The sequence below is a fragment of the Canis lupus genome, chromosome 15 (assembly GCF_011100685.1).
Source record: "Canis lupus familiaris isolate Mischka breed German Shepherd chromosome 15, alternate assembly UU_Cfam_GSD_1.0, whole genome shotgun sequence".
NCBI classification, from domain to species: domain Eukaryota; kingdom Metazoa; phylum Chordata; class Mammalia; order Carnivora; family Canidae; genus Canis; species Canis lupus.
Window position 1 is genome coordinate 53197480 of NC_049236.1, and position 72089 is coordinate 53269568.

The 72089-nt window shown below is 37.1% G+C and overlaps 1 protein-coding gene and 1 long non-coding RNA gene across 2 annotated transcripts; one reads left to right on the forward strand and one right to left on the reverse strand.

Annotated features, from left to right (window-relative positions):
- The first annotated feature begins 6600 nt into the window (after positions 1–6600).
- Positions 6601–12131, forward strand: LOC111090108. The gene is made up of 3 exons (XR_005370915.1): positions 6601–6703; positions 7831–8087; positions 10184–12131. It is a non-coding gene; the product is annotated as an uncharacterized LOC111090108 (long non-coding RNA).
- Positions 12132–26960: 14829 nt separating this feature from the next.
- Positions 26961–32697, reverse strand: LOC475558 (dnaJ homolog subfamily C member 21-like). Its single transcript, XM_038559181.1, has 2 exons — positions 32523–32697; positions 26961–27854 (listed from the first exon to the last, which is right to left on the reverse strand). The coding sequence occupies exons 1-2, from the start codon at positions 32695–32697 to the stop codon at positions 27277–27279; spliced, it is 753 nt and encodes a 250-aa protein (XP_038415109.1). The 3' UTR covers positions 26961–27276.
- Positions 32698–72089: the final 39392 nt, after the last annotated feature.

Genomic DNA, 72089 nt, shown 5'->3' on the forward strand with positions numbered 1-72089 from the left:
CTCCTGTAGGGGCACTATTCCATCATTAGAGCCTCACCCTCATGACCTCATCTAACCCTAATTATCTCCCAAAGTCTCCATTTCCAAATACCACCACATCAGGGGCTAGGGTTTCAAATATGAATTTTGTATGGATACAAATATTCAGTCTATAACGCTTAGTCTTCATGAGACCCTTCAAAGTTAAAATGTTACTGAAGAAAATGGGCACGAAGTTGGGATTTTATATATTTGTATCATTTGTTTGCTTAGCCATAACCTAGATTTTATCAGGATCTGATGTGAACAGGCCCTAGAATGCAAATTTACTCCGAGCATACTCTCAAGCTTGATAAATTTGTTAAACTAGAGTGTTAATTTAATATTTTAACATGAAAACATCACTGACAAGCAGATAACGGTTGACTTGACAGATTAGTAAAAATTGTCCTGGTATGAGAAGTGAAATAGGTCGAAAGTACCAATGAATGAATTCCCTATATTTTTCACATAGTGAAGCATCATTAATTATCTGTCAGGTTTTCTGCTAGAATTATGGAAGAAATGAGAAAATTATGCTTGAAGGGTGGACTTGTATACATGGATGAGCAATAACCTACAGAAAATTCACTAACTGAAGCTTGATGAAGTTCCTGGAGTTTTCCCAGTTCACAACTGGAGTTCATCTGATGGGACACTGTCAATGTTGTGATCAGTTTCCGTGTGATCACATTGCATGTTCATGGAAAATGCATTTTCAATCAGGATACCTGGATTGATTGATTGATTGATTGATTGATGGGATCACATCCTGAGTCAAGACAAACCCTCAAATGCTGAGCCACCCAGGTGTTCCAGGATACCTGGATTTAAATCCTGGTGCGACCATACCCAACCCTGAAGCAAGTTATTTGGTTACATGGAGCCATCATTTTCTTGTAATAGAATATTTCTCAGGGTTGTCATGATAATTCAACAAAATCAAAATTAAAAAAAAAAAAAGAGCTAAAATGTGTTTAATGCTTCCTGTTCTAGACCAAGTGCTTACCATCTAACACACACAAGGTCCTCAGTTGTTTCCTTGGTGCACAAATACTCCCTTCACTGCACTTGCTGTGCCTTCCTGTAGGTGGAGTATATTTCCCTCTTCTGCCAATTTTGCTTGGCTAACAGGATGTGAGAGGGTGTGATTTATATAACGTCCAAGCAAACCCTTGAAATGAACTTTTGCACTTTAGTTCTGTCTCCTCCAATTTCTGCCCTTTGCCATGAGAAAAGTGGGTCTCAGCAGCCACCCTTTAGCCTGAGACTTGAAATAAGAAGACACGTGAGGTCTAGCATTGCCTGGATGAGCCATAGCCAGCTCAAGCTCTCATATAATATGTTCAAATAATAAACATTTACTGCTATAAGACCATGATGGTTTGAGGTTGTTTTCTGCTACAGTGATACCTAGAAACCAATTGTTGCCATGGCAATTCCTAAAATATGTGCTCTTGGCTTTAAGGCCAGGTAGTGGACGGCAAGGAAATACTTCCAAATATCAGTTTGTTTATTGTTATTCCATGGGATGCCACACTATTTACACAGCATTCTTTTTAATTATACTTTAATTTCTGAAAGGTGAGTTGTTGCTATTCAAATGGTAAATTATTTTTAATTTTATTTTATAACTGGTTATTGGTAGTATAATGAAATACTATTTTTATAAATGTATAGTACTTGTATCATTTTGTATTATTTGCTAATTATCTTTCATTAATGTAAATGTTTTTATATTACAAGTAGACAATACTTTACCTCTTCACCTCTAATCCTTATGAGTCATTTAATTTTCTGGCCAGCTCTGTTAAACAGTAGTGGTGAGAAATGGGCATCATTATCTTACTTCAGACCTTAAAGTAAATGTATTTAAATGTATACATTTGTTAAAACGTATTTATAGATTTCTTTTAGATAACTTTTATGAGCAGAAGAACATCCTTATGTAGTTTTCTAATTTTTAAGCATTTTTATCAGTCTTGTTTTGGTCAATAAAATGAAATTATTATTGTAATAAAAGTATTTTTAAAGGAAATTAGACTGATATGAATATAAATAATGCTGGGTGAGAGAAGAACTGCAGTGGGAGTCAATGAGTCACTGACGATTTCAATCTGAAGCGCTGAAACAAAGGAGTCTCCCAGTCTCTCAAGCTCACCAGAAAATTCTAGCGATTGCTAAGTCTAGAGGTTTGGGTCTTGGTCTGTAGTAGCCAAGTAGGAACTCGTGAAGAAATCTGTGAAGTTATGGTATTTGGTTGTCACAACCTCTCTGGAATGAAAACCTCTTCTCCAGTTCACTTTCCAAGTGTTGTGCAAGATCTTCTTGGCAAAATCTGGCCTCGAACTACATGCGGAGGGGGATTCTGGAAAATGAAGTGCCTGGTATCTGCAACACAGAATCGACCTTAGAAGACAGTATAGTTAAGGCAAAGTTGACAGCAGAAAAACTAACAGAATGGCAAACAGATATAGATAGAGGTGGATAGATAGATGATTGATAGATAAATAGTACATATTGAGATGACCGTGTAGAGTGTTTTCACTCATTCTGTGTGGCGAACCACCTTGGTATATCTTTCTGATGTGGAACTTCTCTAGAATGATCTCTGTTTGGTCATGATGCATTATTTTAAAATACCCTCATGATCCAATTGGCTGACAAAATTCTAACCCAAACTATTAAGTATGTGTGCCACACATACAGACTCTGTAAGACATCTCAGAGGATCTATTCCACTAAGAAGGGGATGAATTTAGGAGAAAGTTATGGGATATGGGAAGTGAGGACAAGTAGAAGACCTAATAATTATCACTGTGGGAGTGAACAATGATGAAATAATTAGCAAGGACACTAAACTGTTTAGCCATGGAAATTTTCATTCAAAATTCAAGACAACTTTCAATATTAATATTTGCTTATTTAATAAAATGCTATTTATTACTTATCAAGCACTAGCTGACTTAGAAATGTTAATTTGTTTTATTTTTATGACAATGTTTTGAGGTAGGTAATACTTTTATCCCTATTTTACAGATGAGAAAAATGGAACATAGAGAATGAATTGATATTCCTGAAGTGACAAATCTATTAACTGCAGAGCTGAGGGTTATACCCAGGCAGTTAGTTCCATACAGTGCTTTTATTAACTACTGCTCTACTATTTCAGTGTCAAAGTTCGGTGGAGGAAGAATGGAGAAATACTATTTTTATAAATGTATAGTACTTGATGGAATATGGAGTAGAGGCATCATATTTTTGCTCTTTTGATCAGATGCTTATATTCACGACATGATTGAACTTGACCACCTCACGGCTGCTGAACTGACAAATATATTTCTGACCACCCACGTGCATTACTTTCCAATCATTATGATTCCAAATTTGCAGCTGGTTCCAATCAGTGGGCCCATCACGGGCTATGTGATCACCCTTGGTTTAGTGAACCCTAGTAAATGAGAGAGGCTCATGAATATGACCACATCTGATGGAAACCAACCTTTTTTGAACTGGAGGGCAGATCTCAAAGGATGGGACATTGTGATTTTGGTGCCAATCTCAGAACGTTTTACAGAAATGGCCAAACCCTGGTTGTTTTTGTAACCCCACCTGGATTCTAAAATCTTTGAAACTAGAACTGGTCCTGTTCGTCTCCCCTTCTTGCCGCAGGTCTTAGCGTAGCACCTGCCAAGGGGTAAAGGAACAAGAATGGTGACCAGTAGTATTGGATTTCAAAAGTTCAAAAAATCTTCAAAAGAAGGATGATAAGAACTTTTTATTTTCCAGTTAAGTTATATAAAAGGGAATAACTCACCCTGGGAAGAGAGGTTTGTATTAAGTATCGCTCTGCAGCAGAATTTTCTGGTTCATGAAATATGCAGTTACCAGAGCTCAGGCCCACAAGTTTTGGTTCAGGATGTGTGGGTGAGACTCCATTTCCAAGGGATTCTGACATATGTGCTTCACAAACTTCACTTGGGAACTTCTGTCATCTAATAAATGTCACTGTGCTTTTAGTTATTACTGGATGGGGGGGGGGGGGTGTTCTCTTTTCCCCAGATCCCCTAGAGGCCTGCAAATCATTTCCTTCTGCCCCAGGATAAAGAGTCACTTACTTGTCAGAACGTCTTCCATAGAATATCTAGTGATGTACTGATATTTATTTAAATTCACCCACATATTTATTCTTTTGGTTGCTCTTTATTCTTTCTTGCAGTTATTTCTCCCCGGTATCTTGTGAATTTGTTTCTCCTCACTCTCTTTTTCCCTTGGTTATTGTCCAATTTTTGCCTTTTTCAATACCTTCTTTCTTTTCTTTTTATGAATGTTAGACATTGTGTTTGAAAAATTATAGACTTACTTTGAGACTCTATATGATATTATTGTTCCTCCAGAGAAGATTTGCTTTTTTGTCAGCCAGTGAAAGTGGAGACAGACGAATTTAATGTAATACGGGGTTGATCTGTTTTAAATATAAGCTTCAGTCTTTTTAAGTGTTTGTCAGTTCCATTCCACTCTTACTCTTGCAAATTAATTTTTTTTTTTTTTTGTGATGTCTCTGAAAGCCTGGAGTGGTTACTAGTGCTCTGCTTCCTCGACCCCAGTTAGGCAAGATTGCCAAAAGCTTTATTCAGCTTCTAATATCTTTTATATAATAAAAAAATTCTGTGGGTTTCCCTTCTCTCTGGAACCTTGGCCCCTGATGTCTTAACTGCCTTCGTAGTTTCTGGCGTGGAAATGTGTGCTTTGTTTTATATTGCAAAGCTGATGGTGGGGGAATTTTTCTGTGCAATCCTTTGAGGTTTAAGATGAAAATAGCTTCCTATAAAGAAATTTATTTATTTTTTCTCCCAGTTGTCTGGAAGTGCCACTATCCTAGATTCATTTATTTAGAATTCTTGATTGAGGGGTTTTTTTTTTTTTCTGTCACACATGAGGCCTGAAAGCTCAACATGAGGAATGGCTTCAAATTTTCGTGTAATATTTTTTTTCCCCTTGCCTAGCATGGTAATTGTTACTAGCTAGTTTTTCTTACTGTCTCTTTCTGCAAAGTGAGTTTATTTCTCATTAGTTGTGAATATTGAAATTCCCTTTTTAAGGATGGAATACCCATTAGTCTCTCTACCATATGCAGAGCCTACTCTCTATCTCTGATTGCTGTCAAAATGAAAATTTGTCATCTTGAGCTTCAGAAAATACCTTCGGGATGACACTTGGCTTATGCACTTGCTTCCTCATAGAAGTCTGCTTTCCCTCTGTAGTTTTGATTGGTTTTGGTGCCATGTTTGTGTGCTTGTTTGCTTCCGTATGTATCTTACTTTCTTGCTAGATACCAATACTTTTAAAATCATAATTCTGAAAATATTTGTTTGTAGAATTTCAAATTGCTTTTCCGTGGAAGGCAAGAAATAGAAGTATACTATTGTTCTTCAAGCAAAAGCTTGCTTTAGTATAAGGAGAAAATTCAAGGAAATGTTATCTTTCTAGAAATGGTATGATTGTGGAGCATCTTTTCGTGGAAGGATATATGCTTTCCACACAACATCCTGGGAGTGCTCTTTATCTCCTTCCCTGAGGCAATTTTAAGTCAACATTTTTCTTTTACTAATAATGTTTTTCTTATTTTTAATAGGACTTCTCTTAATTGACCTGTCATTCCATAACACACACATCCCAAACACGGCATAATTTATTAAAGGATTAGCGAGACAGGCACATTAATGACATTAGATGATTCTAGAGGCAGAGGCAAATTCTCAAGACAAGGGGGAATGAAGTGAGGAAGGAGGGACAAGTAGGTAGGGAGTCCTAATTCTCAAGTCACCATTGGGAGAATTATGCAGTTAATGTGCCAGTCTTATAAATAAATTTTCTGAAAGCAAACTGTAGGGTTCAGGGAGTGTAGGGTGATCCTGGGACCATGTAGATGGAAACATTGTGAGGCCCTAAGAGGATAAATAGCTGAGATTTATTGATAACCCTCATACTTAATAAGTCAATCAAAAAAAAATAAAGTCAATCAATGTGAGAAGAACATCTCAGAACTAGGTCTAGTCAGAAGCTGTTGCTGTGCTCAACTTTTCCACTTTGCTTCATGACATAAAAATAGAAAAACAAAAAGACCGAATGAACAGTGTGGAAAATGATTCTAGGTATTCATCAGAGAGAGAGAGAGAGAGGGAGAGAGAGAGAGAGAGAGAGAGAGAGAGAGAAAGAGGTTGTTTGTTGCCCTAGTGCTGAACAAGATTTAGGGGTAATAACAATGGGTGGAATCTTAACTCAGGTACTGTGAGGTCTTCACTAAGTCAGGTCTGTACTTTAGGATCTGTTGCTTGTTTCACCACACACTTGGTATCCAATTTCAGATCACTTAGAAATCGGTTCAGCAGGGGCGCCAGGCAGCTCAGTTGGTTAAGTGTCTGATTTTGGCTCCGATCATGATCTCAGGGTCTTGGGATCTGGCTCCAGACTGCTTTTCCCTCTTGCTCTGCCCTTCACCCTCTTGCACTCTTCCTCTCTCTCTATTTCTCTGTCTCCCAAATAAATAACTAAAATCTTTTTTTTTTTTTTTTTTTTTTTAGGTAAAAGGTTCAGCAGGATATATGGAATAAAATGCTAACAGTGGCTGAACAAAATACAGTTTTTTGTTTTTTATCTCAGACAACTGGACTTTTGAAAGTTGGTAATTGGGGCGAGAATGCTAGCTAGCATCACATCCCCACTAGTGTCCCAGACTTACTCTTGTTCTCATGGTTGCAAGGTATCTCTTTTTCCAATTCCTCTGACATCACGACTGTTTTTCAGAAGGAAGGAAGAAAGGCAAGAGTTGGCTAAGCCTGTGCCCATTTTACAAAGTATTTCTAGAAGCCCACGCAATGGTTTCCACATATTGTTAGCCAGGACTGTGCCAATAGCTACTTCTATCTACAAAGGAAAATGAGAAATGTGGGGTTTTAAGTGTTCAGATTACCTTCTGAAGGAAAACGCTATTTGTTGATAGGGAATAAAGGGAGATCAGATACTAAGTAATCAATCAAACACGGTGGTCTGTGTGGTATACACTTCACTACCTAGTAGGGGCAATATAGTATCCTATATGAGAATTACTTGACCAAATATTTATCATTCTCCTACAAGGCATATTGTCAGAATAACGTTTCTCTACCTCCTTGAAAATTTGCATGGCCGTGTTTTTTGTTTTAGCCAACAGCACTGACAAAAGTGATATATGTCATTTCTTGGGTAAACTAAGAACAGATGTGCATTTGCTACCCTGGTAAAAAACTAGGAATGTTCCAGACAATAGCTGCTACACCAGCCTGGGGCTGTGATAGGCATGGAGCACGTAGCTTGTGTATGGCATCCAGGCACAGAGATTCAGGGGTACTCTTTACTACCCCATTACCTAGACTACCATGACTGTTGTCTTCTAGCACTAGATTCTAGAGGGCATCTGGTCATTTTTATTTCTTTATCATTTATCATTTTCTTTATCATTTATCATTTTTTATGTCTCTTTTACTTTTCCCTTCCCCCTGCCTCCTGCACCTCCACCACCTTCCCCTACCACCCCCACCACCCCAAGCATCTCTTTCCAAGTGAGTAGCACTTCAAAATACTATCTAGTTCCATTGCTGACACTGAAGCTAAAAGAGCTACTTCCTCTGAGCTATGAACTAAGATAGCATAATTTACAGTAGTTCTGTGTTCCTTTCCTTGGGCCATGTTAAAGCAGTAAGCCTTGCCCAGCCAAGTGCTCTGTCCAGCATCTCATTGTCTTTTCCTTTTTTTTTTTTTTTTTTTTTTCAGTTTCCTTTTCAATTTGTGGACAAGAATGAAGATTGATACAAAAAGAAGTCTCTACTAGGCAATTTTGTTACACGATTAAAACTGACAGAGACTCAGCACGTAAATGATGGTTTTAATTTAAATTTCTGTGCTACCAGCCAAGAATGCAAAGGATAAATAGGAAAGTGGATGCCAGATCAAGAGATAAAAGTCCTGAAATGCTGTTGAAATGACATAAAAGTGCATATTTCTCGAAGCTTCACACGTTCTACTTAGAAGTAGGCTTAATTGGCTATATATCGCTATATTTAGATGTCAGGATTATGGTATGTTTTTAAAGTAGAGACATGTAATAGCTTTCATTGGTAAGAAAGTTTTTATGATGATTACATCTTACAGAGATGATAGAAATCATCTAAATGTGTCTTGCTTTAGAAGAAAGATATTGTGTAGTAATTAAGTCACAATGACCAGATTTGTAAGGAGTATATTAAGTGCACATTAATGGTGGAGGATCAACAAGACTTAGAAATTAGAACTGACTTTTGAAAGTTTAATTATGTTAACTCAAGGAGTGTTGTGGAATGAAGATTAGGAGTTAAAGACCCTATTCATACGGCTCTCTAAAGGTTTAGGAGTCTTTTTAGTGAGTCATAATCTTCTCTCTGTCTTAGACATTTCTCCATGGCTATGCAGGGAGGTACATTCATTTACTCAAGAGAAAATAATACCTCTAAAATCAGGGTTAATTACCCCTAGCAAAAATATGTGTAATGTATTAGAAAATCAGAAATTATACCATTTGTAGTAGGCACTTGTTATTTTTATTTATTCTCTTATGCAAATGTCCATCTTTACTCCGTGGAGCTGCTCTCCGCCCTCCCATGTAGTTCTGGTGTGGTAGTTAGTCCCTGTGCTCAAGAGGGCAATTCACTACAAATTAAGTCCTGTTGGGTTGGATCTGCCATTTTAAAAGTACTTTTTCATCTATTTACATGAGGCATATTGGTCTTTAATATTTTTTTCAGTTTTTAAATAAGATCTATCAGATTTTGGTATTTACTTATATTGGCCTCACAAAAGGAGCTGAACATTTATTCCTCTAAGTCATCTGTGCAAGATTAGTGCTATTTCCTTTTTGGATGTTTTTTTATATAATTCACCACTGAAACCATCTGGGCCTTGAGTTTTCTTTTTTGAGGCTTTTGATAAGAAATTTAATTTCTATAATAGATACAAATCTGTTTCTTCCTGTGTTGGTTTGGTGAGTCGTATTTTTCAAAAATTGGTCCATTTTTTTCAAAGTTGTCAAATTTGCGTAAAATTGTTCATAGAATTATTTTATTAGCCTTTTATTGTCTTTGCTGGTAAACGTACCATGGCAAGACTTTTTCCAAACACTCTTTATTTTTTAGATTTTTGACCTTTTAAATATTGACATCCTCCAGTCTATATTTATTCCTTTTCTTATTTTATGAGTTTTCTGAAAGAGTCTTGTCTATGTCCATAACTTCAATAGCCCTTTATATTAATGTTATCTAGGCCTGACTGCACACTTGGCTGCTTTAAAAAGAGAAACAAAACAAACAAACAAAAAGACCAAAAAACAAAAACAAAAAACTACATTCTATGCTTCTCTCCAAACCAATTAAATCAGAATTTCTGGAGGTAAGACCCAGGTGTTGGTGTACCCAGCATCTCTCTAAGGCTCTAACAATGCAGCTGTGGTTGAGAATCACTACTTTAAATGCATAAAATCCTTCAGTCAAATTTCTGCTCAATATGTTTCTAGGCACCTAAAGTAATTTTTTTTCAACTGCCTATTGTGATGTTTGAAAACCATGAGCTCCTTGCCTTCATCTCTGAAGCTTGCTCTTCCTTCTGTGTTTTCTTTTTCTCTATAAACCAACTCAATTGAGGCAAATTTATATTAAAAACACATCATTTTTAGTTTAGAGACCAAAGAGTTTTGAAAAATACATTTGGCTATATAGCCACTACCCAAATCAAGTTATGAATTTCTGTCATCCCCCCAAAAATCCAAGTTTCTTTGCATTTATCTGTCCCATCCCCAAGTGTAGCAACCACTGATTTGATTTCTGCCCATCTATAAATGAGTTTTGTCGATTTTACAATTTCATATAACTGACATCATACAGTATGTATAGTTTTGTTTCTGGCTTCTTTCCTTTCAGTATCATATTTTTAAGATACTATCCATTGTATTATGTGTACCAACAGTCTGATCCTTTTGATACATAGGATCCATTGTATAAGGATAATCTATTTTGTTTCTCTATTTACTGGACAAAAAAAAAGCATTTTAGTTGTTTAGAGTTGTAGGCTACTATAACTTGAACTATTTATCTTGCAGCAATAATGAAATTCTTTTGAACTGTGATCTTGGATTTCTGGAAATCAGACTGTCATAGGTCTAAACAAATTACAAATCCTCGTTTCTTTTTATAAGAATAATGAAAACAAAGGCAAAGGATTGGAAAACAAGTCAACTGGTGATTGGTTGGGCCTTGGAAAGAGTCACAGAACTAGGATGGTCAAGTCAACCTTCTTTCAAGTTCCTGTTGTGTCTGCTATCCTACTGTAATAACTAGAATGCTCCCAGGCACAGAGAGCATTTTGATCCGCCTTATGAGCCAAGTCTGAGGTTGTGAGGGAGACTTGATGGTTCATCTAGCTCTTAAGCCACCAGCTGAGTGTCCAACCTGTCAAGAGTAGAGACCGTTGTTGAACCTTCTCCTTATTTCCATTCCTCAGATAATCAACCAACCATTTTGCAGCAGATTGATGACAAACAGACACCAGTGACAGTTTGTTCTCAAATAGACTCTTATTCTGGATACAAATTTGGATTCCCTATTCCATTGCTTCTATCGGTATCACTGTCTGTGGAGTTACTTAATATCTTATTTGCCATTGTGGTATCCTACACAACTTTCTCAGCAAAGAACATATCTTTTACAGTAAAAGATGTAAGGAAAAGGCTAACACTCATGAGCTTCACAGGTGTCATCACATGTCCCATCCGTTAGCTTGATGAAATGGTGGAATAGCCTGGTAATGGCTCAGTTGTGTTCCTACCTGGATGACAGGTGATGCAAGGATGCTGAGCTGCCTTATAAAATTTTGATGTATATTTTGAGACAATGGCAGTGCATACGAGTTTACGAAACAAGGAGTGGAAAGAGAGTGTTTTTTATTATCCTACACAGTATTTTTAATTGAGAGTGATTTTGCTTCTTCCCCACTGCCCCCAAAGATGTTGGGTAATGTCTGCAGACATATTTTATTTTCATGACTCCAAGGGTGCTACTGGCATATAGAGGTAGAGGCCAGGGGTGCTGCTAACTATTCTACAATGCGCAGTGCAGCTCTTATAACAGAGAAGAATCCAATCCAAAATGTCAACAGTGTTCATACTGACAAACCCTGCCCTCCACCTAATGACATAGTCACAGAATGTGTGATTCCCATTAATGGAACTCTGGGCTCCTCCAAGTGCTCTTAGTTCCAACGGACGGAATTAATATCATCTATGGCCTCATAGCCAATTATAGATATGAGGACTATTATAGCTACACACATTTTTTTCCCTTTCTTTGTCATATATAGTCCTTAAGTTTGCATTTTCCCTCTTAATTGAGTATCTTACATAAGGAGTGTTGATGGTAGTTAATTTAATAATTTTGTCTCTAGGCTATAAAATATTCAAGATTGTAACCAGCTAAAAGAGTAAATACATAATGCAGATATGAGCACTATGTCTTTTGGGACTTCATGTTTTCATTTTGAGGGAAAAAGTGAAGTTCATCACGGTTTATGGAAGAACTGTATCATTTTATTTTATTTATTTTTTGAACTGTATCATTTTAAATGGAAGCATTATATTATTCTTTTTGTTGTTTATAAGTATAATATGGGCATAAAAATGGGAATGGATATTAAATGAAAGTCAAATGGGGTAGACTATGAAATTTTCCTGTTGGCAACATAATACAATTCCCCCTCCCTTCCATGTTTTCATCTTATATAACCAAAGTCACACTTATCTTTACAGAATTATTTTAGTTAACTTTCCCACCTCCATCCTTTTTACTCAAAACTCCTACTTCTTTCATGTCTTCATATGTTTTTGCGTGGCATTCTCTAGGATCCTCCACCTCCATATTTCAAAGTTATCAATGTATATTTTAAAACAGCCCCAAAGCCAACACACCAGTGATGTATTCTCTGAATTCTCTAATCATAAGTAATAATTTATTCTTCTATGCTCCTATGCAAATATATGCAAATATTTAATAAATATCTCTAGAAACTGAATATGTTGTAGTGTTTTGGGCTTATATTTATCTTTTATCTCTTTACATTCAGACTATGAGATTATTCCCAATGTTTAAGCAGTATCTTAAGCATGGTAAGGATACACTAAGTGAATTTAAGTATAATATGGAACCATAAATATGTGATGGATTTATATTTGAAGAATTTAAAAGTGTTTTTATTAAAACATCTCTTATGAGATATGGACGAAATAAAATATTTATTTAATATACAACTATGGAGCCTTGACACCATGGAGCAGACACCACAGAAAGTGCTTGAAATAAAAGAAAAATAAGATAAAGTCCCTGGCTTTAAACAGTTCACAGTCTAGTTAGGGGACTGACAAGTAATTACACTATAGTTCAATTATGTATGTCTTATTAAGATTTATTTAAAAAAAAAACCATAAGAATGCTCCTTTTAATGCCTGGGAAAGGTAGATAAGATACCTCTTGCCAGCAAGGCAGTTGGACATTTCATCTGGTCTTGCCAGATGCATAAGTATTCAACATCAAAAAAACAAGAAGAAGGGGACTGGCTTCATGAACAACTTATGTAAAAGGGTTTTTTTTTTTTTTAAGAGAATCATACAAAAATACAATGTGTTTAGAGATGAGTTCTGTGTGGCTAGACAGAAAGCAACAAGGCAATACTAAAAGGCAAGTTGGGATCAGATAAGGAAGAGTCTATACATCATGCTAAGTTCTTCAGGCTTTCCCTTGTAGGTAATGAGAAGCCACTGAAGGTCTTTAATGAGAAAATTACAGTCATGATTTTTCAAAGCATGGACTACAATGTGAAAGGACTGGATAAAAAGTGGTGGACTATGATAATGGCCCAGATGTGATAACTAAGATGGGGAGGAGGAAATAAATCAGAGCAGTATTTAGGTGATATAATTCCACATCCCCACTCAGATATGCAAAGAGAGAATAATTAATGGAAAAGAACTTAACCTGAATGAAATATTTGCATCATCTTTTACATTAGAGTTTTATTTTCTGAACCTATTCATCTGGGACTTGAGCACTGTAGGGGACGTTGATCAGAGTGTGTTGGTGTATATCATTTGCCAGCTATTAATTTTGAAATACATTATCCATTGTCTTAAAAACATTAATGTGTAGATTCACGCTTTTGTGCTAGTACAGATCCCAGTGGGTAGGAAAAAAATTTAAAATCTAATACCTGTACATGAAAAATGACATATATTTCTGTAGAGGAGGTAAATTATTTGAATTTCAGTGCATATTTTCTGTTTGGCTTTATCACCTCTGGGAATTTTTTATTTATTATGAAAAATGAATAGAATTATGAGCACAGCTAAGAAGAATTCTTTTAAGATCCACTGGCATTTAAATTTTCAGTAGACATGGTATAACTTCCTCATAGTCAAAATATTTCAGATATGGGCACTTGATCTGTTAGGCTCTTGACTCAAATAGGTTTGATGAAAGGATTGTGTTCATATTCCCACCAATAGTGCATGAGGTTTCTGTTTACTGAATTCCTTGCCAACACTTGTTATTTCTTATCTTTTTGATAATAGTGCTCCTAATAGGTATGAAGTGATACTTCAGTGTGGTTTTGATTTGCATTTCCCTAATAATCGATTATATTGACTATTTTTCACTTACTTTTTGACCATCTGTATGTCTTTTTTTGAAAAAAAAATTATATATATCTATTGAGAGCTCCTGCCCATTTTTAAAATCAGGTTGTTGGGCTTTTTTGTTGTTGGATTGCATGAGTTCTTTATGCATTTTGAATATTAACCCCAAATTAGATAAAGGATTTACAAGTATTTTCTTTCATTCAGTAGGTCACCTTTTTATATTTTGTTGGTGGTTTCCTTTTTAGTATGGTGTAGTTCCACTTATCTATTTTTGATTTTTTTGCTTTTGGCATCAGATTCAAAAAATCCTCACCAACACCTATTTCATAGAGCTTACCACCTATGTTTTCTTCTAGGAGTTTTATGGTTTCAGGTCTTACTATCTTACACCTTACACACAAATTAACTCCAAATGAATTGAAGACTTGAATGTAGTACCTGAAACCATAAAACTTCTATGTAATTTGTTTTAGTGTTTCCAATCTCTTCTGTGGTAGACAGAGTATAAGTTGACTTTCCATGATCCCCACCTCCTAATATTTGTGATTCTATAATCCCCTCCCCTTCGGGGGTGAGTAGAACCTGAGACTTGCTTCTAACCAAGAGAATATTGTGATAGTGATGAACTAGCACTCCTGTGATATGTATTACAGAACATAAGGCTTTTTACTTGCTAGCAGACTCATGCGAAGGATTCTTCTCATTGGCTTGAGAAGAAGTGGCTATGTTGGAAACAAAACATGGCAAAGAACTATAGGCAGCCTCTAAAAACCACACCTAGCCTCTAGAGCTGAAGGCAGCCTCATTTCAGAGCATTACCATTTCATATGAGCAGTTGAGGCCTTCAGTCCTTTATTAAAATGGGGGAAAAATTCTGCCAACAACCTGAGTGAACTTGAAAAGAGATTCTTCCCCATAGAGTCTCCAGATAAGAATGCTTCCTGGTCCACAGCTTGATGATGGGACTCTAAGTAGAGGGCTCAGTTAAATTGTTTCCAGGCTCCTGATCCACAGAAACTATAAGAGGACTAATGTGTGTTACTTTAAGTCACTACATTTGTGGTAATTCATTGTATAGCAATAACAAATTCATATGTCCCCTAAACTCAATGATTAAGAATGTTTTACAGGTAACTGATGGCTGATATGCTTGCTTCTTTATATGGTGTGGTTGACATGAGTGAACATACTAAATAATTATCTGGCTGAAGGAAAAAAAGAGGGAGGAAAGACAAAGTAGAAACAGCAGAGAAAGGAGGAAAGAAGGGACATGCAGTGAAAAGTCAGATAAGGGAAAATAAGTTGATAAATCTTGGGCAACTATTCACATTTCCAAATTATAGTCTTATACTGACCTGAATCTATCTTCTGTGCTGAGCTCTAAAGCTTATGTGCCAAGTGTAGGCCTCACTCATCTGAGGGATTCTTCACCCTCCTGCACAATGTACCAGACCTAGCTTGGATTCTGAGGACATATGCACAACAAAAGCCACTTACCTACTGAGAAGTTCTGGAAGGCAAAGAGAAGAGGATAACTGTGGTTAAAGAAGGAGGACCTCACCTGTGGCTGATAGAGCTGCCTTCTTCAAGTTTATTCATTTTTCCATCAGATACTTTGTGACAAGTGGAATATTTCACACATGATTTCCTTTTAATACATACATTTCTCTGTCAAAACATCTTGATATTGTGATATTATAAAAAGTTTATAAAGTTTATAATTGGTCTTTATCCCTGGTTCCTGGCATAGCACTCCTAAATCCCTTGTTCAGGATGGAAGAAGCATTTTGTTTTGTTTTGTTTTGTTTTAATATGTGGTTTTAGTCTCTAGTTCCAACACAAGAACTTCTAAGACCTTTGGAATATCAGAAATGATGAGTGTCTTTTTATATCCTAGTGAGATGACTGGTGGCAGGGGCACCTAGATAGCTTCAGAAAGAGAGTTGGTTGTCAGAAAGACCAAGGCATGATTAGATGCTTGAATCTTTTAGTTAATCACCAATGACCAATAATTTAATCAATCATGCCTACATGAAGAAACCTCTACAGAGTCCCCTAAACTGTGAGATTTAGGGGGCTTCCAGAATGGTAAACCCACCATGTGTCAGGAGGGTGGCTTACTCAACTCCTCAAAGACAGAAGCTCCTTCTGGACCCCATTCTATTTACCTTTTCATTTGACTGTTTATCTGTATTCTTATAACATCCTTAATAATAAACTTATAAGTAAAGTGTTTTCCAGAGTTTGGTGTACAGTTATAACACATTATCAAACCCAATGAGGTTGTTATTAGGACCTCTTATTTATAGTTGATTTGTCAGAAGTATGAGTGACAACTTGGCAGTTGGGGCTGGCATCTAAAGTGGGAGCAGTCTTTGTGGGACTGAGTTCTTAACCTCTGGTATCTGCTTTAACTCTGGGTAGCATAAGAGCTGAACTAAATTATAAGGTATGCAGTTGATGCCTGCAGAGAATTAGAGAATTCTTGAGGTGGAAAACTCACACATTTTATGTCAGAAGTGTCAGTATAAAAAGGCTTATTAACATGAAAGAGTTAGTACTTCTTAAATCTATTCCTAGATTTTTCTCACCCTCCTATATACATCTCCCTAAGTAGTACTATTACATCTACTAAGTAGCTACTCTCTAAAGAAATTGTAGTTAAAACACCAACTTCTTCCCTATTCTTTTTAACTCAAAATTGTTTCTTGGTCTTGAAAAGAATAAATTTTTTTGTGTGTGTTGGACAAAGAAGAGGAAAAATAGGAGAAAGAAATTGTACACAGAAAATTCTTTTCTCTACATGTGGGCAGCACTTGGGACACAAATGTTCCATAATTGTTATAATTTTATTTTTACAACAAAAAAGATTGTTAATAATCTTTCCTAATGCAAATTTTTAGAGACTTACTGGAGATACCAAAGAGCAAAAGGTCTAGTTTTGAGCAAATATTCATAATTTTCCTCAATTTTCTTGATATTGCTATATTTTGGCGGAGGAAGATGCAGATATTTGGATGTGGATTTTCAATTTAGATAACTTCTGTGTTATTGAGTCATCTTTTGTGAATTGAAGAGAATTGGAGAGTTAGGGATGAGCAGGACATATGTGCACAAAAGTTTCAGCTGAACACTTAGGTTTCCACCCATGGCTTCAGAGAGAAAGTATAGACTTTAGTAATCAATGAATACACATATGGAATTCCAGGGTATGCGAACATCAAGATAATAAACAAATTTTCTATGTTGTCTGTAAGTGATGAATCAAAAAATTCTACTACTGAAATAAATATTGCACTATATGTTAACTAACTAGAATTTAAATAAAAACTTGAAATAAAAAAATAAGATAATAAGAAAAAATTAAAAAATGAAGATTTCTTCCTGGATATAAGAAAGTGAGTGTGATTTTGAGAATTCAAGAGATCATCACTCCTGGGGTCAGAAGCTTCACATAAAGTGGATGGTCTCTGGATACCTAGAAGCTCATGCTGGGTAAGCTGCCCTAAATTTATATCGCAAGAGGCAGATGTCTCAACCTCGTGAGGAAACAGGACAAAAGTGTCTGTGTGAGTTTCTAAAGGCATAGAAGAAACTAAATCTTGACAGAACTTACCCCCAGACTTCGGAAGAGAGGGAGGAAATTTCCATTGCCTTCACTCAATCTTCCCTTCTCTGACTCAAGAAAACATGGGTTCATTGGTAACAGCACTTCACCTGCGGACACCCTACAGATGCAATTGTCACAAAGCCCCATGGTACTTAGACCCTGGAGCCTTATGAGGGTGATGGTGAAACATCCAAACACCTCTCTCTGGAATGCTGAACTGACTGAAAAACAAACAAACAAACAAAAAAAAAACCCCAGGAGACTCCTGATATGAAATAATGATTAGTGACAGCAAAGTTGCATGCACATCAAAGTTACATAATTAGAAATGTAAATAGCAATAAAATGGCTTGTCAGTCCATTATGAATGCTGAAGAAGGTGAAGATCTAGGACCTATAGGACTTACAAACATACATTTCACTAATTCAATTGAAACTAACTCTTGAGTGCTTACCGAATGCAGGCCCTGTTATGGATTCTGTGCTGGATGAATGAATGAATGAAATCGTCAAGGTGCCTGAACTTAAAACACACAATTACTTCCTAAAGTATGTTGACAGAAAATAAACAGGACAATTCACATAGTTTCCTAAGGAAAAGATAACCTTAACATATAAGTACATATGTTATATTATATAGTGAGTGGAGGTGAAGGAGGGTGAATGCTTTTACATTGGTTAGAAGAGGACAGTCATCTGTGTCTAGAGTTAGAGAATATCTGGGAGAGAAACTAGTGAATATAGACAGGAACAGGTGGCCATGTTTAAGGGAAAGAAAGAAAGCCACTATGACTGAAGTTAGGGGGCAAAGAAAAAAGTGATAAGAAACAAGATTTTTAAAAAAATGAAAAAGAATAAGAAAAAAGAAACAAGATCAGCAAAGTAGGCAGAGACCAGACATATAGAGCTTTGTAGATCAGTATAGGAAATTTGGATTTTATTGACAAATGTAACAAGAAGCTATTGGGGGCAATTAAGCAATGGAGTTATAAACTAACTTATGATTCATTGGTCTTGTTGTGGGTTTTTTTTTTTAATTTTTATTTATTTATGATAGTCACAGAGAGAGAGAGAGAGGCAGAGACACAGGCAGAGGGAGAAGCAGGCTCCATGCACCGGGAGCCCGACGTGGGACTCGATCCCGAGTCTCCAGGATCGTGCCCTGGGCCAAAGGCAGGCGCCAAACCGCTGCGCCACACAGGGATCCCTTGTTGTGGGTTTTTTTGTTTTTTTGTTTTTTTTAATTTTTATTTATTTATAATAGTCACAGAGACAGAGAGAGAGAGAGAGAGAGGCAGAGACACAGGCAGAGGGAGAAGCAGGCTCCATGCACCGGGAGCCCGACGTGGGATTCGATCTGGGGTCTCCAGGATCGCGCCCTGGGCCAAAGGCAGGCGCCAAACCGCTGCGCCACCCAGGGATCCCTTGTTGTGGGTTTTAAAATATTTCTTGCTATAAAGAAAATAAATGAGGCACCTTGGTGGCTCAGTCAGTTAAGCGTTCAACTCTTGATTTCAGCTCAGGCTTAAGCCCCACATTGGGCTTCTTGCAAAATTAAATAAATAAATAAAATCTTAAAAAAATAAAAAAGAATAAACATTATTAGAAAAAGAATAGAAACTGAGAGATCATGTAAGAGGTCATCTGCAGTAGTCACACAAAGAAATAATGGTGGGATTGCTCGATAGTATACTTGAAACTACCATAATATTATATGTCAACTATACTTCAGTTAAAAAATTAAAAAGAGAGATAATGGTGGCTTGCATTAGGGTGCATTAGGTGCATTAGGGTGCATTAGGGTGACCACAGAGTAAATAAAATGAAGAAAAGAAGAACATATTTTGAAAGTAGAGCTACAGGAACTTGTTTATACTTTGGATGTCAGCTTTGAAGGAAAGAAAAGAAAAATAAAATATCTACAGACTGTATTTAAAGCCTAGTGAGAAAATTTAGGCCAAAAAATGATGCAAGGTCTAGGACTGAGCCTTTTAACTCACCAACATTGTGCATTTAAGCTGAGGAGAAACCAGCAAAGACATTAGTAAATATGATGTCTACAATGATGATGTCTACAATGATGGTTTTCACAATTTGAACAGTGACAGCATTTCCTTGATGAGATGAGAAGGACAGGTCTGACATAAAAACAATCAAAACAAAACAAAAAAAAAGTCGAACTCAGAAACAGAGTAGAATGGTGGTTGCCAGAGTCCAGGGTGGGAGGTGCGGTAGCAGAAATGGTGAGATATTGGTCAAATGATACAAACTTACAGTCATAATACAGGTAAGTTCTATAGATCTAATGTACTGCATGGTAACTGTAGTTAATAATCCTGTATTGTATACTTGAATTTGCTAAAAAGACAAATCCCTTAACTATTCTTACCACACAAAAAAGTTAACTATGTTGAGGTGATGGATGTTAATTAACTAAGTTAATGAACTTGGTTGTGATAAATATTTCACAATGTTTAAGTGTATTAAATCATGTTGTCCACTTTAAATATATACAATTTTGTCAAATATACCTTAAAAAATACAAAATAAAAACAAAAGTGAATTTGTTTTTTTAAAAATAGTGGGAAAAAGGCCTACACTGTCAAAGCAGATATTTTCTTGCCATGACTTTGCTTCCTCTCTGTTAAACACTAAAGTCACTACTAAGGGTCAAAGGTTAGTTCTGGATAATTAAGAAAAAAGAAAGAAAGAAGAAAGAAGAAAGAAAGAAAGAAAGAAAGAAAGAAAGAAAGAAAGAAAGAAAAAAGAAAGAAAGAAAGAAAGAAAGAAAGAAAGAAAGAAAGAAGAAAGAAAGAAAGAAAGAAAGAAAGAAAGAAAGAAAGAAAGAAAGAAGAAGGAAAGGGTAAAAAGGACTATACAAAAAGCTAAGAGAAATAAAAATTTTAATAGAAACAGACAAAATATGCTATTTCAGAAGAACGGTTAGCAAATAATGCATACATGCATAGTACACAACCTGGAATTGGTCGTTTGCCTACTTAAAATATAGAAGTTTAACTCTACTGCCAATTGCCTGTTCCTCCCATCTGTGGACACTGATATTTTCCAAATGTCAGGGAGACTTTTCTGTCTGCTTTAGTACAGCTATTTTCCACTAGAGGAAAACTGAGGTATTTATCTACCTCTTAGAAGACACCATCTGTATTTGTCAAACTTTCTGAACAATGCAGGAATCTGGGCTACGCCTTGCTTAGATTTCTCCTGATGACTTGCTATCAATGACTGTGTGTGAAGGACAAAGCCTCTTAAGTTCTACGAGGTTGAGGGATATGGGTATGACACAGCTTAACACAGTGACATTCTCAGTTTATCAAAGACAGATGACCCAATTTATTGACCTCCCTAGTCCTTTTCTTTTGATTTGCTTTGTCCTACTACCTTTTTAGTGTTTTTTTTCTTGAAACCATACCAGATAAGAGGAGTAATTTAAAGAGAAAGAAAGAAAGAAAGAAAGAAAGAAAGAAAGAAAGAAAGAAAGAAAGAAAGAAAGAAAGAAAGAAAGAAAGAAAGAAAGAAAGAAAGAAAGAAAGAAAGAAAGAAAAAGAAAAAGGAATATAGAAATAGAAATGCTTAAAGTTTTCAGCTATGGTGCTTCTCAGAAAACCTGATTTTAACTTCTGTGTGTAAATGAAACAAATACATATGTGTCAATTAAGTATGATAGCCATTTAAATTTAAATAGAATATTTTTCTTAAATTCACAGTAACCAAAGGTTGGCTTTAACTCAGGTATGGATATGTGATAGTTGTAGGGAAGCAGGAAGGATGGCAAAGCAGAGGAAGTAAGAAGAAGGATCCATTTCATTTTTTCAACTAAGTTCCTATTTGGGTAATGATAAAAATTTCCACTAGGTAAACAGTAGGTGCTCTGCACTGTAGTACAGTGCAACGACTTAGGATGTAGGCCTGTGACCATCCTTCTTACCAGCATTTCATGAATCACACAATGATTTCAAAGAAGATGGCCCAGATTCCAAGAAAAAACATGAAATCTATTCCAACAGAACAGCATCGATGATCTCAGCTGATGTAACATAATTTTAGGAATGAAAGAAAATTTAGTCTTCAGATGACTAAATAAGAGCATAGAGAAGGAAAACGCGTGGGTCAGTTACCCAGCTACTTCTCTTAGAACTGAGATCAGAGCCCATTCCTCGGAGCTGCTTCTCCAAAGCAGTTGGATTCCTTCACATTTAAATTTCAGATAGCAGAATCATATTAGTGCCCTCGATATGCTGTGATGAGAATCTCATTTTACTTCTGGCCTTCTTCATTCAAATCCATAACCCCAGTCTAATTGGGAAAAAAATCAGACAAAACAGCTATAGAAAATTCTGCCAAATACCTGCTAGTATCCTCACAACTGGTCAAGACAAGGTCAGTAAAACCAAGAAAAACCTGAAAAGCTATCACAGCCAAGAGGCACCTAACCAGACATGACAATTAAATGCAATTTGGTATCCTAGAGGAGATGCTGGAATAGAAAGTGGGCACTAGGTAAAAACTAAGGAAATCTGAATAAAGTATAGATGCTAGTTAATAATAATGTATCCATGTTGGTTCATTAATTGTGATACTTAGGCCATAATAATGTAAGGTGTTAATAATAGAAGAAATTGGATGTTGGGTATATGGGAACGTTCTATATGATATTTACAAGTTTTCTGTAAATCTAAAACTATTCTAAAACAAAAGATTTATTTAAAATCATATTTACCGGGATCCCTAGGTGGCGCAGCGGTTTGGCGCCTGCCTTTGGCCCAGGGCACGATCCTGAAGACCCAGGATCGAATCCCACGTCGGGCTCCCGGTGCATGGAGCCTGCTTCTCCCTCTGCCTGTGTCTCTGCCTCTCTCTCTCTCTCTGTGACTATCATAAATAAATAAAATTAAAAATAAAATAAAATAAAATCATATTTACCTATGACAGGCATATCTACTTTTTTATTAAAAAGAATATCAGTCAGTTATAATTACAGTTGTCATTGCTTATCGGCTTCATAGGAAACTCACAAACAAAGCTGGTTTTCCAATTTCTAAGGTTTCTATAATTTAAGAATATTTCTGTGAAATAATGATTGAGTGTGCCAAGATTCTGGAAATTTTAACTTTTATCTGGTTATGAACTCATTCATGCATTTTAGAATCAATTCCTGGATGAAGTAAAAAGATAAATTTTCTAGACACAGTGTGTAAATGTTTCCATTTTAAGCTGAGTCATGTTCATAATATTAATTTTTAAGTTAATGGATTCTAATTGCTTGCTAACTCTTTTATATGAATCAGTTATCACTAGTGATGGAAATAGTCCAGAGTACCAAAATGACACAAAATTATATAGAATTAGAGAAAATATATCCTACTTACTGGTTCATACTAAGAAAAAAGTTCATAAGCGTACATTTTTCGTGTTAAGCATTTTAATGAACTGTAAATTCATATGCAGTTGTAAGAAAAAATACAGACAAATCTGGATTCCCTTCAGTCTCCCCCTAGAGGTAGCATCTTGCATAACCAGGAAAATCAGGTACAATCCACCAACCTTATTCAGATTTTACTACTTTAACATGCTGCATGTTCTGAGGGACACGTTTTTATCTTTTCTTGACAGTTGTTAACTAGGGGGCAGGGTATTCATTACCTGGGACAGGGAAGCAGAGTTTCAAGCTTTTTTTCCCAATTTGGTTGGGGGTATCCTGTCATTTCATCCATCATCTTGGACCTGTCTGGTTTGATTCTGCTTCTTGGGCCAAGTGCTGCCAGGACAGGCCTCTCACCTTCCTGAGAGGTGGTCATCACGTCCTCTTTGCTGAACTCCAAGTTAGAATCTAACTAACTGCCTACTCTTAACAATGGTGCCTCCTGCTATTAATAACCCCTCCCCTCAAGTGGTATTTAGCAGGGCCTTTCAGAACTGACAGCCCTGTGCTACAGTGAGTTAATTCTTTCTCACCAAATTTCCACTTGACCTTAGAAAGGGTCTTTAAAAAAAAAAAAAAAAAAAAAAAAAAAAAAAAAAGCCTTTCTGAATACCCAACATTTCACAGAAACTTTGTGAGTGAATTTTTTAGTTTTATCCTTGCCATGAAGACTTTCTTTTTTACAGAATTTATAAGAATCAGAAATTTTTAAAAAATACTGAAAAAAAACAAAACAAAACAAATGAACTGCCACAGCCTGAGGGACTTAAATAACAGAAATGTATCTTCTCGTAATTCTGGAGGCCTCAAATCCAAGGTCAAAATGTCAGCAGGGTTGATTTCTTCTAAAGCCTCTCTTCTCAGCTTGTAGGTAGCCTATCCTTATATTCACGTGGTATTCTTTCTCTGTGAGTCTGTGTCTCCTCCTTTTGTAGGGACACCATTCATATTGAGTTAGGGCTCACCCAAATGACTTCATTTAACCTTGAAGGAATTAATAGCCCAGCAGGGCCATAGCAAGATTACTCTAAACTGAAAACATTTGGACAATCCACAGCCAGGGAAAGAAACATTATCTAAACATTAGCAGAACCTCTTGAAAATACAGGTTCCATGGACTCTCACACAGAGAGTTTCCTGCTGGGGAAAAGACTGAGTTTATTAGCATCTGGAGTACAAATTCAGTTGCCATAAACCATGCCCTCTGAAGGAGCTTTCATCCAAGAAGGAAACTGCCCATTGCCATGAGCATCAAAATGCCCAGTTGAACCTCCCATACTTTCCCACTGAAGCTTTTTAACAACTGACCCCCCCCCAACCTTTTGTTAAGTTGGTATACACACACCTTTATTTCTGTCTATTCCGGGATTACTCATTTCTGAGTTCATGATGTGAAAAAAACCTTGTCTTTTCTCCTGTTAATATACTGTTAGTTTATTCCCAGGTCCCCAAACACTGGACCTAAATTGACAGAATAAAAATTTTTCCTCCCAACAGCCTTAGTTACCGTTAAGGCTCCCCTCTAAATGCAGTCACATTCTGAGGGGCTGGAAATTAGGACTTCCAAAGATGAATTTTGGGGTAAAATTCAACCCCCAATACTCAGCTACAAATTTCTCCAAATCACTCTTCCTCTCTTATGCTAGAGAATTGCTCTTAGACAAGGCTTATACCGTTTCTCCTCTCAGCAGACCACAAACTTTGACACCAAGAGTCCCCTCAAGAGCCTAACTTACCCACTGGGCATGCCCAGATGTGTTTTAATCACTCAATGAGGATGCTTAGAATTAAGACTCATGTGGGTGAGCATGCTATGTTCTGTAAATTATTACAAACTAACTGACAAAATGTGGAATCAGAAGAATATTCCCTAATGGCTAATAATTTAAGCCAACATTCTCGATTTGTCTTTGTCTCTCTGGATAGAGAGTTATCCAAAGGATGAATCTGGGTGTTCATCCCAGGCTTTGAACTTCAGCTGAAGAATAGTTGATGAAAAATAGAAGAAACTACCATCAAGTAATAAGAGAGGATGATGGTATATATAGCCCAGCTAAAACCAGAATAAAATTCATTACTTCATGACCTATAAGGAATGATAGTTTCAGAAGCCTTAACCAAGTTACCTCACATAGCAACCAACTTATTGGTAAAATACTGGTTGGATTTCCAATCACCAAAGTTTTGGAGGGAATCCAACTGGAGACTGTTCCCCTTGCCCAGTCCTCGTCTGTCATGGGCTGATAAAATAAGGTATATTCCTTGGCATTTGCTGATATTTTGTCATTTAATCAGCTCTTTAGGAAGCCAGGTACAATAAATCATGACAAATTTGAGTACTATGGGCTTTTCACATAATATAATTATGTGCTTTTTAGATATTTCTCAGATGGAAACAAAGTCTCAAATCAGTATTGATGAATTTGTGTTAAACACATGAAGTTTGTCATCTTTAAGGATATCTTTAGTTAATGTTTAGTGGTACATACAATCACAATTTAATTCACATGTAAAATCAAATGGCAAAACTCTAAACAAGGAGCAAAAATCTCGAATTTTCCTGTTGGAACTAAATTAAAAATGGAGAAAATATTTCTAGCCCTACGATTGCTTGAGAAAAGAACACAAATAGGGGTACCTGGGTGGCTCAGTCAATTAAGCATCTGCCTTTGGCTCAGGTCAAGATCAGGCTCCCTGCTCAGCAGGGAAACCTGCTGCTCCTTCTCCCTCTTCCTGCTGCTCCCCCTGCTTTTGCTCTTTCTCTCTCTGTCAAATAAATAAGTAAAATCTTAAGAAGAAAAAAAAACAGAAATAAATGTTGAAAACACACAGAAACAAATCTGCTCATACAGTGTGCACAAAGATATTAGATTCTATCCATGATAAAACCAAAGCATGTTATTATTTCTTTATTCATGTATCTAATCAAAAAATAATTCAGTGCCTACTACTTGTTAGACTTAGTCTAGGCACTTAAAAAAGTGAAGGTGACATAAATTCTATTTCTAATTATGTAAATAATTAATTGAAATAATCAGAAAGTGTAGAATTAAGAGATGGATCTAACACATATAATTCTTTATTTTTTCATTTATTTATTCATTCATTATTTATTTTTTCATACATTGTTTTTTGTTGGGTGTTGTGTATGTGTGTGTGTGTGTGTATTGGTCCCACTTTACAGAGATACATTAAAAAATACAAAGTCACATTTCTGCTACCAAAAAGCTTACAATCATAGTAAGAAGAAATTTTATCCAGCCTTGTGCACAACGTCAAAGACCTAAGCCTATCCACGATTTTAGATACACCATCCTGCACTGGTAAATATAACAAAATCATTGTATTCTGACTAAGGAATCTGAAAGAATAAGTTCAGCTTCATTAGTTGTAAAAGAAATAAAAATGATAGCAACTTTTATCTTTACCTACCAGAAGTAGGGAATTGGGAATGCTGGAGTAACTGAACATGTGGATATCTGGGCATGAGAAAAAAAACTTCCCAGGAACATAAAGATCTGTAAAACCTGTCAGTGGGCAATTCTGAAGTATAATTTAGAAGTTTAAATATATTTGACCCATAAGTTCCACTGCTAGGAATCGATCACAAGGGAACAGATGTGTTAAAAATATATGTATAAAGATATGTTAAATAAAACAATATTCATCTTAAGACATTCATAATAGTCATAGTCTAGAAGCACAGCAGGCAACTGTTTAATTTAACAATAGTACATTTCTAAGATAGAATCCATAAAAATGATAGAAAATGCTCATTTACAGGGGAAGATATTTATAACATATTGCTGAGAGACAAAAGATAACTACCAACAATGAAGTATGGTGCCATTGTGTAGAAAAATATATTAGTAAACAGGAAAAGGTCTGAAAAAGCATATCTGAAAATGTCACCAGTAGTTAGTTACGTTTTGTGAGATTATAATAGTTATTTTCACATTTGGATTTTTCTATATTTTTCAAGTTTTCTGAAAACCTGAAATTTAATATTTTCAATTTAATTTTTTAACAAGCAGAAAGATGTATGAAATAAGCAAAAGTAAATCTGTCTCACATCAAACTAAGGATATATGACATGACTGCTAGAGGTTCCCAGTATCTGTTATATTTCTCTTCTTTTGTGTGTGTGTGTTAAAATAATTTAATTCTCCCTGTACATTTCTGTCCACGTGAGCCAACAGAAATCAAGAATGCGTACTTTTACAGCATTTACCTGTTTTGAGACATTCAAGTCAATTCAGATGGCAAAGTAGAATTCAATCACTAATGAAATGTTTAAAAAATATATATTAAACAAAAAAATGTTTTTACAAGATAAAAAATAATCTTCCACAATGCAATAAATTGCAGATCACTGAAATTTTAACTCTTTAGATGATTTCAGTTCAGTTTTTGGTTTCAAAATCTAGAGACAATCAAAGAGAAAAAGTGTTGGCAGAATTTCTATCTGTTTTTACGTTTCTCTTTCTTGCTTCCACTACTTGTTACGCTGCCTAAAGAATATGATGAAGGTGCTCTTGCATGGCCTGTGGCTTTCAGATGGTCAAAAAGTTTATTCCGGGATGGAAATTCACAATGGCAGGTTGTACAGCTGATAAGAACATCACTCACTGTCTGTGGTTCAGCAGGTACTTTAACAGATTTTTTCGTATCTTTGGCTTTCTTTCCTTTGGGTTTAGGAGCATTCTTAGCTTCACTTTTTGGATCATCACAGAGTTGGACAGTCTCTGTGACACTGCTATTTGCTTGGGGACTACCTTCCAGTTCTTTGGCACAGTCTTCATTTAAATTGGTATCTTCTGATTCAACCTTTACTCCTTCTTCAGTTCCATTTTCATTAAAATTATCATCATAATTCTGTGCTGGTTTCTGTTTCTTTTTCTTCTGCTTTTTAAAAAGCTTTTGTTTTGGTGCATCTTCTATTTCTTCCTCAGAATTGGCATTCAATGGATTTTCATCAGTTTGAGGTCCTGAAAAATTTTCTTCCTCCTCCTCCAACTGTTGTTTTAACAAAGCAACCACTTATTTTTAACTGGGCATTAAAGCTCAGAACAAATACTCCATTTCCCAGTTTTCTTGTAGCAACTGGCCATGTGACCAAATTCTGGCCAATGAGACAGAAGTAAAAGTGTTGTATAGAACTTCCAGGAAAATTCTGAGATCTGTAATATTCATTCATTATTAAGAAGTGAGAAGAGGTTTTCGAAGAATAAAGAGAAGTCTTTAAAATAAAATTATTTAAACTACAGAATTTTCTGTAATACATATACCCAGATCATCTGAGAAATTACTTATATTTGTGCATATAAAACAAAATTGCAGTATGCGTATTTCCCATGCTATTTTCTTCATTAAATACTGTCAAAGTCCTCCAGTAGAATTTTGTTTGTAATGACTAATGTGGATCTACAGTACACTCCAACACGTTGATTCATACAACCTCAGGCCCATTGAGGGGCAGGTAGTACCAAGAGTTTTCCCACATCCTGATTGCCTGAAAGAAATGGGAAGAGAGCATGGAAATTCTTACAGATACTGTCAGCTGTAAATGACAGAAAAGTTTGCCCAAGGTGGTTTAATCACTAAGAACATATACTATTTCATATAACCAAAGGTCTGGAAGTACGTAGTTCCATGATAGGTTAGATTTCAAGAGAATTAGAGTTCTATCCCCAATTTTGTGATCCTCTTGGCTTTTCCCTCACACTCTTAATGGCTGCAGCCCCATCTAGCATCACAGCCTCACATGTTCTAAGGTAGGACATTCCTCACTTTCTGAGGGGTCTCAGAAAACCCCACCACACTTCCCTTTGAATTCCTCTTGCCAGGATACTTGTGGTTAAAGGAACCATTGGCAACTGGTGGAATTATCTTGCTTAGTTCAGGCAAACCTGTACTCCTCTGTGGGGACTGAGGAGGGCCTCAAAATATGTGGATTCCCCCCAATCTTTAGACAATGATGGATTAACAATAAAATAATCTAGCTGTGGAACCTGCAAATACAGTCTTTCACACACTGAATGTTGCTATAAAGAGCAAAACTAAGCTCACTAATGTTTCTCTCCAGTCTATGTAGATATCTATTTTACATGTATAATAGCTTAAAAAAAAGGACATTTTTCTAAGGTAAGAAAGAATATAAGCACACACATGTATGGATCAAATGTGTATATTATGCAATGAATGTCAATAAATTGTTACATATCATATACAATGCACTAAATAGAGCTTGCTGGAAATTTAAAGAACAATTATTACATGAGAGTGTTGACAATTTTAATGGTACTAATTTCTGTAATGGAAAACAAAGTCATAAAGTCATTTTAGGTAGATCTTTTGGTAAATCCCTGCAATAAACTTGTACCTTCTCTGAATGTTAATGCTTTATTTCTCCTTCTGGAATGGACAAATAACTCACACAAAATGTTCAGCTAAGTGACCTTTTATAGGTATTGTCCCTGCCAGGGCCTAAGTCTGTCCCTCTGGGAGTGAGTAAAGAAGTAATGCAATGAACTATACTAGTCTGAGCCTGCACTTTTCCCTAAATGCTCAATTCCAGCAGAAAGCCCTCAATGCTAGGAACAATTGCTCCAAGTGTTCTACAATAACAAGGACAAGAAGATCTACAAAAACAGTTAAGGATGAACATGTTACAAGGTTTTTCAATCAGCTATTGACAATATAAAAGAGTGTATGGTTTTATTAGGGTTCACTTGAAAGATTTTTTTAGAAAATTGAAGTATAGTGGGAGGGGGCATGGGATAACTGGGTGCCGGGCATTAAGGAGGGCACAGGATGAGATGAGCACTGGGTGTTATACTATATGTTGGCAAATTTAACTTAAATAAAATATTTTTAAAAATTAAAAAATAATTGAAATATAGTTGGGGCACCTGGATGGCTCAGGGGGTGGAATGTCTGATTCTTGATTTCAGGTCGGGTCATGATCTCAGTCAGGGTCTTGAGATTGATTCCCATGTCAGACTCTGCACTGGGCATGGCCTGCTTAAGATTATCTCTTTCCTTCTCTGTTCCCTGCACCGCACCCCTTGCCCTGCATGGACTCACTTTCTCTCTCTTAAAAAAAAAAAAAAAAATTGAAGTACAGTTGACATACAATGTTACATTAGTTTCAGGTGTAAACAGTGATTTAACAAGTCTGTGGGATCCCTGGGTGGCTCAGTGGTTGAGCGCCCCCCTTCCGTCTGCCCAGGGTGTGATCCTGGATTCCCGGGGTCGAGTCCCACATTGGGCTCCCTGCATGGAGCCTGCTTCTCCCTCTGCCTGTGTCTCTGCCTCTCTCTCTCTCTCTCTGTGTCTCTCATGAATAAATAAATAAAATCTTAAAAAAAATAACAAGTCTATATGTTACTCTGCTCTCACCACAAGTGTGGCTACCATCTGTCACCATACAATGCTATTTATTACAATACCTTTGACTATATTCCCTATGCTGTATGTTTTATCCCTAGGACTTATTCCATTCCATAACTGGAAGCCTGTGTCTCCCACTCCCCTTCACCCATTTTGCCCATATTCCTACCCCTCTCCCCATTGACAATCACCACTTTGTTTTCTGTATTTATGTGTCTGTTTCTGCTTTTTGTTTATTCATTTTTTTAGATTCTACATATAAGTGAAATCATATGATATTGGTCTTTCTCTGCCTAACTTATTTCACTTAGCATTATACTCTCTAGATCTGCCTGTGTTGTTGCAAATGGCAAGGTCTTCTCCTTTTTATGGCTGTGTAATACTCCATTGTGTGTGTGTGTGTGTGTGTGTGTGTATACACACACACATATATATTAAAAATATATATATCACATTATTTTATCCACTCATCTATCTATGAACACTTAGGTTGCTTCCATATCTTACTATAATGGAAGAATTTTTAAATTTATAAATTCTCATATTTGGAAAATGTCTTAGAAATAATCTACTTAATCTCCTCAGTTTACAAATTAATAGATGGAGTAGCCTAAATCTCAAAGATTTATCAAGGTCATACCTCTTTTGGGAAGATGAGCCATAAAAAAACAAACAAACAACAACAACAAAACCCACCCATGTCTCCTGGTTACTAGTTTAGTATTTTTTCCACTTTGGTATTTTATTCCAAGTATTGTAACACTTTTGTTTATTCACATGAACAATGACAAAATTTAAAATAACATCGAAATGTAAGCAGCATTGAATTAAAAATGAATCTCATGCTTTGTTTTCAAGGAAAAGAAGCCATAAGTAATTATCAGAATGAGAAAATTATGTTTTAGGTAGTAAGAGTTCTGAACCCAGTTCTCATTAGGAAGGGTCTTTTCCCACACTGTCAAGCAATTATCCAACACCAGCTGGATATGCTACAATTCAACTAAGTTCTGGCACTATTTACCTGGGATGGCATTAGATTCCACAGGGCTTTGCCTCCATCCCCATGTCTCCACTTGATAGGACAGTGCTTCTGACAGGACCAACTATAGATTGGAGGTTCCAATGACTCCCTCCAAGGCTTATTAGTTTGTTAGAATGGCTCACAGAACTCAGAGAAACATTTTCTTTACTAGATTATGATTTTATTATAAAAGGATAAAATTTAAGAACCACCAGATAGAACAGCTTATGGGGAACAGCTTCAGCTTATGGCTTGAAGCTTCTATGCCCCCTTTAGGTGCACCACTCTTCCCAAATCTCCATCTATTTACCACCCAGAAATTCTCTGAACCCCATCCTTTTGGAGGCTTCATTACATAAACATGCTTGATTCAATCATGGACTATTGGCAATTAATTCAACCTCCCTGTGGATATTAATAGTGACAGAGTGGTTTTAGTAGCATCAAGCTTTATATCTTCCCAGAAAAGCTCAAATCATGGAAGAAGGGAGAGACTTTTTGTGAGAAGTTTCCAAAAGCCCTCTCTTCAAGCCCTGGTCATACCCTTTAGTTGCAAGGATTGCTAAGAAAGCAAATACATGGAAGGTGCGTTTTGCCAGTAAGGAAGCGGAGGGGAAGAAATAGCTTTAAACAGGTAAAACTGGGGATCCCTGGGTGGCGCAGCAGTTTGGCGCCTGCCTTTGGCCTAGGGCGTGATCCTGGAGACCCAGGATCGAATCCCACATCGGGCTCCCGGTGCATGGAGCCTGCTTCTCCCTCTGCCTGTGTCTCTGCCTCTCTCTCTCTCTCTCTTTCTCTCTGTATCTGTCATAAATAAATAAAAATATAAAAAAAAATAGGTAAAACTGTATCACTAGCTATTGCCTCATAGCACATTACTGCAAAATTTAGTGTTTTTTTTTAAGATTGTATTTATTTATTCATGAGATATACAGAGAGAGAGAGGCAGAGAGATAGGCAGAGGAGGAGCAGGCTCCCTGTGGGGAACCTGATGTGGGACTCGATCCGAGGACCCCAGGATCATGCCCTGAGCCAAAGGCAGACATTCAACCACTGAGTCACCCAGGTGCCCCAAAACTTAGTGGTTTAATACTGTGTATAATTTATAAAGAATTTACATGTCACCTGGCCTGTACCAGTTTCAGTAGATCTGGGCAGGGTTTCCTAATAAATTTATAGTCTGTTGGTGGAACAGTTTTTGTAAAACTAACAGGGAGTCCTGGATTAATGTCCTTGGAAGCATTCTTTTTACTTCTTTGTTTTCTTTTCATCATTTGGTCCTGGAGCTAGATACTGATGTAGTTGTAAGGTTCAGAATCCAGACCACCTCCTAGCGCTGGTCCTGGAGAATATTCATATTGATGAAGGAGTCCATTTTTAGTGCCAGCCTTTGGCATTTGATCATAGGAAAGCTCATTTTCTGGGTGGAACGAGCACAGATCCAGTTTGCTGCTAAGTTGCTGTTGCATGTCTGATAGTCTTGATGAGTGCATGAAGAAGGACTATTTTGGAAGTTCTCTACTGACCTAGTTTACTTAAGGAACCAGATCATGTAAGTAAATTATTGCTCAGAGTGGACACATTGCTACAATAATTACAATGGACAGGCAGGGTGTATTTCCTATGAAATATATATTGTTCAAAAGAAAAACTCTACTGCATAAACAATTCTAACTGAATTGTCTAAGATTGAACAGTGAAAAGATAAAAGTATGACACAAGATCCCAGAAACATCTTGTCTTTTACAAACAATAAAAAAGAGTATAGCTTTTAATGAACAAATTTATCTTCATGGAGATCCATAGAGATCCATGGTATTTACACTATGGATGCACATCCCAGTCTGAGGAGACAAGAAAGAAAGAAGGAACTGTAGTTACTCAATCTAACAGATCTGAGTTATAAGTAAAGGTTTTATAACTTGTATGACCCACTTTTTTAAAAAATCAAGAGTGAGGGAGAAGATGGTCTATGTTGGGAGACATAGAGTTTGTGGGGAAAGTGAGAGTGTCATAGCCACAGGAAGTCTAGTCTTGAATATATACCAGTTCAGATTACAAACTGTATGATTCTCCCAGTAGTAGCTGTCATTAGTAATAGCTACCTACTTATAAGTTTGAGTATACAGAACCCAATTAAAATATATCCTTCCTGTATAGCCTCATATCATTATCTTTATAATAAATTACCATTGAAAACTTATTATCTTCAAAATATAGTAAATCTATTTTAAAGATAATTATTTGGGAGTGTGTATGAAATTTTAGCTTTGAGAATATCATCTGAGAAAAGAGAAGTAATTCTTGGTCATTGTTTCAGTGACTTGAAAGAATTAATTCTCTTGTATTTAGCCAACAGGAAGAATATTATGAATCAATATCTTAGACTATAAGAACAGGAAGGGATCTTAAAGAATATACCGGCCCATCTCCCTACTATTAATGACAGGAAATTAAGCTCTGAGAAGAATATAGAACACTCAGTGTTCAACACTAGCTATTTCATGAATTGCAGTTGTTGTTTTTCTTTCTCTTTCATTAAAATATAAACACTTGCGGCAGCCCAGTCTTGTCTGGCAGAGATATAATCATAAACAAACCCTTAGTATAGCACAAAGAATCTCCTTCAATGCCTCTCTGACACATCTTTCCAGTCATATAGCCCACCCTTCTATGTTCTACTAGGGATTGCTTTAAAGTTCAACATGATATTTTGAGGAAATTATTAACCCTAATAATAAAAACACAAAGTTATACAAATATGTAAATATTAATTGTTATTATCTAAATTTTTTAGGAGTAGGTATATATTTAGAGGTCCAAAGCACAATTGCCAAACATTGAGCAGGGAGTGTGGTTGTCATATTCAAAGAATGTCTAAGAGACATTGGCTGGAGCAGAATAAGTGGATAGAAGACAAGTAGAAATTGTGAGCAGAGAGAGGGTAAGCAGGAGGGTTTCCCAATTGTGCAGGGCTTTGGCTCTTACACGGAGTGGAATGGGGAGCCATTGGAGGGTTGGATTAGACTGAATGACACATACTGATTTATGATTTAGAAAAAATACTTCTCAATGCTTCTGTTGAGAATAGATGTAAAGAGTACAAGGGTAGAAGTGGGGGATGAGTAGAGTGGTTATTGCATTAATCATGTAAGAGGTGATGGCAGACTGTACTAGTATTGTAGCAGTTGAGCAAGACAGCCACAAGGAGTCCTTCAGCTTGACTAGACTGTAGACAGGCTTCTTCCTGGCTCCAGCCCTAGATCTCCCCTTTCTTAGAATATTTACCTTTGAAAACTGTCAATTGCAAAATCTTTCACTGCCCTTTTGAGATGAATGTCTTTTAAAAGCTTCTTGTTAGTTCTATAATCTAAGAGTGTCTTTCGCAGGGATCTGAGAACCACCTCTTTGAAGTGGAATCAAGGAAGATAGTATTCTTATCTTCAAGTTTCTGTGGGAGGATAGGAGCCTAACTTTGGAGATGCCTTTTTCCAAGTTGTAAAACTACTCCTTCTTATGAAGATATGAGAAATTTTACTTTTCCTTTAGGTAATAAATGCTAATTAGCCAACATAGGTGGCCTACAGTACCATCACTTCCACCCCAGCTCTTAAATGCTCTCCAGCCCTGTCAAAGTTTTAAGCTTAGACAGAGTTCTAGCCCCTGTTTGCTACTGCATTAGCTTTGCATAAAATCGTCCTTACCTGTCTAACTTCATCCAGTGCAATTTTTGCTTTGATGCAAATATATCATTTGATACATTTCAAAGATAGAATTTTCTGATGAAATTAGATGTGGAATATAAGGGAAAGAGAAGGGTTAATAAAGAGTGATGTCAAAAGAGTCAATGCACAAATAGAAGAATCAAACTGTCATTGAGATGAATACTTTGGTTAGGACTTATGGGTTCGGTAGCCAAGAAGATGAGCTTAGGATATGTTGAGTTTGAGATGTCTATTAGACTAATCAGTAGGCAATTGGATGTTGAATGTGAATCTGGAGTTCAGAAGGGAAGTCAGAGCTGAAGATGTAACTGTGAGGGGTCTTCAAAATACAGAACATATATCAAATCAATTACTGGATGTAGAAAAGTGCGGATAGAGAAAAGAAGACTAAAGAGTGAACTCCGAGTCATTACTTTAGCTGGTGGTTGAAAGAAGAATTGCCATGCAGACTAAGAAAGTGTGGCTCAAGAGCAGGTTGAAATCCAAGAAAGGTTGAAATCCAATCCAGGAAGCCAAGAGGAAAAAGAGTTTCCAGAAGAAGTGGATGATCGTCTCTGCCAGATGCTGTTGAGAAAGTTAGATGTGAGTGGAGAATGGATCACAGGATTCAGCAACTTGGAGGTCATTGGTGACCTTGGCTATCACAGTTTAAATGGAATGCTGGGAATAAAACCTGGATTGGAGTAAGTTAAGGAGGTTGGGGGAGGGGCTTGGAAAAAGTGAATCTAGTAAGGAGGTTTGGTGTAAAATCGAACAGAGGAATGTGTCAGTAGATAGATGGAAAAATAAAGTCAACAGGTTTTCTGGGTTTTGTTTGTTTATATGTTAGGGATGAGACATAAAAGCTCCATTACACTGATGGGAATGATACAGGAGAGAGAGTTTAACTGATGACATTGGAGAAAGAGAGGGGAGAGAACTAGGCATGTGGTGATAGCCCTGAGTAGATGAGAGGAAAGCGAATAGAGGGTCTAGTGCACTGGGTAAGAACTGGCCAGTTGATGAAGCATTTCATCTCTGTAACAGGTGGAAAGGCAGGCACTTCATCTCAATAATAGGAAGAAAGGCAAAATATATGGGCACAGAGTCCTGGAATGGATGGTGGACGAGGCAAAGGGAGTTCACAGAAATTTCCTTCTGATTCCTTTTAAATTCTGACTGATGGATTTTTTTAAGATTTTTATTTATTTATTTATGAGAGACTTGCAGAGACACAGGCAGAGGGAGAAGCAGGCTCCATTCAGGGAGCCCGACGTGGGACTCGATCCCTGGGACAGTGGGATCACGCCCTGAACCGAAGGCAGATGCTCAACCGCTGAGCCACCCAGGTGTCCCTGTCTGATGGATTTTTAAAAAACCTCATTACACTATGAAGTATGTTATAGGGGAGCAATAATCAGGGAGGCTTTAGGATATGAATCTCCTCTCCCTTGTAGTGTAAATTGTAGATCACCTGGAACAGTATTTCTCAAAGATAAATTTTCACTTAATTTTAATAACACATTTGTGGCTTATTCGTGGAGCTCTCTTTTCTTTACCAGAACAATAATAATAATAATAATAATAAAAGCTGTCATGCAATTTAAGTATTATTTCTCAACATTACCATGTATAACCTCTATTCTATTTGCATTTTGACGGCTACCCTTCATACTACAGACAAAAAGAAGATATTGTACCGTGTCTCTATACAAACTACATTTCAACATTTGGATTTTAGCCTACCAACACTCACACAAGGCAATGGCATTCCTTTAATTGATATGAAGAATATTACTGTTAGATCTTTGAAAGAGAATAAAATCAATGGTAATAATAGCAGCAATAATAAGAACTAGCATTAATTAACTACTTGCATACTGCTAAACACTTTACACTCTACATAGATTACATCATTTAATCTTTACGGTAAATCTGTAAGTTAGGTACTATTATAATACTCACTATTTAGATTAGGGACTTGAGGTTTTTAAAAAGTTAAATAACTTGCCCAAAGTCATACTTATTAAGTCACAGAGCTGGGATTTGAGCACAGGTATTCTGACTACAATCACATTAGCCCAGGAGGTGCCCAAAGCAAGAACTCCAGCTTCCCAAACTGGTACAATCCAGGTGGGTTCCACGTAGTAGTGGTTTGGAAGAACTGTGTGTTTGGGAGGGGTGGTATGTGCATATGCTTATGTTTGTTAAATGTGGTAAATATGTTCTCATATATAGTTTCTACTTATTTATAAGTGCATTTTCAATGGTTTGGAAAACATTCTCTCCTTTTGTCTTATACTTTTTACCTGCTTTTAACACAGCTTACTTGCAACTGGTTCTGGCAACATTAGAGGAGTCATTTATGTAAAGATTTTTATCCAACTATCCAGGCATTTCTTTGGCTATTACCGAAAGAAATCACATTTGTATCAGTCAGGGTTCTCCAGAGAAATACAGCCAATAGGAGATTGAGATAGATGATAGATAGATAGATAGATGATATTTTTTTTCCTCTTTAGACCTTCAACTGATTGGGATGATACACGCCACGTTATCAAGGGTTATTCTTCATCACTTAAAGTTAACTGACTGCTCATTCAATTTTCTCACATAAATGTTAATGCAAGCATGTGTGCATGTGTATATGTTGATAAGGGATGTGAAATAATTTTTGTTAGTTATCTTACTTTTTATATAATAACAACCTCACTGCAGTGCTCAATACCTTCCCATTTTAGTACCACCTGCCCACATCTAACTAACGTAAGCAGTCTTACTGTGGTGCTCACTGTTAATCTGCCCCTAATCCTGAACATTTGCCCAAGATCCTATTTTTGTCTGTTTGTTCCAATTGGATTTTCTCCTTAGCATCACTTCCTTACTACATGGACCAAGTCTTAGCTGTGACCCCAAATTACTGGCTGCAAACTTGTCCCCAAGCATCTCTTGACTTCCAATCCTATTCTCCTATTCAAGCATGCACACCTCCATTGGTCCTTTCTTTTAAGGATGTATGTCCTTACCTATCACCTACCTGAATATCATTCCAAGCGTTGGCCCTAATTTTCAAGTTGTCCTCTTGGTGCTGTCAGTTGGATGACTCATGACCCAGTGCATATTTCCCTTGTGTGACATCAGTGCTGGTCACCATGACTGTGTTAATTCTCTTAGACAATTAGATTATGAGATCCTGTTTTATGTATCTGTACATCCTCTAGAATATTTTATACATAGTAGACATTCATTATTTATTTGTTTAATTGAAACTGCATCAAAAATAATAGCTTTATAGCAAAATACTGTTTGCCCTTTAAATTCTGTGATACACTGAGTATGAGCGTAATATACATGCCAAATTGTGCATAAATAGTTCCAGTATTTATGGGATCAGGGACTCCTTCTTGAAACTTTCAAAAGCTTGTCAAGAATGTAATCTATGTTGAATCACTATATTGTACACCTGAAACTAATTTAACACCATATGTTAAGTATAGTGGAATTAAAATTAAATTTTTAAAAAAGAATGTAATCTCTACTACTTGACCACTAACACAATACTAAAATTCATCGAATATGCAATGTGGCTGACAATTTACTGAATTTGGGAATTTAAGAAAAAAGAAAAGATACAGTCTCTGATTGTAAATAACTCAATATATAGAGGAGGAAATAAATAAGCAAAGGAACAAATATAACACAGTATGATAAATATTGTGACAGATCTAAGCACCTGATGCTATCTGAGAACAGAGTAGGGGTACTTATCCTGTCATTAAGACCTTGCTTAGGTCTTAATAAGCATGAGATATTATACAATAAAAAATGGAGGGAATGGCCTTCCAACCAGAAAAACAAAACAACACAAAACATAGCAACAAAAAACACCAACAACAAAAAAAACGAAAAAAAACACCAAAACAAACAAACAAACAAACAACAACAACAACAAAAACCCAGCACAAGAAAATGTTCAGAAGAATAAAGAACGTGATATTATTAGGGCATAGAAATATTTAGTATGGCTGTAGTGTAAAAAGGAGGAAAGTAAAGAGAGATGAATAATTCAAATTATGTATTCAAATTATACCTGACCTTGTGTACCCTGCCACATAATTTAGAATTTATCCTAAAAAATGGGCATAGAATGACTTTAATTATGGGACGACATGAGCAGACTTACATTTAAGAAATGTTTTCTCCACAGTGAGGCAACCAGATTGGAGAGAGAATTGGAAATATATATCATAAGGGTTCAAAAAAACATTATGGCAAATGGACAGAGAGAAAGCAGACTGGCTAAGGACTAGAAAGGTAGTAGAATCAATTCGAGTTGGAGACCTATAAAGTATGATGGAGAGGGAGCAGTGAGTGAGGCATTTGAAGCCTCTGGCTTGTAGGATCTAGAGGCTATTGTGCCTCTAGATTCACTGAGATAGTAATTCAGAAAAAGAAGGAAGTCTGGGTGTGTCTTGTGAGGGTAGGTGAGGAAACACAGGTCTGAAGAGAGAGGGGGGTAAGAAGGGAAGGAGTGAAGGAATGCTGATCCTGTAAGACAGGAGGACCTTGAGATTATAGGGGATCAGAATGTGTCATCCTAAAATATGCCTCTTTGGTATGTGGATTGATTTAGGCTGATTATTTTTAAGAATTCAGAGGCTCAGAAAGAAACTTTGACTTCCCCCTCACTGCCTAAAAGAATTGACATAGAGGACTTGCTCTGGGAAGTGAGCTGCCACCATAGATAACTACAGCATAAAGCATGAGGGGTGATGGACAAGGAGGAACTTAGTAAAATCTTTTTTGTTTTCTTTAAGATTTTTCATTTATTCATGAGAGACACAGAGAGAGAGGCAGAGACACAGGCAGAGGGAGAAGCAGGCTCCATGCAAGAAGTCCGATGTGGGACTCGATCCCGGGATCTTGGGATCACAACCTGAGCCAAAGGCAATCGCTCAACCACTGAGCCACCCAGGCGTCCCTTAGCAAAGTCTTGTTGTTAAATTTCCTCTTTGTCCCATGGTTACTATATGGCCCAGCAAATAATTGTTTACCAAACGTTTACTCTTTTCCTCTTTCTGTGAGTTGTCTTCTTTTCCTTTGAAGTCCCAGACTCTTACACTGCTCTCCTTAGTTCAGAATGGGCTATGAGCCTTAACTGCCTGGATGCCTGTGAGCCTCATATTCTTATGGAGCCCCCATAGGTACGTAATTAAATTTGATTTTCTCCTGTTGATCTGTCTCATGTAAATTTAATTCTTAGACCAGCCAGAATCATAGAATCACTGGCAGAAATTTCCAGTATTCCCATTCGAATTTCATATTTCAGGTAGCTCTTCTCATATCTTTCTAGAAACCTTGCACCGTGGTTCTGGCCCCCGCAAGTCTACAGCATTTGGTCCTGCAAGAGTCTGGCCCTTCATTAGCCCTCTTCTGCCCATTTGGCGCTCCAGGGAGAGCACGCTACTTCTCTGTAGAGTGGCCTAGTTGCCCCATCTTTTTTTTTTAACAACAGTCTACTCCCTACTCTGCTTCCACAGTGGGAAGGAGTATTTTATCTTTCTTCTATTTATGGGGAAATATTTCCCGAGTAAGTCTGATCTATAATTGGCTTCCTGGTTGCATACTTCACTGATAAAAAGACTCTTCTTTATAATACCATAAAACATTGCCTGTGGCTGCAGCATGGTGTTCCACTACTTACACATGCATTTAAACTCATCTTCTCTCTTTCTTGTGGGAGACTATTCCCTTTATAGTTAGGGAACCAAGTGTCATGGGGGGTGCATGGCGGGGTGATGGTGCTACTCATTATTGGGAACTGGGATGGGTCCAGGCAGACAGATGATCCTGTAAAAGGCATGATTGAATCACTCAGAAGGCACAACCAAAGGAAGTCATGCTTCTGGGAATGTTGCCACACTGCTTAATGAGCTCCAGGCTCTAATGCCTGGCAGCAGTTTGCAGGGAGGCACACTCTTCCATTGCCCCTGCACAGTGCATGGGGGTAGAACTATAGAATTCCACCGAGTGACCCCCATAACACACTCTTTAGTTTCTTAAGATCTGCCTGTCTCCATTTTTTTATTTCTATTTTCAGCTTCTTTTTCTTTTTTTCTAGTCCTTTCTCTTTTTCTGGACTTTTTCTATTATCCATTTTTTTTTTGCATTATAAAAGCATGAACTTCTTTAGGGTCCATATATACTCTAATTCCACGAGGTAGAAATAGAAGAACAATTACAAACTTTCCATATATTGCTGAGACTTCCCATACCCTAATATAATCTCTGTAGCAAGTCTATGATATGAGAGTACTACAATTTCCCCATTTTACCAAGGTAAACTGAAAATGAGAGGTACTAACATCTTGTTCAAAGTCATATAACTAATAACAGGATTCAAAGCTTGTTCTGATAGACTTTAGAAATATGATTCATTTATTCAAGAAGTAGTGATTGAGTGCCTTGGTGCTAGAGACGAAGAGTGACAAAACAGACCAGTCTCTGATCTCGTGGATCTTACCTTCTCTTGAAGTATCAAAGAAAAACTACACAGGACAAATTAAAAGGCAAGGAAGACTTTATTAGAGACTATTGCAATAAAAAAAAGACCATTGCAATAGAGAAGAGAGACTGAACTCAACTCTATAATATATGGTGGGAGAGGTGTTAAGCATTGGAATGAGCTAGTGGGAAAGTACTGGAGGATGTTAGGGGGGTCAATGTGATTAGTCATTTTTAAGGAAACTCTATGGTTAATGCGGGGCTCAATTTCAAGACCTCAAGATCAAGGGTGATATGCTCTACTGATTGAACCAGTCAGGTACCCCATAAGTCATTTTATTTTTTAATTGATACTTGTCAAAGTTAGGCTCCTACTCTCCCACAGACTAGGAAATAGGGTGTAATCTTTCTTGATAATTATATTTCAAAGAGATAGTTTATAGCTCCTTGAGAAAGACATTTCTGGGTTGTAAAACTGGCAGGAGGTTGGGGAAAAAAAAAAACTAATCTCAAAGGGAGATAGAATTTCCAATAGTAAGTATTCTAAAGTAAATGCTTTAAGAAACAAGATTTCAAAAGTTTGGGAGAAACCACTCTAAAGTTTAGTCAAGCTAAGAGGAACATTAAGTTCATCTTGATCAGGGATAAGTAACATACACAGTAAATGTAATATCAAGCAAAATAAGAGTGCTCAGGTGGGGATGCTATTTTGCGTAATTTATAATATTTTCTTCCAGTTTATTCCTAGAATAAAGGTCTTAACCCCCCCAGTTCCTAACTTATTAGAGGAACTAGTTGGCATTAGGGAGAAATATCTTCTAATGACAGGAAATGTCACAACTGACTGACTTGATAGTTATTGGAAAACATGGCGCCAGTCTGGGTCTTTCTTCTGGTCTAGCTCTTGATCTCAGGACTTTTCTAGCCATTATTCCTAATGTGCGTCATTAATTCCAGGCATATAATTTGGCATCAGCAAATAGGCTATTATCTTCTTCCACTCCAAGTTGCCAGACCCTCTAACCCAAAGGCCTATAACCATATGCTGGGTAATGGGGCCATCCTAATTTTTCCTGAGGGAACACTTCCTTAGTAACTTAAGTCTGTTCCCTTTTACCTCTTCTAAATCTGGCACATTGCCTAATAATTCTAAACATGAAGTTTCCCCCCCCCCCCCGCCCCGGTCAATAGCATTATACATGTAATCTTCAAGAACAAAGAAGTCACCTCAGCACTTCAAGAGTCATCCAGCCCATACCCCCGCCTCCTGCCCTGACTCCTTGGATAACCAAGGAGCCAAGGAGACTTTTCAGCAGGTCACTACCTGAGGCAGGAAAAGCAAGTGGTTAAAAAAACAGATTTAGGGCAGCCCGGGTGGCTCAGAGCTTTAGCACCGCCTTCAGCCCAGGGCGTGACACTGGAGACCATGGATCGAGTCCCACATTGGACTCCCTGCATGGAGCCTGCTTCTCCCTCTGCCTGTGTCTCGGCCTCTCTCTCCCTCTCCTCTCTGTCTGTGTTTCTCATGAATAAATAAATAAAATCTTAAAAAAAAACAAAAACAGATTTAATCTCCAGCAGGACACCTCTACTCCATTATATGTCCACTAGTATTTTTATGTTCTTGAAAAAGTGTGACAGTGACATTTTGTAGATAAGAAGACTGAGGCTTAGAGATTCTTCTTCAAGCCACATGAATGTTAAACAGAAGAGCTGAGATATAAACATAGGTTTTTCTAACTCCAAAGTCTGTGTTCTTTGGTATTTTTAATTCCATTATTACAAGCTACTACTAATTAAGTTTTCTTCTTGGGGATAGGGGAGAAAAAACTGAGTCCTATAAATTTTTCCCCCATGGAAAATGTAGGTATCTATAGGGATATTGGAATGAAACATGTAAGAAATATTATTTTAGCCTGTTGTAGAGTTTCTCATGAAATTCAATAATTATTACTAAGTTTTCTATTCAAGTGTTCTTCTCAGGAATAGATAATTAGGGAAAAGGCTAAATGGTATGGATGATTCATATTTATTTCAACATTAAGAGGAGCTGTTTTACTAGCTTATTACTTCCCTTTGTGGATTCATAAGCTCAATTAGTTTCATCCTTTTTAAAGATAAGAATATTGCAGAAAACAATGAGTATCACAGGGAAAATTCCAGTTAATTTGTAGAATTCGTAGAGTTCCTTGTGTTGGTTGTTTGCTTAAGAGGTTTCTTTTCTGATTAAAGAACTGTAAGTTAAAGTGCAGGAGTAGATTTTCCATTCACATTTTTTTCACAGTTTATCTCTTTTCTCTATCACTTAATATCAGAAAGCTTATTATAACCTTGGCTTAGGGAATAATAGTTGGTGCATCCCTTTGAAACACTAAGCAATGCCTTTCCATCCTCCAACTTCTCAGCCTAGGATTTCTTCTGAATATCTCAGAAAATTCAGACCACGTCTACTATAGAAAAGTGGGTTTGAAAGATGAAAATCCCAGAATCAGGTGCCGGTGCCAACATGCATTCTTTTTTTTTTTTTTTTTTGCATTTTCTTTTTTTTTTTAATTTATTTTTTATTGGTATTCAATTTACTAACATACAGAATAACCCCCAGTGCCCATCTGCATTCTTGAAGATGGCACTGTGGCTGCTGTGTTTCTGATGATGCTCTCATGTCCCTGAGGCCATAAGCCCTTCTCTTTTTCCCTGGCTCATTCCTACTCAAATGGGAGGTCAGAGACATGAGAATCTGACATCCTTCCTGTGGCACTGCCACCTAACGGTACTATTCTCCATCACGTACCAGTTAGAGGAAAGGTGTGAAAACCCCTTATCTTAGGAACTATTTAAACATATGTATTAATGCTATATATTTGAAAGGGTGTCCTGTGGGTTGTAGAATTACATAGTCTTGCAGGAAGAAGGGGGCATAAAAGACCACTGAGTACACTCATTGTCATTCTCAGAATTACTTAGGAACCACACAGGGATGATTGTTAGACACTGTTTTAGATTGTTAGATTCCTGTGTCATATCCCAGTAACGTTAAGGTTCTCTGAGTTGCTAACAAGGTTCCTAAATATTTCTTAGTTAGCTCTGAAACTCGAAAAGGATATGAGTAGGTGGTTAAATGATGTGATGCACCCCTAAAACCATGGAATTAAAACATGATAACAAATAACTCCTGAATGATAATTCTCATCATAATAGTCTGGGTAAAGCCTGGCCGGCCTCTAACTCTTTTACAGATTAAAAACCTATTCTGTTTTCTCCTAAATGGATGGGTTGCAACCTGATTTGATTTTGCCTCTTGCAGACATTCTGTGTCTGTGTCCCCGGGGAGAGACAAAAGAGCATGAAACAGGGGTCATTGCTGAGGACAGCTTCTGTTGTGAAAGGTACCTTCATCACTCGGACTTGAGGCAGATATCAGTCTTTAGGAGGCAATGAAAGACCTGCTCCTAGAGCCACTACTGCCTCGTCCTTCCCAATTCATGACAGAGTGCATCTTAAAGTGAAAGAAATGTTTCCCTCATGAATCCGGTATAGATGAAATGAAAAAGGATGGCTTTCTCCCAACTCCTGGGTAATTAATTTAGTCTCATGTGTCTGTTCTAGCATCCAAGTTCTGCAGTAATAGGCGCCATGTAAATATACAGATAGCTGGAGAGAGACCACTGTATTTAGACAATCGAATTACTGCTTGGTCCACCCAAAGTTAACAATGACTTAAAACTCTCATTCATTTAGTCTAACAGTATCTTACATGTTATAACAATTTTTAGTATTTAATGTATTTTTACATACACTTTGAAGAAGCTAGTGCTTAATGAACTTATTACTCTTGTTTTCATGATCTTAACATGTAGGATGGGTCAGAGTCAGGATTCAGATGTAAGCCTAGAGACGTCAAGTCTAGTTTTCTTTAAAAAACGTGAGGGCATATGTAATCAGTGTTTCCAAATTCCTGTTGTAGGGAAAATCTAAAGCTCTGGTTATGATAAAAAGGTTATTTGGCTCAAACTCTCACCCAGATCTGATGGGACTATAAAGTCACTCCTACCTCTCAACAGGGCTTGGCTCTTCCTGAAAAACACTCCACAGTCTCCTTTATCTGGTTAGAATTCAGGAGCAAATTATATGATGTAGCACTAAACCCCAGCATCTTCATATGATTTATTCTCTGTAGTAAGTCTCCCATTCAACAAATATGTATTGAGCATGTGCTAGGGGGTGGGCATGGTGCTGAGAACAAAGAATATAATCAAGGGCAGCCCTGGTGGCTCAGTGGTTTAAAGCTGCCTTCAACCCAGGGCGGGATCTTGGAGACCCGGGATCGAGTCCCACGTCGGGCTCCCTGCATGGAGCCTGCTTCTCCCTCTGCCTGTGTCTCTGCCTGCCCCCCCCCCCCCGTGTCTCTCATGAATAAATAAATAAAATCTAAAAAAAAAAAAAAGAATATAATCAAGAAAAAGAAAAAAAAAATATTTCTGTGTCTTCTATGAGCCTATGGTAGAGTAGAAGATTTGGAAAAGCTAAACAAGATATGCATTGGATATGGGGTATATGGATATTTCAAGCTGAGATGGAGATGCAAAGCTAGTCAGTCAGTCCAGACTGGCATTGCCAGGGAAGACTGCTTGGAGGAAGAAACTTCTAAGCTGGTCCATAAAGGATGAGTAAGAGTCAGGTGGGGGAAAAAAAAAAAAAAGAGTCAGGTGGGTAAATGGAGATGACATGGAAAGAAATTTGCAGTCAAAAGGAAGAAGCAAACTGACCAAAATTAACCACAGTTTACTATCCAACTCTTCCCCTGGAAGTCACAAGCCTTCAACAGATTGTGGATTTCCAAGGTAGTTACATCAGACAGATTCTACTAGTACAATTGTTGTCTAGATGGAGACAGATTCTTGGTACTTCCCATTTTGCCATCTTTCCAGAATCCTTCCCTGCACTCATAGATATTTGCACAAAACAAATAAAAACATATGTCCACAAAAAAACCTTGAACGAAAATGTTTATGGCTGCTTTCTTGATAATCACCAAAAACTGGAAACAACCAGATGTCCAATGAGCATCCGATCAACAGTCCAATGGATAACCAAGTGTTATATATCCAACAATAGAATACTGAGTAGTATTCTATTCAACAAAAAAAGTGCCAAACTGACAATACATATAGCAACATAGATGAATCTCAAAAATGTTATGTTGAATGGAAGCAAGAAATGAAAAAGTGCATACTATATATTTCCATTCATATGTAATTCTGAAACAGCACAAATTAACCACAATGATAGAAATCAGACCAGTGATTGTGTGGAAGGTAGAGGGAGGGTATTGGCTGAAAAAGGACACAAAAGAGCTCTCTGGGTTTATGGGATGTGCATGTCAGGGGAGTTTAAATTTCTCAAACTGACTGAATGATAGTCTTAAGATATGAGCATTTTATTGTATGTACCTTATACTTCAAAAGAAAATAGCTTTTTTTAAGCTCAATAAAATTGCCCCTGTGAATTTTACTTGACCTTGTTTATCAGTTGATTTTGAAAATATATGTGTGGATTATAACCATCCCTGAATTGAAGATATTAAAGGGATCAAGATATTATTTTATAAGTTTTTAAGAATTCAGGCCGTTTAATATCTGTTTCATTCAGATCACACATGTACAAGGCTGAGCTACTGATATTAGCCAAACTCACTGGGATGGCTAGAGAATGAACTAATTAAAGATCTCTAAAATACTTAGCCATAAAAGCAAATTATTCTTTATGTGATATGTAATTTAATTTGACATATAAAATGAAAAGCCATCATTATTTTCTACTCTTGTTACCATAATTTGTATTTCACTTTATCTTTAGAGGGGTAAGATTATGTAGGGGATCAGTAAAGGTGGTAACAGGTCATCATTACTTGATGCCTAATTGATATTTGGTCATTAAAGAACCTTCTTGGAGATGAATTTGTGTAAATATCATAGTATCTTGGTTATTATAAATAGGAGACCAATTTATTGAGTCAGGTAGTTGGGAAAGGGGGAAAGGCGCTTCACTGAGCAGGCAACAGATGGGTATCTACCGGAAGCTAGTGGAATTATAAGAATTCGTGGCCAAGTACCATTTCGAATAGAACTAAAGGATGGAGCTGTCCCTAAAAGCAACAATGCTTATCAGGCCATGGAAGAATAATGATAAAATGCATGAAAAATATTTAGCCATGTGCTTAAAGTGAGCACCTAGTGGGTGCGAAAGTCTAATAGAGATATATACAGAGACACATGTAATTATAAATATTTGGCAAAAGAAGGTACAGATTTGACAGACACACATCAAACTTTATTTGTTCCTCGTGGCAGAGGCTGGCTGAGGACTGACCAAATGTCCCCCTTTCCTCCTGGGTCTACAGCAAGCTTACCTGTACAACCTCCCCCGGAGGAATGTGATGCCAGGTCGTGAGTTCCCACCCCTGGAATAGGTAGAAGGGATGCGAGTCACCACTTCCAAGCCTGGCATATAGATCATTCCATGAATTTCTCCACATCTTCTTTTCCCATCTGCCAGCTGCATGTTGGGGCTCACTCGCTAAAGGATGGAAGAACCTGGATCTCTGACTTCAGGGACCGATTGGCCACCACCACCACCATCTCCTCTCCCCTGGTCCTGTCTCTCAGAGTGTGAAGTGCATAAAGAATAAACTTCTACTGCATTAAGGACCCTGAAATTCAGGACTCCATCTAGTGGAGCAACTAGCATTACTTTGACTAATACACCGATGCACTAACAAATATTAAATGCAAATATTATATAAATTATGGAACACTGGTGTTACCTGTTGCTGTGTGTATAAATGGCACAAGAGTGTATCAGTCAGAATTTTGTTTGGTTCCAATCATAAAAAAACAGCAACAATAACAACAAAAATAAAAAACAAAAAACCTGTTCCCAGCAGCTTTAAATACCTAGGGGTTTAATTTCCTTACAAGGACATAGGTTTAAAAAAAAAAAAAAGAAAGAAAGAAAGAAAGAAAGAAAAAGAACACAGATTCAGAAGTAGCAGTTATTGCCTTATTTCGGCAGCCAACGTGTCTGGGGACCTCTTGCTTTTCCTGCGACATGACTGAGGCAGCTCACGTGCTATGATCAAGGCAGGAAGGAAGTAGAAAAGCCCAGTGCATCTCCTTCTATCAGAAAAGTCGGAGCTTATCTGGATTTCTCAGCAGATGTCAACTCAAATTTCACAGGCTTCTCTGCCAAGGTGTCATTTGTCACCACGAGCCATAGGAAGGTTGGAAAGTTTCTACTTAACCAGATACCTTGCTGTCCCAGACGTAATTATGGCCCTGTTACCAAAGGAGAACTGGAGAATAAATATTAAGTAAGTGACAATGTCTGTAATTCATAGGGGTAATCATGAACTACAACCTGTTAAGTTTTAATTCTGTGTATTTGTCTAAATGAGGATTAAAAGACCCAGAAAAAAATCAGGAAGTAGTCTAATTTTACCAAATGCCAAAAGTTAACAGAAATAATCATATCTATGCAAGGGCTATATATAACTTCTGCTTCCATGTGGAAGACCATTTTGCCACGTGAAAACCCAGATGTGCTCAAGTGATTGGCTCTTATTCATGACATGATAAGAAAAAGATAAAAACATATATGTGTAAAAATACTTTTAAAATAATGTGGGGAGAGAAACGAGAAAGGACTTACAAAAGTTCTCCGGGTTAAACCCTGAAAGTCTCCCATATACTGGTTTATTCAATCAAATTTTTACATTTCAATTTAAGTTAGTTTTAATTTTTAATCAAACTAAACGTCTTGTTTAGTTTGAGTGCGTGATGGCAGTGAGGAGTATATTAGCTTCTTTTTTATTTATCTTGCCAGGAGTTTCTAATTAAGTAAGTCTCCTATATGACTCATAAGTAAACCTTTCACCGGTCCTAAACATCTGGAAGTCGCATTTATGTATTTATGACAGATTTCACTTGCTGTCATGACTCATGGATGATAATAATCATTTATTTGAAGATTCACATTTCCTTCCTTTTCTTGATGTGGGGGTAGTTTCAGCTGAGACATTCAGCAACTAAAGATTTTGATGTACTAGACATGAATGCACAGTATTTATATATTCTGCTACTTTTCCTTGCAAATGTTTCCTTCAACATAAAAAATAATTGTGTGTGCATGTATTTACTTAATATATTTTCTGTAACTACATGTTAATATATGAATTATAATTATTTAAATGGATTTCCAAATAGATGTATTTGTTACTTAGGGAATTTTATCCGAAGGCATGCTTCATAAATATTTTTTTGTCCATAAATATTCCAAATAAACATTCACGTTGCCAGCTTTTATGACTGGTTAATACTTTTTTTTTTTCTTTTTTTAAAACAGGGCAGAAATGTGTAACATACCTGAAAACTTTGATGGGTACCAAATATTTACGGTATGTAGGCATTGAATTTTAATTTTATTACTCAGGACATTTTTTCCTTATTAGATTGTGCTTGCTGAGGAGGAAAATACTAATATCGTGTGAATGGCATAGATAATTCTCATCTACATTAGTTGATTCCTGTACTGTCTAAAAGCACACGAGGCATAATTCTTTTTCATTTTTTGTTAAATAATTATTGCAAATAGGCTATAAATTCTCCATCTTAAAAACAAATAAACCCAGCCTTGACCCCATGTCCCCTTCAGCAATGATACCCACTCTCATTTCTCTGTTTCTAGTTACAGCATATTATAGACAGAGTGGTTTATACTTATAATTTTATTTCTTTGCTTCCTTCTTTCTCCTAACCAGGTCTTCACCCCCTCACCCTGTTGACATCTTATTTTCAGTTTACACGGATTTCTGTTTTACCAAACAGGTCCACAGTTTGTCTCCTGATCACTTGATCGATCAGAAAGATTTGACACATCATTCCTCTCCGGAAACACTTTATTCTGTTGACTTCCTGGGAATCCACTTCTCCTGGGTTTTCTCTTACTACACTGGCTCATGTTTGTCAGTCTCATGGGCCATGTCCTTTGCCTTTCAGACCAAATGTTAGGTCACCCTAGGTGTTAGTCAGTCTGAGATCTCCCTTCCTTCTTTGTTACATGGTCACTCTCTAGATGATCTTATCTAATCCCATGACATTATACTATACGTCTGTATACTGATAACACCCAAATGTATATTTCTGGAGCTTCCCTCCTTTGATTTGAATATTCAAACTGCGTGATTTCTCCTTTTGGAATTAGTATTTACAGAAAAAAACTCTTTGCTTCCTTCCCACACTTGATTTCTGAGTGTCTTCAATTTGATAAATGGCACCACCATTTGATAAGGGACACCGAGTTTGATAAATGGCATTGATTCTGTTGTTCAGCTCATTTCTTACTCTTCTATTTCTTCCCACACCCTCCTCCAGACGGTGAGTAAATTGTGCAGCTTCTCCCTCCAAACACATCTGGAATTTGATGATGCAGCACCTGCTTCAACCACTATCCATCTTTCTCCTGAACAGCTGTAATAGCTTCCCACTTCTGTGCTCCTGCCCCTAAGGTGTATTATCCATCCAACCACCTAAGGAAACTTCCTATATAATAAGATCCTATGAGGTCACTGTTCTTAATTCTCCAATTCTGTAGTATGATACTCAGAATGAAATCAAAGTCTGCAAAAAAAAAAAAAAAAAAAAAAAAGAAATCAAAGTCTGCATTGTGCCCCATGACATCTGACAGGTCCAAATGCTGGTCTACAGGACTAACATGGTTTCTCATTCACTCTTTTTAGGTGTTTGCTTAGAATTATTCTCTTTAGATAGACCTCTGATAATCCTTCATAGCTTCTATGAGATTCTATTATCCTATCTCTTTAACCTACTTAGATATTATTATACTAAAAACTGATGGGCATTACATTAAATATGTAAAAATATGAATTCTGTTGCTGAGAAAGCTATGTTCTGTATCCCTATCAGTTTCCAATTATATACATCCCTCCATTTTTGCCTGTTCAGTACAGAGGTGATGTGACAATGGCACTTAACCAGTATACCTGTAGAGTTCAACAGAAAGCCAAATGTTGCTTTGAATCACATCTGTTAAAATGGGAAGTCTGAAGATAGAAATGGCTTTATGCTTTAAGAAAAACAGAAGCAGTCACATTTCTTGGCAAGTGAAATACACCTGTGTGTTCAAAGCCATGTCAGTGTGTATTGAAAAACTGGAAATTAAATGTGATTTAGACCTAAAGAAGAAAAGGTTGATATCACATTGCATAGGCAAGGGTGTCCTGCTCCTTCCCACTGCAGGTGCAACCCCTCTGCAGGGCACTATGGTAATACCTTTCATAGTTAAATGCATGAATCCTTCGATCCAGCAATTCCAGTTGTCAGTGTTGTTGCTTGGATGGTACTTATGCGTGTATAAAATGTGCACAAGAGTCTTCTCTATATTGTGTGTAAGAAATGTGGATGCCCACCAAAGACACTGAGAGACATTACTTAGCAGGTGTATTTTATGGTTAAAAACTCAAAGTTTTTCAAAGATTCCATAACAACTGAGGTTGTTTCCTTCAATGACCTATCCGGCTGTCCAACACAGAGTACCCCAACCGGCCTCAGCTAATCAGCAGTTTATCCAAGGACAGGAAAACGTAGGTTACATCTCCACGTGGTTGGTGTTATTTCCTTCTTCCTTTTTTTTTCTTTATTTTTCCTTTTATATAAATCTTGTTAGTTTATAACTTGTTAGTATATAAACTAAGATAAATTAGTTTCTTGATTGGCTTCCCTTGTATACAAATAAATAGTGTGTTAATGTTAATGTAACTGTGTGTCTGATTTACCATTTGACGCTGTAATATCTCCAAAAGATTGGAAACAAATCCTTTGGATTTGTCTTTTAAACAAATCCTTTGTCTTTTCAAAGGCAACTGTATTTTAGTATATTATCAAATAGCCATGTAATGTGATGGCACAGAACTCTAAATAAGAACACAATATCTCTATATACGTTAGTCTGGAAGGTTTTCCAAGGTATAAGCCCTGTGCAGCAGAGTACATGCCATATACTATTATTTGAGAGTGACATGGAGAACAAATAATTACATGCTTTTAATATAGATAATATCTCTGGAAGGACAAACAAAAAACTGTTAATAACAGTCGCCTTTGGGAAAGGACCTTGGTGGCCCAAAACAGCAAAGGGAGACATTTTTTACTGTATACTCCTTCCTTTCTTGTTAAAGGGAGTCTGCACCTTAATTCCAACGTGAGGAAGGTCCTGCACACCATCAACAAGAAATTCTGCAACGCCAGCTGGGTGTCCTACAGTCCAACTCCGTTCTGACGCTCTGTACTCTGAGAGCCTCGGATTCCATGGGTGAAGAGCTTCATCCCACATGACTCCCCACCCCCCCCAGCCTCCAACCCCCACCACCATCACTTCAAATGCCAGTTGCAAACTCAGATTATTTATCACTTGTGCTTCTGATTGGAAGGTCCCACAGCTCCCTCCTTGGGTTCAATTAATTTGCCAGCCTGGCTCATGGAGCTCAGAGAAACATTACACTTACTAGATTACTGGTTTATTATAAAAGGATGTAGTTCAGGAACATCCTGAGGATTCAGAAAGAAATCCCTAGGGCAGAGTATGGGAAAAGGGTGCTGAGTTTCATGCTCTTTCCGGTGTGCTATCCTCCCCAAATCTCTGCATGTTGTCCAACCTGGAAGCTCTCCAAACCTCACTCATTTGGGTTTGTATGGAGGCTTCATTACCTAAGACAGGATTGATGAAATCATCAGCCACAGGCAACTGGTTCAACCCCTCCTCTCCCAGGAGTAGGGCTGCAAGCTCCACCCCTTTAATCACTTGGTTGGGTCTCCCAGTTCCTAAAGTACAGTCACTTTATTAACATAACAAAAGACACTTCTATTGCTTTCATCACTTAAGAAATTCCAAGAGTTTTAGGAGCTCTGTGTCAGAAGCGAATATCAAATATTTGTTTCTTCTTACAGCAATATCACGTCGTGAATCTAGTACTTTGTGAACCTATCCAGCGATTGGCTCTGGGGTGCAAAATTAAGTTTGCATTTGTCATTTGCTTGACAAACAGTGATCTTCAACGTGCTTATTATTATGCAGAATTGGAGAATTATTGGAAATAGAGTGAGGAAAGTGGCAGAGGGGCCACGTGGCTTCCTGAAGTAAAAACACAGAGATACTTCTCTTTCATTATGCTTTGTCCTGATGTACTGAAGAGGCTCCTGCTGAATGTGGTGAGAGAAGGCAGGAAAAAGTCTTTCCTAACAGCAAGAGAAGTGGTGATTTGCCTTGTGACTGGGCTCAACACCAGGCATGGGTTGTTTGGGGATAGGACTGCTTCCTGGTACAGATCATGGCCCATGCTTCAAGTGTCCCTTGAACTAAATAAACCTTCTGGAAATATGAGTGTGCCATGGGGTTCTGCATGGTACATGTTAAGTAAAGGGCATGCAGGAGCAAACACAAATTTGGGTCGGTCGGCTTCTCCATTCCTAATCTCTTCACTAGGCTCTGAGAGTGTTGACGTCCAGCCCTGCAGACTCATGATCCACCTCCATATCCTGCATCCTCAAATCTGTGTCACCTTCATGCCTATCTGGATAAAGGGCTTCGCCATCCATCCACTCACCCAGGCTATGATGAAACTCTGGTGCCATTGTTGATTTTCCCCCCTCGTATTTCATATTCTATCCACTAGCAAGGTCTATTTTTCTACCTTCTGAACGTATACCAACTCCGACCACTTTTTATTACCTCCACTGCTACAACCCCAGACCACATCTCTATCAATCCTTGCCTGGGCCTACTAAAGGAGCCTCCCAGTGTGTTTCCCCTCACATAGTAGCTTGAGAGAACTTTTAAAATTATATGTCATGCCACTTCACCTCAACTAAAACTCTTCCATTCCACTTGGAATAAAATACAGACTTTTAAATGACTCAGACTCTCTACATAACCAGAGCCTTCCTTCCTCTCTGTCCTCGTTTCCTCCCTCTCTGCTTCTTGTTTACCATCCACCATGTTGGCATTTGCCCTCCTCGAAGCCTCTGCACTCAATGTCCCTGATGCTTGGACTATTCTTCCAACAGGTCCTCCCAGGGCTCCCTTCTCATTTCAGGTTGTCACATGTTTTTTCTTCAGAGATGCCTCCTCTTACTGCTGAAAAGCAATTGTCTACGACCTGGTCATGCTCTATCATGTTAAGCTATTTTATCTTCACAGTTTATCAGTGAGTGAAATTATTTTATTTGTATATTTGCTCAGGTGATTTTTGTTTGCTTCCTCCTGACTTAATCATAAGTTCCTTGATAGCAGGGGCTGTCTGTTATTGCCAAAGCCCTAATGTTCATGCAAGAGTCTCACACATGGCAGATTGTTCACTGCTTGATGAACTGTTTTTGTTTTGTTTTTTTTTTAAGATTTTATTTATTTATTCATGAGAGATACAGAGAGAGAGGCAGAGACACAGGCAGAGGGAGAAGCAGGCTCCAATGCAGGGAGACTGATGCAGGGACTCGATCCCAGGACTCTAGGATCAGGCCCTGGGCTGAAGGCAGCACTAAACCACTGAGCCACCAGGGCTGCCCCTGAACTAGCAGTTTTGATATGGGACAATCAGCCTCTGGTAACCTTGTGGAGATCACAATCACACCTTTAAAGGTCTAACTCTGAGTTCCAAATCTAGTAATGAGATAAAAGTAGCCACAGAGTGAGCAGGGACTCCATTCACCAGGAATGGGGGTTAACTTTTGAGTCTAGTTTCATCTTCCACACTTGGGATATCTGACTCTAAACTTTAGCTAATGGATTATTCTACCCAGATTCATGCTTTAGACTGAATGAGCAAGTGAGCCCTACACTTGCTACCTTTCCCCCTCCCTCCCTTCCTTCATTTCTTCCTTTTCATTGTTGCTGCTTAATATTAGTATAGGAAGGATACCGAGAAAGAAAGAGTTCTCTTGGTAGGGCTCAATCTATTTAATTGTAAATGTTAGAATATATGTGAGCTTTTCCAACTTAATGAAGTCACGTGCCCACATACAGTTTTCCATTTTTTAAATTTTTGTTTCGTTTTGGGTTGAAAATGATGTAATATTTAAAATAAAATTTTACACTATTTGCAATACTTATTATAAGACTCATTTTAAGCCATTTAATTATATATAAAACAATTTATATAATTTCATCAAATATAGGATCCTTGTTCATATATGAACTATACAGTCATTATAAACACATATGCAGTTCTTTTATATTCTATTTTTAACTTTATCAGCCAAGAAAGCTTTCCTCTTTTATCAGCCAGGAAATAATTCATCCAGACCCCACTAATAAAGTAGAAATAGCCAAGATGTATAAGATACTGTGCCTGCCCTCATAGAGCTCTTATATTCAGTTGGGGAAATACATTCACTTACAAAGATGAGACCTTTAATAACAATTATTTAAGGCAAGGAAATAGTGTAGAAAGTAAAGTAACTAAGTTACTCTGGATGTATGCAGGATGGGTAGAGATCACAGTGTATTTTTTCCCAAATGGAATCCATGAGCACCATAGGTTAATTTTGGGAGTTAAATAGCTCTATGTACAAAAATACAAGTGAATATTTTTAAGATTTTGTTTTTATTCACGAGTGACACAGGGAGAGAGACACACAGGCAGAGGGAGAAGGAGGCTCCCTGCAGGGATCCCGATGCAGGACTCAATCCCCGGACCCCAGGATCACAATGCCCCACCCGTTCCATGTCTTATAGTTTTGGTGATATAAAAAGATTTCTAGTTATGTTTATGAAATAACTTTTATCTATAGTGCTGATGGGATCTGACAAAGTGATCTAGGACACCTTAGTTATCTTGCAAATGCACTGCAGCAAGTTTAATCCTTAGAGTGAAACCTCCTGAATGACTATCTCAAAACCTTTATTCCACAACCTGCTGGCTTTCCTGACTTTTTTTTTTTTAGAGAGACTGAGCAAGCAGCAGTGTGGGAGGGCCAGAGGGAGAGAGAGAATCTTAAGCAGGCTCCAGGTTCAGTAGGGAACCCAATGCAGGGCTCCTCACGATGCTGACATCAAGACCTGAGCCACAATCAAGAGTCCAATGCTTAACTGACAAGAGCCACCCAGATGCCCCGCCTGACATTCTAATATCAGATACAAAGCATTTGACTAACTCCTTAAATATTCTTTTTTCATTTTAAAGATTTAATGAGGTCCACATCTTAATAACAAGGATAGACTACATGAATGTTGACTGTATTATTTACTATAGTGAACATTTATAAGGAAACAAATTGCCCAGAATAGGTTGAATTGTAGTTGCAGCATCAAAGATTATTAGAAAGGCATAATAGCATGGAAATATGTTCATTATATATTGTTGGGTGGAAAACTCTGGTAATCAAAAATGCAGTTTGACCTCATTTTCTATTTAAAATAATAAAAAGTTTGAATATATGCATATGTATTGTATTTCTATATATGGAGAGAGAGAGATATATAGAAATCTAACACATACGTATACACACATAGGTAGCATGGGAGAAAGATGCAGAAAAACAGAAAGAGAGAGGGAATAGACTCTACTTTCTTCACTCTTTGCTCAATTCCAACTACAAGAAAAAGTGCACTAGGAATTAAAGCTGGAAGAGGACAAAATATATTCATTATGATTATTTTGGGGAGATGGGAATGAGTTATTTTTGCTATTCGCACTAAGTATTTGATAATTTTATAATTACATTACCTTTGTAATTTGTGTAGTATTTCAAGTAAAAGAAGTTGAATCCAAATTTCAGTCATTTTTTGAAAAGATTTTCAGTTATTTCTAATAGAAGGTTTATCAGCATAATGATTATTTCATCTTTAAAAAATTCTGGTATAGTTAACATAGTGCTAATGTCAGGTGTACAGCTAGTGGTCCTATAATTTTTTTTTTTTTTTTTTTAGGATTTTATTTACTTGAGAGAGAGAGTGCAGGTGCGCACAAGGATGGGAGCGGCAGGAAGGAGGAACAGAGCAGGAAGTCAGACTCAGACTCCATCTAGGGACTCTGGGATCATGACCTCAGCCAAAGGCCAATGCTCAACCAACTGAGCCACCCAGGTGCCCAGTGATTCAACAATTTTATACATTACTCAGTGCTCATCGTGATCGGTGGACTCTTAATTCCCTTCACCTATTTCACCCGTCCCCTCACCCACCTCCCCTCTGGTAACCCTCTGTTTGTTCTCATAGTTAAGAGTCTGGTGTTTTGGTTTATCCTTTTTTTTCTTTGTTTTAGTAAGTTCTTTTTTTTTTTGTTTTGTTTTGTTTTGTTTTGTTTTAGTAAGTTCTGTATGTGAGTGAAGTCACAGGGTATTTGTCTTTCTCTGACTGGGTTATTTTGCTTAACATTATACTCTCCATCCATGTTGCTGCAAATGGCAATGATTCTTTCATTGTTAGCCCACAAATAAGACTCATACCACATTCTCCAAAATCATGAAATGAAATCTGGTGCAATCAATAAATAATATCACCCAATAACTCTTGAATGGCTAACTTTAATTAAGCGTAACATGAAGTATGCTACTAAAAAGCAGACATTAAATACATCTCCTCAAGTAATTCTTAAAACAACATCCTAAATTTAATAACAATAATTTAGTTAACATTAAACAATTACATGTAACATGTTTCAAAATAATCAAATCACATAAAATTTTAAGACAACAAGAATTCAGGGCAGTCACCAGTTAAGCATTTACATAGCATTCATTATTCGGTCAGCCAAGGTACCTAGGAAGTTGGGCAACTGATGTAGATTCTGGAAGCTCACAGGTTGGAATACATGCTAATATAGCACTACTTGGAATTAGAGCCAAGATGACATCGGGCAAAATCTGTTTTCTGTACTAGTTTTTCATTGGGAACTACTTTGACTAACATGCAATTTCCCCCATTTTGTGAAATTCTTGTTTCCCATTGTGTCTTTGCCTGTGACTCAGGGCTTGAGAACCTTCAGTACTCTCCCACCCATGAAGTAGTAACAAAGGTGCCCAGAGAGGTGCCCCAACCCTTGACCTGATGGGGTTATGGGAAGGCACTGAAGAATAAGGGACCATCTGAGAGGATCAAAATGAACTAAGTCGATAATGACCATGGTTATGGAAGTTAGAGTGACACCTTTTACCAGGTTCTCAGAACTACGTGGAGTGGTGGGCAGGTTACAACTAGAAAACTGGACACCTGATTTCTAACTCCAGATTCTTATGATTAGTGGTATGGGTTCCGGCATGTCAGTTGTCTGGTTCAACTTAGAAAGAGCATTTGAGGCAGTTTTATTAAACTATTAAACCTTCCAGATGCACTTAGAGTTTTATCACTCTAAGTTAATACAACTCTGGACCTTAGCTATTATCAGCTAGTGCTTTGGCCACAGTGAAAAATAGCAGTTTCAATACCACTGAAAACAATAACATTTTCAAAATGTGATGCGATACAAACCCCTGGAATGTTATTGTCCCTGAACAACTCTTATCTTAAGAGAACTGCCTCTTCCTTCTGATCTAAAATGCCATATAGTTTCTCTTCATTTATATAACACTGCTTTCTTGGTTGTTATGGAAAATAATTATTTATAAAATTTGATTTCTTGTCTTGAAATGTAAATTTCTAGGCAAATTGTTTTCAGCTTTGTTTTAAAATATTCATTGATTTCCTACTTTCTTTAGTCTGAAGTGTCAGCATTCAAGTGATTAATACAATTTACAAAACTAGAAGTTTAATCTGTAAATCTATAGGCTTTTAATATCCTTAATTTGAATTTTAATTCCTCCATATTATGAATTAATGAGAACTTGATGAGCAAATATATATATATATATATATATATATATAGATATAGATATTTGATACTTTTAAGGATATATGTGGACCCTTTAAACAGATACCCCTAACAGATAAACCCTTAAACAGATAAGCACATCGAGAGAATATTACCAGGCTGGATTTGTGCCTTTAGATCTCAGAAAGTAAGTAGTACTTTACTTTCACGCAGCTCCCAAAGCCCAGTTTTATTTCTGCTGCAGAAAAGAGGATTTCATTCAACTAGACAACTGACCAGCATGGTTGCTATAAACAGGAAATAATAAGATTATTTATCATAGTGAGACAAAGTTCGCCATTTGAGGGAAATGACTTGCTGGGTCTTTGCAAACACCTCAGTTTCGCTTTTCATCCTACTTTACGAGCAGTGCTAAGAAATTATAATTTAGATATCCTTTTAGGAACTGCCTAATACAGGTCATCTCCACATTCCCTTTTGAGTGCTGGGCTGACAAGGAAATCACAGATTTCTTCTTGTATGCTAAAAACATATGTCAAAAAACCCACTCATGTTAACCTATTCACATCCATGAAGTGGGGAAATGCAGGGCTCTTGACAGTAAAGAAATGAAAACAATGCCATGTGCTTTACATTAATTAGTAATTTCACCCAGTGCTCACAAGAATTGAGAAGTGATAACAGCAAGCCACTAAACAGGATAACAGAGCAGAAATAATTGGGAAGTTTAAGTAAATATTTAACGTGAAATTTATGACACATACATTTATGATCTCACAATCTTTTTTCCTTTTACTTCCCTGGAATCTGCAAATACCTTTTTAGCTGTGAATAGCTAATTCAATACCATAAACAACGATTCATTTGGGTGGGCACTATATACATATTTGGTGAAAAAAAAGAGCAGCTAAATCCCATGTGGATAATACACACTGAGTATTGAGAATTTCAATTTCATGAAGTATTCTCCTGGTTCCTGGAGGTATAAAGCAGCTTTGGTTTTGTTCATAATTTTAAAACAAATTTATCTGTAGCAGTGATGTGATCTTAGAAAGTCACCCATGACACGTTTATCCTGCACACAAAGCACAAGGAAGTTAATCCTCACAGTGGAACCTCCTGAATGACTATCTCAAAGCCTACGTTCCACAGCCTGCTGGCTTTCCTGATATTCTAATACTAGATACAAGGCATTTGATGAATTCTTTAAATATTATGGACTCTTCTTTCATTTTACAGATCTAATAAAGTTGACCATCTCTAATAATAAACAAACTCTTCATAAAGGAAAGATAATCTCCAGATGACAATACATGACTTCAAGATCTGAGAGGTAAAATGTGTTTGGAAATACAGAGCATAAAAATGACCATATGGATTCTGGGAGGGAGAAAGACTTAATTCTAATCCCAACTCAGTCACATGCTAAATATATGGCACGTTATTTGTCCGAGTCTCAGTATTTTTTATCTGCAAAATAACACCTACAGTGAATAAGTATTAGAATGATAAGAATTCACATTTGTAAAGATCCAGCAGAGAGCATACATTAGGTGCTTAAAAAATAGGAATTATTCTCATCCATCGTCGCATCACATCATTGGCTAAAGTAGTCTTTCAGCTCTGAGCGCATACATTTGGCCTGTGATAAAGTAGCTGACCAGTTCAAGTAGGAGTCCAATTAAGCAGTGATCAAATAAATAAAGATTCTTTGGGAATTTTCTACAAATTGCCTTTCTATACAGCTATCTCCTAAATATAAGCTATAAGACTCTGGAATAAGCTAAGAGATCAAAAATTGCCTTTATCACCTTTATGGCTTTAGTCTGGAAAAAACTATTAACAGTGATAATAACCTTGAACTCTTAAGGAATTGCCATAACTTTCCTGGAAGTCTATCACTACCAAGAAATGGATATTTTTTGGTACCACTGAAATAATAAAGTGAGCTAGAATTTAGAAGACAAATTTCAGAGGTCTACTCACTATAAAGTGCCTATGATTGTCACGTTAAGTCTGGGACAGATAAAACTCATCTTAAAATAGAAGGCAAACTTCTTAAATAAAATGCCTTGATTTGAGTTCTACTGAACTACTGCCTCAACTGACCAAAACTCTTAACTTGCACAGTGCAAGGGCAACTTCTCAAGGCAAAGCTAAAGATCAGTTTTAGAAATAAAAAATATATGTGTGTGTCTATATATATATTTATATATTTATATGCATAACCCCAGTGAGGATTCCCTTTAAAACCTGAATCTAGGTGCACAATCATTCACAGATTCAATTTTTTCTATGACTGTAGTACCCAGATGGCTTCCTTTTTATTCTGGGGAATAAATACACTTAAATACCATGCAAAGCTTAGTGAAAGTGATCATGGATCATCTGATTGTAAGGACTCTGAGGACATGATGAAGGGTCATTTGAATGGTAAGAGCAATCAGGTTATTAGCTTCTCATTTGAGGTAGTTTTTACCTTAGTTCAAAAAATGCTTGCAATTATTTTACCGATTAAACCCCAGATCATCTTCTCCATTGTCAGTGGAAACAGCCGGCATTTAATTAAAATAGACTCTTTTAACTATAACTAATTGAATAAATAGTGACTAAAATGGTGAATTGATAAATAACTAAATAGTGTAAAATAAGAATTATCAAAACACTCTTGAGAACACAGTTCTGCTTGGAGGGCTCCAGGGAGGAAGTGCCTCATTTTCAAGAAAGGAATGACGCTTCTTTTGTTTTCGTTCAATTCTTTCCTGCCTTTCTTTCTTTTCCTAAAGAGAAAAATAGAAAAATGAAAATTTATATACACATGTGAACATTATTTTCAAATCAGGTTGCTTGCTGAAGAACAAAGAAATCTATTATAAGACATTTAAATGTCATTTCCTACTTAATTGAAAGGAATAACGGCTAGAGAACATTGCTCACTTATAAGTATACCACCAACAGGTATTAATGCACCACTTAATCACTTATTTTTGGATATTAAAAGGGATAATATTTAAACAAAATTATGAAAAAATGAGAAAAGACCTATAACTGCATAACCCAAAGAGAATAATTATGAGAAGTTACTGATGACTTTCTGAGAACAGATTCTCAGAACTCAATTTCCTGCCAAGGTTGACTATGTCATGATAACTGGGATACGTCAAAATTTTTACAAATGGTCGACAATTAAATCTCATGTTTCTTATCATTAAGCTTGAGCACATTTTTACTTCTTTAGCCCTTTTGTGGATTTTTTTGCTCAATTATCTGGCTCATCCAACTCTACGGGTATCAATGCTGTTAATGTTTAGCACTTTGTATATTTTCATGTGATAAATATTATCCTTGCAGCAAACATTTTATCTACATTCCTTTTAGTCCTTTTTAGAAAAAAAATTCAGAAATATTTCAGCCAATTGTTTGTCAAAACCTGTGTGCCCACCATCTGCCTTATGAAAAAAAAAATCAAAACCAATACTTTCAAAGGTCTCTGTGTTCATTCCTTCATCACACTCCTTCCTCTCCACCCCACTGAGGTAGCCATTACTCTCAATTTGATGCTAATTAGTCCAGTGCATCTCTTAATACTTGTGTTATAAATGTATTAATCCCCAAACAAACCATTTTTCTTTGCATGTTTTTACAAGCGTAAAAGGTAACAGGCTACATATTTTTTCAACTTCCTTTTTTATTCGTCTCAATATTTCTAAGATCTACCTATGCAAATTATAGCTCGAAATTCAGTGATATCCCATGGAATAGTCATAGAATTCCAGGAGATCAACTTACCACCATTTGTTAACCTATTTTTGTTGCTGTCGAAAACATGATGGGGTTTTTCCCCCGCACAAAGACAATACTATAAACATTCCTGTTTGATTCCTTGTACTTACAAGTCAAGATTTTCTCTCCATGTATATGCCTAGGAGTGAAACTGCTGGTTTGCATATACGAATATGTTCAACTTTCCTGGGAAATGACTGATTTTTCAAAGCAGCTGTAAGAATCCACCCTCCAAACAGCCCTGCACTGACTTTTTATGTTAATGCATTAATGATTTTAAATTCTGTTTCTATTCCTGTTTTCCTTTATTACTTCTACAGTACTTTTCAGGTTACAAAAGTAAAGTGTCTTTATCTCCATGAGACTTGATAGTGTTTTATTCTTTTTTAAGATTTTATTTATTCATTCATGAGGCACAAGAGAGAGAGGCAGAGACACAGGCAGAGGAAGCAGCAGCTCCTCGCAAGAAGCCCAATGTGGGAGTCATTCCTGGGACCCCAGGATCATGCCAGGAGCTGAGGGCAGACGCTCAACTGCTGAGCCAGCCAGGTGTCCTGATAGGGTTTTATTTTCTTTCAGTTCTTCTATTGTTTGGCATTTTCTATTTAATGCTTTAGGGCTTTTGGCATTTCTATTGCTGTAGGGTAATTCTTTGAAGTGATTTCATGTCCAAATGTCACTCAGATAACCCAAGTTATAATTTCCTTGCTTCTAATAATTTGTGTTACTTTATTATATAGCTCATCTTACTTGTAACCGGTTCTGAAAAGTCCTGGCGGGGGGGGGGGGGGGGTCTATTATTTTATGGGTATTATATCGCTTTGATTTGTGTTAATTTACTCAACTGTTAAGCCCTGAGATCCTACTCTGGGTCAAGCAGTATACTGGGGGCCACGCATAAAGTGATTCTAAAATGCAAACACATAGATTCTGTCCTTGCCCCTCAGGTCATTTTCAAAATGGGCAGTTAAGAAATAAACAACAAATGATTTCAAATTGTGAGAATTTCTATGGAACATATAACAAAATTGTTGTGATTGTTAAGGAACAAAAACACTTTCAAAGAAGAGAGGATTCAGGGGGGATCCTTGGGTGGCTCAAGGTTTGGCGCCTGCCTTTGGCCCGGGGTGCAGTCCTGGGGTCCCGGGATCGAGTCCCACGTCGGGCTCCCTGCATGGAGCCTGCTTCTCCCTCTGCCTGTGTCTCTGCCTCTCTCTGTGTCTCTGTTTCTCTCTCTCTCTATCATGAATAAATGAATAAAATTTTTTTTAAAAAAGTGGATTCAGAGAAAGTCACTTTAAAGTGAGAAAAGATGGATAAGACAAGCCCCTTGTGGTAGGCATCGAGGAGAGAATGGTTCAGTCAAGCAAACAGCATGTGTGAGGACTCGGACAAGTGGGAGAGACGTGGGGTGTGAGAGGCCACGACAGAGCCAGCGTGAGCCACCGAGACTCCAAGTGGGCAGAAGACAAGAGGGGGGACCAGAGGAGAATAAAGAGGCGGTGAGAGAGGTGCTGTGGGCGTCGCAGGCCTCGGCCGCACCTGGAACACAGGTAAGAGAAGAGAAGTCAACAAGTGACGCTGAGAAGGCAGGTTGAGAAGTGAGAGAAACCAGGACCGCGGGGTCCCCAGGGGAGAGGACAGTGCCAGAGGGTGAAAGTGACTGAATGGCTGAGAGGTCTGGGGGTGCAGCCCAAAGCAACACACGGGGTGGCTGGATGGTTTGGCAAAACTAACTTTCAAAGACGAGGCCACAGTGTGTTGAGGGTGTAAAGGGTATGGAGAACCAAGAAGTGTAAATAAAACTTTTTTCAGAAGTTCAGCTATTAAAAAAAAAAAAAAAAAAGAGCAGTGAAATGTGGAACCATCCCTGGAGGCAAATGAGGAATTACGAATTATACCTCCTGGAAAGTGATGGGAATAATCCGACACAGAAGAATGCTGGTTCCGGGACAGTGGAATGGTAAACTGATATTTTACTGCTTGATGGGAACAGTCCTACACTTTATCTCATTTTGAAAATATTATCTACCATATTCTCACATTTTTATACCAGATAAATTTTGGAACCATTGTGCTTCCCTGCACACACTCCCTTCCAAGAAATGACTATGTGAGGATTACTAAGAGACTTAAACACTAATCTAGGAATGCTTGAGATGTTAGTAAGATGTTAGTAACACTTGCTCATCTCATCCTGCAGCTCAGATGGTCTCTCCATTTCTCCAAGTCTCTGCTAACACTATAAAGTTTGGTGGTTTCCTCATTTCCTCATATTGGTGATTTTTCTCAAAGAGCAGCAGGATCTAGAAACCCTTAGACAATGTTACCTGTGGGGGCTGGATGACTTGGGAGGGGCAGCATTTTGGTAAATTGTGAGGGGTCTATGATTGTTTTACCAGCACGTGTACGAATTAATCAGTGTCACAAACAGAATACGATAATGCAATGTTTGCATTAGCATACAGTTTTCACATAGAACAAAAGGAAAGAAAAGAGGTATGAAATTCATTTTTTCTGTCTTAACATTTTGTTTCATACTTGCTACTCCTACTAAAGCAAGGACAGGAATCTCCTTTTAGAATCCTAACTGAGAAACAAACCCTCAAAACTGTAATTGGGCCACTGTCATTCATTTTAGTATCTTAGTGGCAGACCCTCCAGCGAGGGAGCAGAAAAGTAGCCACTAGGCTGTGTCCACAGAAACTGGCTGAACAAGCCTCTTTTTGTCCATTCCATTCACCATGGGGAGAGAGAGGGAAACATGAAACAAGTCTGCTTTTACTAGAAGGTGCTAAGAAAGAATAGGAGATAAGCAAGTAATTATCAACATTAATTAAGATGATCAATAAGGTTGTCTCAAATAATACTTAAAATAATCTTGGTAAATGGTCCTTCTGACTGTTGTCTGTTGGGGAGTGAATTTTTTATTCATTTTCTTATTGACTGTAACTATTAATTAATCTGGGAACCAGCATGATAAAGAGAGTCTTACTGATCTTTGGCTGTAGCTCTTCCCTGAAAGAATAACCCATCCAATGCTCATTACTCAAGCCAGATTTTATAAAGAAATTTTGAGATGTAACTGTACATTAAAATTGAAGTTCTTAAACTGCCATATAGGGGTATTTTCTTTTTTTCTTTTTTTTTTAGGGGTATTTTTCCATTCTTTCTGCAAACAAGTTGCGATAAGAAATTGGTAAGTTGGAGAACTAGATCTGTCACATATTGTGTATGGATTTTTTATAAGTAGCATTGTATTTGTCAAAGTTCTACTACATATCAAAACAAGTTATTTTCATCTTAAGCCTTTGACTGATGAGTTTTTGTTCTCCAAAGGACTGATTAGAATGAGAAAGTGACTAAATACTGTAAAAAAACATAATGTACTTAGTGACTTAGTCATTTAGAAAATTCTATTCCATTTCAAAGAGTATGTGAAAATAAAACTGAAAGACACGTACATTTAGTTGCCCTAAGTGATCTAGCACAGTTGGTATGTGTCTCCTTGATAGAAGAGTTTTAATTTTTTTTAGAAGCAAACACTATTTGAGAGTTTAATGAAGCCATCATGAAACACTACCTTCCTCATTCAAATCTACCAACTGATTTTGATCACTTATTTTCTTACTGTTTTTCTGCATGGAATTTGCATAAAGCCAGCCTACAGTCAATACGTAAACAAGAAGAAATTCTGTTGGTATTTTTATTACGATTGCATTAAATCTGTAAATTACTTCAGGGAGCACTGACATCTATAACATCATTATAAGATTGAGTGTTCCTATCCAAGAGCAGTTTTAATCCATGTTCTCAAGTCTTCATTTGTGTCCTGCAGGAGTGTTCTAAAATTTTCTCCATGGTGGTCTTGCACATTTCTTAAGTTTATTCCTAAGTGCTTCATCTTTTTATCCTATCTTCAAATAGCCTGCTTTGTATCCTGCATGCCTATCTAGCTACTGTTGGGTTCTAAAGTTTATGTGAAAAAGTAAACAGTAACAGAAATACTTTGAAAAAAGTACTATGAGGGAAGATTATTTAAAACAGATATGAAAACATATAAAGCCCTGATAATGAAATAGTATGATACCGGAATATGTACCGTGAGATTTGAGATTGACCAATGGAAGAGAAACGTCAAGTAACTGACCCTAAAATCTGGAAGTGGACCATATAACAAAGGCAGTACCTCAAACCAGCGAGTAAAAGAAAGGTTATTTGGAAATGCATTTGGAAAAAATAAAGTCAGAATCATATATCCCACCATTATCAAGGTAAATTACAAGCTGATCAAATGTTAATGTTCAAGATATTGGGTCATAAAGTTATTAGAAGAAAAATGGGAGCACTTCATTTAACCTCAAGTTACAAAGAAAGTCTTTTCAACTACACTTAAAAATCAGAACCCAAAAGACTGAAAGATTTGACACCAGTAAATAAATACAATTTTTCATGCCTTAACATACTATTGATGCAAAGTTGAGAGACAACAAGCAACGGGAGAAAGTCCTTGTACTTGTACCAGTAACAGTAGGCTAATTTCCCTAGTATATAAACAAGCTTCAAAAAATCAAGAAGAAAGGGACCAACAGAAAAATGTGCAAAGTCTAAGATTAACAGTTTACAAAGAAAATTCCAAATGACCTTTACACAAATGAAAAGCTGCTCAAGCTCAGTCCCCACCAGAGAAACACAACCACAAAATACCCTGGACAGTATTTTTAACTAGCAGATTGATGGGAATTCAAAAACAGTTTGACAGGAAATCCTACTGGAAAGAAATCCTACTGGATTCTAAACCCAATGGAGCAATTGTACACGTTTTGATTCCCGCGGCACGTGATGTGCTAAGCATTCATAGGAATGCACCACCTACTCGAGTAAAATACTTATTCATATGAACGCATTACTTAGTCAAAACTTGATAATCGTGCATATTTATGATGAAATTTAAAGACAGAAAACAGTACTTTGCTTAACATTAACGAAAAGAAACTATCAACCTAAGTACACTGAAACAAAAAACATAAAAAACAAAATAATGTTAAGTCCGCCTTGACATTTCCTCCCAAACTTCCTACTGACTTTTTTTCACTTAAAAATACCAAAATGAGACCTTTTCCTTGAGGTCATCAGAAAGATCAAAAGACAACTTAAAGGATGGAACAACCTTCTCACCATTCAATTCAGCATTACTGTGTGTCGTGACCAGTCCCACCTAAAACCGTCTGGCAGACCGGCAGCATGCACTTGGCAGCGTCCCATGATTTCTGACATGACGGTCATTGCAAAGTCATTGCAAGAGTCAGTGTTTGGTAAGTGACTGCATGTGGGGATGTGGGGATGCGGTTAAGGAAGAGTATGATGCCTGAATTTTTAAGTCTGAGCATTTGAGGGTAGAGTAGAGGCGTCAACAGAAAAGAGGAAATCAAAGACAATATGACAGACTTGGGGAGAGAACAGATTCCACAAGGCAGCTCTAGGTAAGAATGGCCAGTAGGCAAGGGGCACAGAGAACTGGAATTAGGGACAGAAAAGTCACAAATAAAGTGCATTCACAAGCCACAAGTGCATTCACAGACAACACCTACCAGCCATTTTTCATATTCATCAATAGCTTGCTTATCTTTATCTTTTTTCTCTGCTCTTTTCAGTTCTCGTCTCTTCTCACTTATTTTCACTTTCTCCTTTTCTTTGAAAAAAGCATCCTTCCTTTCATTCCTGTGTAGGATAATATAAAACACTGGACAGTTAAAGGGGAGAATGAAGTTTCTCTAATATATCTTTGCAGCAATGAGATGGCAATGCATTAGTAAGTGTCAAGCATATAATCTTTTTAGGAGCCTCAAGTGTTATTCACTTGAAATCTATCAAAATAGCTCTCACTTGACCTCTTACCATTTCTCAATGGCTGTTAGCTTATCTTTCCTTTTCTCAGCAATTGTTTCCTCCTCTTTCTGCTTCTTTGCTCTTTCATATTCTCTCTCCTTTTTATTTTTCTCTCTAAGATATTCCATCTTTTTCTCTTTCCATTGTTCAAAGGCCTGAAAAAGTTCATAATGATTCTCTTATTTACTGCGAAAAACCAATCAAGTAAAGAGAGAAACAGCTAGACACAAATGCAGGTGTCTGATATGGTGAAATGATGACTGCGGGGACTCCAAGCCACTGAGTACCTGCAGCGCCTCCCCCTTTCTGGCAGCATTTTCTTTCTCTGTTTTCTTCTTGTTTTTTTCCTCAAGCCTTTTTCGGGCAGCTATTTTCTTTGCTTCCTTTTCTTTCATAGCCTTCCAGGCCTCAAAGGATGCTAATGCTTCTTCTCTCTTAGCAGCTCTTTTCTGTTTCAAAAAAATAAGAGACAGTGAGACGTGTGTGTATAAACAGACAGGAGACAGGTAGATACGACACACATGTATGGATTGTGCTGAATTCCCTTCATAGTCATCATTTCGAGACATTGTTTTGCAGAGCAGGTGACTCATTTAGAATAGTTTAGACAAGCTGATTTGGAAAAAAAATGTTACCGGAACTATTCATTGCATTTTAAAATATCCTTTTCTAAAACCATTTATCAGATTGATCTGCTATGAGAAAGACCTCTTTTTTGGAAGCGTACTAAAATGTTATCTAAATAAACTATAAAGGCTGAGTGCTCCTGCAAAATGCTCATAATAAAACATTCCATCACAAGAAAAGGATCAGGAAAGTTACAGGTTTATAAAGTAAGTCAGAGTGAGGTAACCCGGCCAAGCCACTTAGGAAGCCAAAATAGATCTTTGCTTTGAACCCGAGTTTAGGTGGACATTAAACCATAAGATTGTGACAACACAAGCAGCACCCAAATATTGAACCTGTATGTTGGTGAGCATATGGTAGGTATGTTATTACTTGACTTACCTCCATCTAATCCCATACTATCCTTTGCCTAATAATTCTGTGTAATGTTACATGACATAAAGCCTTACAAAGAGAAGACACTATTTAGGAGTAAAGGTACAAGCTACCTCCACGCGGTGTGAAGATCACACGGGAAGGTGTGTGGCACTGAGCACAGTCTCCTAATGGTGCCGACGTGTTGATGGGGGGGGGAACCTCCTGGAGGGCTGCTCCACGCAGCACCATGCATGTGGGAAGTAGCCTTCTTTCCAAGTCCATTGTAGTGTCGGACAGCACAGGAAAGGCACTTTAGTTAGAAGATGGGAGGGAACTAAGCAGGTTGCAGGCCACCAGGCCTACATGGAGACTGAAGTCGGGTCAAGAGCTCACATAAGAGCTGGTCTTAAAGACACATATAAAATTCAAGATGGAAAAGAGGAAAACCGGAGGTGGATGTCTGATGACCCTTCCCATTCTTGGCTAAGTCATAAGACTGAAGTCAGTTTTTAATAGTGAAAAGTGAAGTAAGAGTTAATAGGTGGTCAGAAGCAATCACATGTTCCTAATCAGTAGTGTCAGATCTATTCCACAACAACAAAATAGAAATCTCTGTGTATCTGTTTCCTTGCGAGAGGATTATATTTATGTCAAACTGAAATGTATGGAGTACCAGAAAGGAAATCAGAAATCCATTCTTTTATATACAGGTTATTTTGCCATTTAAAAACCAGTGGCTTTAGAAATGTTACTGAGAGATATTTTACTGACTTAAAAATCCAGAATAACTTCCACTTCTATATGTCAGATTACCTGTTCATTTTGGATCCTTAAGTTCTCACTTTCAATCCTTTTAATTCTGTGCATTTCATGTAAATACACATTTTTCTTTTCTAACCACTCCTGAGAAAATAAGAAAAAAAGAATAGAATGTTCAGTTTCCCAAATGAATTAGAATTCTTATCCATTTCTGAAATACTATAAATTTTTAAAACGGCAAACAAAATTTAGAAATTCCATATAAGCCAGTATCATGCTTCTTTTTTCTGATAATATTCTAATACGTAAAGACTAGCATGAGTTAAGAAAAATACGTTATCTTTCTTAGTTTTAACAACAGACTTCAAAGATTGAATATAATGGCTACATAAGTTAACATTTTTTCTCTAAAATTTATAAGTACAATTTTCTAAAGTGTACTGTTTTGTATAACAAACAAGACCAAATAAAGAACCTCTTTTGGAATTGTGAAGACAAATCAAGAAAGCCTTTTTCTCTGTAAGCTTAATGAAAATAGAAGGCCCAGAAAAAAAGTAAAACTCTTTTGTTCTTAACAATATACATTTTAAGAAGAAAAAGTATAAAAACATATATAGACATTAACCACATTTGCTTCTACTGTATTTTTATAAAGTGCTGTGGCATATTCTCTTAAACAACTATGATCAGTTAAGCAAAACTTGGAAGGAAATAATTTAGTAAAAATAACTCTGGGTTGCTCAGATATTATAAAGGAAAATGTTTTTTTTTTTAAGATTTTATTTATTTATTCATGAGAGACACACAGAGAGGCATAGACACAGGCAGAGGGAGAATCAGGCTCCCTGTGGGGAGCCCAATGTGGGACTCGATCCCAGGACCCCAGGATCATGACCTGAGCCAAAGGCAGATGCTCAACCGCTGAACCACCCAGGCATCCCTATAAAGGATAATCTTTTCCAATAGGGGAAATATTAAACTACGATGTCTACGAGGTCATTTATTCCTTGGTGAATGGGTAACCTTGTTGCGCAATCAGTTCATTTTTTGTTACATGTTTTCCTTTTACCTGATAAACAGTCGCCCTTATGCTATCTGCTCTTTCAGGTTCTGTGTTCTGTTTCTGTGAGGGCTTTTGGTCCAAGACTTTCAAAGTCCCTAAGTAGTGAGAAGAAGCAGTTGTCGATGGAGGTCTCCGTATAGAACTAGATATCTTTAAAACCTCAGGGGTCATTAATCTGAAAAAAATCCAAATAAATCAAAATAAAATATTACAGTTGCACTTGGTAGAAGAAAAATTCATCAGAAAATTCATTAGAATATACAACTACTATATTTGAAATTACATTGTAAATTAATAAAT

Excerpts from the sequence above, each read along its gene's own strand:
- LOC475558 (XM_038559181.1), bottom strand. The coding sequence starts at position 32,697 with ATGCAACAGCAACTTAGCAGCAAACTGGATCTGTGCTCGTTCCACCCA. Across the intron at positions 27,855-32,522 it reads TGAACCTTACAACTACATCA|TGGTTGCTTTGTTAAAACAA; the intron begins GTATCTAGCTCC and ends GTTAAAAATAAG.